Consider the following 72,089-nt stretch of genomic DNA (forward strand, 5'->3'; position numbering starts at 1 on the left):
TGAGAGAGCAGCGCAACGATCGACACCCCGTGAAGGAGCAGCGCAGTCATCGCCATCCCATGAAGGAGCAGCGCAGTCATCGCCACCCTACGAGAGAGCAGCGCAGCACCAGCGCTCCTTAGAGAAGGCAGCGCAGACTTCAACACCTAGAGATGCCGGCGCAAGCGAAGAGTTCCCAACTACTTTCTGAAGGAGGCAAAAGCTGCAAGGCCGTACCGAGCACGTGCCATGAAGGAAAAGACAATCTTACCCTCTCCTCTTCATCTCTTATAAATAGCATATCTGTAATAGTAGAAGGGACCGATCTTTTCTCCCAAGTTTTACATGTATGCTCTGATATTTGTAAAGAACTATTCTATTGAAGAGTGAAAGAAACATCCGTCCGTCTATCTCCCTCAGGTTCCGATCTCCCATCAACTTTCTAGTTTAGGTGTTGGTGATTCAGTGCATTACCAGTTATCTATGTGTGAAAACTGCCGTAATGTATAATGGTGTAATGTATGTGAAGTTCATACATAACGGAGATTTAAGCGTTATCTATTCTATTATACATAACGATTTTTCATAAATATATAACGCTTGATAATCCATTATCTAAATAATTATACATAACGGTTCCAACCCGTCAAGAAAGTTAAACTTCACCGTTATGTATACACATATACATAACGGTTGTTTATACATAAGTAACGTTTTATATCCGTTATCTATACTATTATACATGACGGTTTTAACCGTTATCTTTATCATAATACATAACAGTTCTTTACCGTTATGTATGCCAACTATAGCTTTTAGCATATTTTTAATATTTTTCTCAATTTTTCTGTTATTTATCTAAAAAAATGAATAAATGAACTTAAAACAACAAAATGATAAAACCATCAATAACATATATTATATATATCACAAAACATTCATACATAATATTTTGAGCCCAACTAAAAAAAAAAAAAACTAGGGCTTCCGTTGCCTTCTAAAACCTGCACCTCTATAAGCTCTATAATCTTGTATCTTATCCTTCAACTATATACTGTTGAGCTGCTCGCGACCGCAGAGTGAAGAGTACCTCCTGAAGTTGAGTTCAGTTGGGGTTGAGAAATATACAGCTGCACAGAAATAAACAAAAAAATGAGACAGGATAAAATTAAGCAATTCTTGCAAGTCTCGAGACTACATATTCTTCAATACATGAGGAAGCAAGTTTTTCTTGGCATCAAGACATCTGCTACAGAGAAATTGTTATTCTCTAGTAGAAACTATTTGGATTTGCTCCTCATTGAGTGCTTAATATTAATGTACCTCTCTAACAATTCTTCTACCTCCTTTAATCTCCTTGTTGCTTCAAGAGTTAATGCAAGCCGTTCAGCTACAACAATGATATCCAAAGATTTCCAACCCTGTGGCATAATATACTTTAACCATTATTTAAAAAATAAGTTCATATTCCCAGTTAAAACAACAAAGTAATTGGAAGAGATAGATAATAAGTACAAAATTTCACCAAGCTACAATGAAGTTGAAAGATCTTGTAGAATAGATAATAATAAAATAACAGAATATGATAAACCTTTCATAATTCCATCATATGAAGAATCTTTCTCAATATATTCTCAGCTTCAGCAAATCTGTTGGACTTGTTGTATATCTACAATCACCTGTAAAAGATATACAACTGGATTATGGTCCACTTCTCTTGAAACAAATAATATGAATTTCAGGTGATTTCATGATCGAATAAAGATACTATCATATTATGGTAAAACATAGCCATGCTATAATTCAGTAGAGCATATTACCTTCCCACAATTCTCATAATGGTAAACATATTGTATCTTCTCCAGTATGCTTAAAAGAGCCAAACCCAAGATCACAATCCCGCAGGCAACTCCATAGAGTCAATATGCTGTCTAACTAGGTCAAAACAAGAAACATATTGATATTGAAGTAATGAGACCAACCTGGGGGATAAAGTGGCAATTAAGATAAATGTATACATTGAAATACTTCAGGATTAAACTAACAACGCTGGGCTCTATATGGCAAACCTAATATTACATGTTGAGCCATCATATTAAACAATAATTCTACTTAAATCAAGAAATGTGGGGTCCAAATGTATCCAAAATAAGTGTAACTACTGAGCAATGATGAACATCTCCAAGAGAAAGCATAATGATAGAGGAGAAACCCATCCACCATCGTCCTTAACTATCTTTAATTTCCCAGATATGTAACAACATTCACCACAAGAAACTAATTAAAACAAATTAATTAAATAAAACCAACCTTCATATTTCAAGCTCTTGTTCCAAATTTCTCTATCAAAATTCCCAAAGAATCAATGATTCCAGCAGGTGCAGATGCAGGTTTATTAATGTCAGCAGGTGCTTCACTTCAATAGTTCATAAAATTAGGGCTTGGAATTGGAAGAATTGAGAGAGAAACAAAATTGAGTTCCTAACCATCTCATTTTGGGCTTTCCACCGCCAATCTGATTCTACAACTTAAACAATGACAAAAAATTTAATTAAAAAACAATGACAGAAACAACAACATTTAACGATAAAAAATAGTACTAAAAATTAAAAATAAAATTAGTGAAAACCAAATCCGAAATTAACGAGAATGAGGGGATGGCGGAGCAAGATAGAGGGAGAGAGGGGAGAGCACGAGCGGCGATGACCATCGGCGCTGCATGCGCCGCCGCGGCTCGCAGCGGCCGCGGAGAACAGGAGAGATGGAGATCGAGAGGGAGAGCAGAGAAAGGGAGAGAGAAATAGATATTGAGAGAGAGAGAGAGAAAAAAGGTGTTACCTGAGGCAGGGAGCAACTGTGCAAGGCGTCGACAGTGGCGGGACTCACCGGAGGGGCGAAATTCAGAGATGAAAGGGAGGCTGAAAACCCTAGAAATTGGGGATTTTGTTCTTGGGGAAGAAATAGGGCACAAAAGGGAAGGAGAGGAGGAGAGGAGGAGGAAGAAGAACAAGTGCTGACCTCGTCGCGCCAGAGGGAGGCGGCGATTCATGGCGGCTGGGAACCGGAATCAAGATAGAGTGGCGAGAGAGAGGGATACTTCCTAAAATTTTAGAGAAGAAACTTTAGAGAATGAGACTGTGGGTTGGCTAGATTGTATTAGGAAATTAGGATTTTAATTTTTTATAATATTATTAAAGTTAAAAATAATTATAAAAAACAATACATAACAGTCTTGAGGCGCTCATATATAACGGTTAAAACAACCGTTATAAAAAGATGCTCATAGATAACGGTTGCCTTAACGGTTTTGTAATACCGTCATGTATGAAACTAATAGATAACGCATAAACATAACGGATTAACTTAAACCGTTATCTATTTCCATGGACAACAGTACATAGATAACGGTTTTTTGTGAAAACCGTTATCTTTTCCAAAAATGCGCTCATACATAACGGTTTTTTAAAAAAACCGTTATGTATGAAGCGTTATGTATGTGCATTTTTGTAGTAGATCAGGATAGTCTTGATGACTTGGATGATGATTTACCGCAGGATGTTCCCACTGTTGTTAGAAGTCGACATATAGTTCCACCTTTGCCATCTTCTCCTTTTGTTAATGATGGTTTGGATGATCAGAGCATTAGTGTTGATACTAGTAGTAGGCGGCAATGGATTATTCTAGGTGCAACGTATCAAACTTCGTTGCCTGTCGATGGAGCTATTGATGTTGAGTTGTATTCTCGAGATTCTTTAGCTGTTGGATCTACCTATATGGACAAAGATAGTATGATTACTGCATTGGGTCTGTACCACTTGAAGTATCGAGTTGAATTTGTTGTTAGTAGGTCACCCACCAGCAGATTTAATGCTAATTGCAAGTATCCAGAGGAGTGCTAATTTTTTATGCGTGCGACTGCTTCAGGTACAGTTTGGAGGGTGATCAAGTGGATTGCACCACACACTTGTCATATGGATTTTCGCCACCATGGTCCACGTACGGTTTCTTCAAAGATTATTGGTGCTTTTTTTGCACCAACATTGATGCACAATGGTGCAGTTTTGAAGCCTAAGGAGATGGCAGCTCAGTTGCAACGAGAGTATGGATTTCATGGTGACTATTCAGTTGCTTATGCTAGGAGGAATCACGCCATCAAGCTTATTTATGGCGATCCTGATAAGTCTTTTCAGTTGATCCCCTCTTATCTTCATATGGTGCAGCATTGCAACCCGGACTCGATTATTAATTTGAAGACTAATGGAGATGATGTCTTTAATTATTGTTTTATGGCTCTTGGTGCTTGTATTCGTGGTTTTTTATCATCTGGACTTCCTGGTGTTGTTATTGATGCTACCCATTTGAAAGGAAAGTATAAGGGTGTGATATTTGTTGTTGTGACGAAGGATGGAAATGAACATATTTTCCCATTAGCTGTTGGATTGGGTGATAAGGAGAATGACAGTTCATGGTTATGGTTTCTTACACGGTTGAAACGTGCTTTTGGTGTTTTAGAGAACATGTTATTTGTTTCAGATCAGCATATCAGCATAAAGAATGCTGTTGAAGCTGTGTTTCCTGACGTTCCTCATGGTCTTTGCACGTATCATTTGCAGAAGAACCTTGCAAGATATGGTGCAAATGTTGTAGCTATGTTTCAAAGAGCTGCAAATAGCTACAGGAGGGAGCAATATGATTTGCATTCTGGGCAATTGGCCTTGGTTCGTGACAAAGGTGCATATAGGAAGTTGATGGATATTCAGCCTTCTAGATAGGCACGTAGTCATTGTAGAGTTCGTAGATATAACTTCATGACGTCTAATTGTGCCGAGGTATTCAATGGTAGGCTTCGATGGGGTAGGAGATTGCCCGTATGCACCTTGCTAGAGTTTGTGAGAACATTGATATGTCATTGGTTTGCAGAAATGCATAGCAAGGCGTTGGCAAGAACTCATCCACTTACAGAGTGGGCTGCATTGAAACTAGACATCTCAGTTGAGGAAGGTCGGAGAATGGAGGTTAATGCAATTAATGCATTCAAATTCACAGTTTCTTCTAGTGATCGAAACTATGTTGTTGATCTTCGTGCTAGGAGTTCTTGTCATGAGTTTGATCTTGACTTGATCCCTTGCCCTCATGCTACTGCTACTATATTGTAAGTTTTTATATGTTTGTATTTGTTTTGGATGTTTTTGCTTTCTTTGTATTGTACATATTTTATTAAATTTGAATAAGTTGTGATTTTGTAGCAAGTCAAAGCAATCTTGCATTGCTTTTGTGTCTAGCTACTATACAATGCAGACGTTACGTGAAATATAATAATTGAATTGAAAATTAATTAATTGAAGTTAGATGACATGAAATATAATTCCAAATGATTTTCTTGATATTTTGTTCAATATATATAATTACATAGTATTTAATATTTTATCTCAAAGAAAATTGTGCTAAAAAAAATACAATTAAGATAAAAACATAATAAATTGGAACATAATTGTCAACAAGTAACAAAAAAATTATTATTCTTCTTGACAACTTTATTTTTTAAAGTAATGCATTAATAGTTATTTTAGAATATTAATTATTTTAAAAATAAATTATTCATTATTCTATTTTTATATAAAGTAAAATAACAAATTTGTTATGATTATAATATGGTAGTATTTTTAAAATATGTGACATTCATAACTCCTTTCAAATTCAAAATTATAAATTAATAATTAAATAGATGAGGGGTAAAGTACACGAGGTTGAGGCTTAGCCCTGGACGAGAGTAGGGCAGAAATAGCAGGAAGAGCACTCGTTGGGACGCAGACCACTCAAGGGAGTTCTCTGGCTAGTCAACAAAGGTTTTACAAGGAAAAGGGTCAGAGCTGGAAGGATTCAATAAAGTTAAGGCATCGCATATCCAGAGCTGAATATAAACAGAGTAGAATTAGCCCAATCAACACTCATCAAACCATTCGCACCTCGTGCAAGGATCTACACTTGATCATAAACATCTCTGACTAAGAAGCGGACAGAGCTGAAGAGAAGGCGAGACTTAATTGCTGCCGTCCCACAGAGCAGACGAAAGATCGCCGACAATATCCTGACACACCAAAAAATAGTTGTATGGAATCATTCTCCTAACTACCCTAGGGCATGTACGATAATGTAAATGGACCCTTTTACCCCTTGTACACCTTATAAATAGGGTTGTTCTTCATTATAAAAGGGGGACACAAACATGAAATACAACCACCAGCTTCTTTTCTCTCGTCTTCTCTAAATCTAATCTTACCCATCACACTACAGGTAAAATATCCAATCTAAAATAATCCCATCTTTAAAGAACTTATCACAAATCAAGTAATATTTACAATGAATAAGAAAATATAAAATTTAAAAGTTGTTTCATTCAAATAATATGGTGAAAATTTAGACTACAATAACAAATTCACTTTAAGTTCAATTTATATCATACATCAAATTAAATCTCTTTTCATAATTTCATTTAATAGACATATTGCATATTTTATTTAGAACTCAATTACACACCAAGAAGAAAATGGTCTATGCAAATAAAAAGTTGAAGAAAAATGATAAGTTAACATGTCTTAATTTTTAGTTTGATGAGTGAATTAATTTTTTTAAAATAAACATGAATTTAGTTTGAGCATTAGATAGTTGGAATTTTTGTGTTACGTGTGTGATGATTTAAAATTGTTATGTATTTGTGTATATATTAGATAATTTTAATTATAATTGTAAAGAGTGAATTTTTAAAATGGCCACTTTCATATTGTAAAATTAAAAATTATCCACTAAGATAAAAATATTAAAAAATGGCCAGTGTTACCAAAATACCCTTCACATTAAATATTAAAAAAAATGTCCACTTCATTTTACCCAATAAACATCACCCCTTTAAAAAATCCCGCAATTCACAACCAAAATTTTTTGGTTGTGAATAATCAAAATTTAATTCACAACTAGATTTTTTTGGTTGTGAATTAGAATTCACAACCTAAATGTAATTCACAATAAGAATTTTTTTGTTGTGAATTCAAAACCAGTCGAATTCAAAACTAAAATTTAATTCACAAATGTAAACCCTAAACCCTATCTAAATCCTAAACCCTAAACCCTAAACTCACTCTAAACCATAAACCCTAAACCCTGAACCTTAAACAGTAGAATTCACAATAAGAATTTTTTGATTGTGAATTCACAAGCCTAAGCCCACTCTAAACCTTAAACCCTAAATCCACTCTAAACCCTAAACCCTAAAACATAAACCCTAAGCCGTAAACCCACTCTAAACCCTAAACCCTAAAACCTAAACCCTAAATCCTAAATCCACTCTAAACCCTAAACCCTAAATCCTGCACAGTCGAATTCACAACAAGTAACCCTAAACCCTACACAGTCGAATTCACAACGAATTTTTTGGTTGTGCATTTACAACCAAAATTTAATTCACAGCCATAATTTTTTTGGTTATGAATTCACAAACAGTCGAATTCACAACCAAAATTTAATTTACAACAAGAATTTTTTGGTTGTGAATTCACAACCAGTCGAATTCACAACTAAAATTTAGGAGGGTGTATTCGTTGTGGATTTCCACAGACTTTAAAAAGTCCATGGAATTTAAATTCCATGGAATTCACATAGATTCCAGACGACTTTCAAAGAATTCGTGGTTGGATTTCACCCGATTTTCACTGATTTTCGAAGACTTTACGGGATAATTTTGGAATTGAATTCCATGAAATCAGCGCCCGCGGAGAACCAACGCCCGCTAGAAAAGACCCAGCGAGCGCTGGGCATATCTGCTATATATGAATTTAATATGAAGAAATCATGGTGAAGATTTTCTCCCATGGCAGATTGTGGAAAAGATGATCCTGATCTCAAGGAAGAGATGGAGAAGCATTATGTGGACTTATTATCTGAAGAGCTGAGATTGCACGACGCCGTAGGTAAAGAACACTCCCAACACATGAACATCACTTTGAGGGAAGCGAGAAGGTTGGCTTCTGAATATCGCAAGGAAGCTGAGAAATGCAACGTCGCCACAGAAACCTGCGAGGGAGCCCGGGAACGAGCTGCGTTGCTGCTTACTCAGGAGAAGAAGATAACAACGTTGTGGGAACGAAGAGCTAAACTTCTTGGTTTGGAGTAACTGTAACCAGAAAATTTGTAGTAATAATTCTCTGTAATGAAAATTTTAGGTACCATACAATTTTAATTTTGCAGAAATCTCTTAACAAAAAAAAATTCTGAACGCATTTGGCCAATGCTGAAACTTTTATTCATAAATTCTAAACTCAAGAAAATCGAAGTTTCTCAATGCTCAATGTAACTGGAGATTTACAAGTGGAAAACTAGCAGGACTACAATCAAGCTAAAAGGGATCAGAGAAATCATAAATGAGACAATTTTAAATATAGATACAGTCTTGAAGAGAGCTCCTATTTCGCGCAGGCGTTTCATGAAGAGTCGCGTGCTACATCTTCGTTACATACCTGCTCCAAACGAGAAATCATCAAACGCAAACTCACCATTTGCCGCTGGGAACCCAGCGCCCGCTCACACCCAGCGATCGCTGGCTTCTTGGCCGTGGGCGCTGGAACTCAGCGCTCGCTCAAAACTCCATGGATTTCAATTCTCGTGGTTCTTGGCCGGATTTCGTCGTGTGTATTTTTTGGATGAAATCCATGAAAGTCATTCCGGATTTGAAGTCAATGGAATAACGAATACACCTAGATTTGTATGGATTTTAAAAAGTCTGAAACGAATATACCCAGATTTATATGGACTTTTAAAAGTGTTGAACGAATACACCCAGATTTCTGCAGACTTTTAAAAGTCTTGAACGAATACACCCGGACTTTTAAAATCCATAGAAATCCATCAAATTCCACAACGAATACACCCCCCTTAATTCACAACCACAATTTATTTTGGTTGTGAATTCAAGTAGTTGTGAATTTGAGTTTTTAAAGTTTGAATTCACAACTAAAACCAGAATTTATTTTGATTGTGAATTCACAACCAAAATTTATTTTGGTTGTGAATTCAAATAGTTGTGAATTTGAGTTTTTAAAGTTTGAATTTACAACTAAAACTAGAATTTATTTTGATTGTGAATTCAAGTTTTAGTTGTGAATTAATAGATCTGGTTGTGAATTCAAGAATATATTAAGTTGAGAATTCATAGATGTGGTTGTGAATTCAAGAAAATTAAGAGTTGTGAATTCATAAATCTGATTGTGAATTCAAGAACATTAAATCTTGAGTTTTTATTAACAGCTATAAAAAAGCTACAAAAAAATGGCTATTCAAATCCAAATCTCAATCATATTCCATCCTAGAAAAAGAAAACAATTACATACAAATCTAAGTCTTATATTTATGTCCAAGCATTACAAAAATAATAAATAAATAAACAACTACTAAGAAACCCTAAATCAGACATAAAAGAGTAAAATAAACCAAGCTTGGAAATAGGCTACGGAGAAGCAGATCTAATATCTTGCTTGCATAAACAAAACTCTAAAAATGATCGATTGCAAGAAAATTTGCTTGGCTCGACGAAAACTAGTTGAATCGAAGTGGCATGTTCCTACCAATTTGGGGGTGGCATTCGCGCGCGCTATGGCGTCCAATTCTTCGAGGATCCGAGAGATGGCTTTGAAGAGGTTGATGCCGTGAGTCTTTACAGAGTCGAGGTTGAGTTGCTGCTGATGCACCGAGTTCAGCCGCTCCACAGCCTTCGTTGGCGGCAGTTGTTCCTGGTCTTGGCCTGCTGCCATTAATATTTGATCGGAGCTCTACCCAGAGGATGGTGACAACAACTCGCCGTAATAAGCGGCGGCGATGGCGAAGGAAGATCTACGACGAAGAAAAAGGAAATCGACGGCGGAGAGAAAGCAGATCGGTCAGAGGAAACCGTGAGAGAGAGAGAGAGAGAGAGGAGAAGGGGAACCGTGAGAGAAAGAGAGGCTATTTTTAAAAATTTTATTGTCAAGGGTAGTTTTGACTTTTTGCTCAAAAATTGGCCATTTTTTAATATTTTTATTTCATAGGCTAAATTTTAATTTTACAATATGAAAGTGGACACTTCTATATATTGACTCAAAAATAAATCTACTTTACACATTCTTCTGTTTATATATATATATTAATATGCGTGGATGATCATGAATTATGAATCTAAATATAATAATATTAACATTCAAATTTTAATATTTATGCATTTAAAATAATAATAAATAACATAACACAAAACATATGTGGGTACAATATTACTATTTTAAAGAACGTTTACAACATCGTTTTATAATATGGTTGTTTTATAATTTCCTTCATAATATAAACTATTAATATATAATTTGATGTATTTTCATAGTGTTGTTATCACTACTACAAAAATACACATACATAACACTTCATACATAACGGTTTTTTTCAAAAACCGTTATGTATGAGTGCATTTTTTATAAAAGACAACGGTTTTACAGAAATCCGTTATCTATGTAGTGTTATCCATAAGCATAGATAACAGTAAGTAATCCGTTATGTATGAGCGTTATCTATTAGTTGCATACATAACGGTATTATCGAACCGTTAAGCCAACCGTTATCTATGAGCGTTTTTTGATAACGGTTGTTTTAACCGTTATCTATGAGCGTGTCAAGATTGTTATGTATTACTGATGCAGACCAAGGTTCGTTGGTGCAGGATCCGGTGCATGTTCCCGTTGGTCCGGTACATGTAAGCATGCAAAGTCTAGGGTGAGTTCCCATGGATTGTACACACCTTTACCTATCCCTACAACACCTTGGATTGATATCTCTATGAATTTCGTGTTAGGTCTGCCTAGGACTAAGCGTGGTAGAGATTCCATTTTTGTTGTGGTTGATCGTTTCTCTAAGATGGCACATTTCATTCCATGTCATAAATCTGATGATGCATCTCATATAGCTGATTTATTTTTTCGAGAGGTTGTTAGATTGCATGGCATGCCTAGGACTATTGTTTCTGATCGGGATGCGATCTTGAGCTACTTTTGGAAGACTTTGTGGTGTAAGTTAGGTACGAAACTTTTATTTTCTACTACTTGTCATCTACAAACTGATGGTCAGACCGAAGTAGTGAATAAGACTTTGTCTACTTTGCTTCGAGCTATTATCAAAAAGAACATTAAGTCTTGGGAAGAGTGTTTGCCTTATGTTGAGTTTGCATATAATCGTTCTGTTCATTCTGCTACTAAGTATTTGCCTTTTGAGCTTGTGTATGGATTTAACCCTTTGACCCCGTTGGATTTATCTCCTTTACCCGAGCGTAAGCATACTAACCTTGATGGGAAGCCGAGGGCTGAGTTTGTGAAGCAGATTCATGAGAAGGCCAGAATTAACATTGAGCGCCGCACAAAACAGTACGCGGAGCAAGCTAACAAAGGACGTCGCAAGGTGGTGTTCGAGCACGGTGATTGGGTATGGCTGCACATGCGCAAGGAAAGTTTTGCATTGCAGCGGCGATCATAGTTACTTCCTAGAGGCGACGGGCCATTTCAAGTTTTGGAGCGCATCAATGACAATGCCTACAAGTTGGACTTACCAGGTGAGTATAATGTGAGTGCTTCTTTTAATGTGACTGATTTGAGTCCTTTTGATGTAGGCGATGCTTTGGATTTGAGAACAAATCCTCTTCAAGAGGAGGGGAATGATGCAGACCAAGGTTTGTTGGTGCAGGATCCAGTGCATGTTCTCGTTGGTCCGGTTACAAGAGCTAGAGCCAAGAAGTTCAAGGAGAGCTTAATGATCTTGGTTGAAGAAATCTTGAAACAAGAGTTGAGGAAGCCAATCAGAGTTTGTGGCCAATCGGAGTTTGTGGAGTTGGCGAAGTGAGCCCAGGCGTGATTAATCTTATTACGTGCGGATCTGACAATCCCGCGCCAGAACAGAGCCAAGCTCGCCAGAGCTAAATGCGTTGTGCCAGAGTAGGTCTTCAGAGCAGAGCAGAGTGCCAGAGCAGAATATACTTTCAGAGCTGAAGTCAAGACGCCAGAGTATATCTTCAGAGCATAACAGATTGCCAGAGCAGAGCATACTTTCAGAGCTGAAGTCCAGAGCAGAGTAGGCTATGTTTCCAGAGCTGGCGTTCTCGCCACAGTTGTCAAAAACTTGCCGAACAAGTTTACTTTTCGTTTCCTTATTTTTAAGTTGTTTCCTTAATTAGATTAGGTTTAGTATTGCCTATATATAAGGCTGCTGCTTAACCTATCTTTAATGAAATTGTGAGTTTTATTCTCTCTTGAGAGCTTCGAATTCTTCTTGATTTTGCCAAGACGAATTCAATTTATCGACGTAACGGTGAGTTCAACCAACCCTCATCGGGTGTCATTCAGCGTCTCCGAGTTGCTGCGTCAATTTCACATTGGGGTTTAGGGATTCGTCGCCTAGATCATTCCGTGGGTTAGATTCAGAGATTTTGGGATTTTTTTTCACCCTATCCAGTTCGTTGTTCTTAAGTCTTCCGCGCGTGTTGAACGATCTATCAACAAGGATCGTATCATTTGGCACACGTTTCATATCCAGGTTTCGTGTTCTTTCTTCGTGTCAGGGTAGACGTTTTCTAGGGTTTCTTATTTTTCATATATCTTCATGTGAGAATTTTCGCCCATGCATGCCTTACATATATATTACATGCCCTTTCACACCCATAATCAGTTGTCAACTTAAACTCGTCGTCAATTCTCCATATTCCATAATTCCATCCGTTCTTGAGTTCTTCAGAATCTATGTTTCGTAAAAGTTAAAAAAAAAAGACAGAGTATAGATATTTCAAAAATTTACCTTCTACAAATTTTGTTCCTTTTGTTTCCTTGGGTGTGTAGTGCCTTTTGATGGCAGTTCTGTGTGCACTTTTTTGAAATCTTTTGTGTGCAATCTTATTTTCTGGATTCTTGGGGTAGTAGAAAGCGTTTGAGCTTGTTCTGCAAAGCACTGTTTGGGTTTCCAGTCTGCGTTTCTTGAGTTTTTCATCTTTGTTGGGTTCTATATAGTCAGTGTGTTGGTGTGGTACCTTGTGGGGCATTTTATTGAGTGTTCGCGTTGAGTCCACTTGGTGGTTTCGTTTGTTATTGTTGGTGATTGAATTCAAGTGGTAGATTGAGGGAGTTTGATTTTCTTGAGAGAGAACTTCTTTGTTGGGTTCTATTAATATATAATTTGATGTATTTTCATAGTGTTGTTATATATTTTGCCTTGTTAATAAGTTTTACATATTAATTAAATATAAGTGCATGATATAATAATCAAAATACCAGAAAAAAAAAAAGAAGACAAAATAAGAAGAAAAAAAGTTATAAGAAAGTTTTAGAAAAAAGTAGATATATATATATATATAAAAAGACATAGTATAATTAATTGAATTTATATCATTATATTTTATTTATGTATTTATTTACTTATTTATTTTAGATTCAATATATACTATATTAATAAATTTTCATGAACTTTAATTTACAATACATATATTACACTTAAAAAATGTGTTGATTCAAAGTGATGAACAGAACTTCGTCTGTGTACTAAACTAAAGCTTAAGGCAACACTTTAAAAAACATATCTAATGGCTAATAATAAATCTACAAATATATTAACAAACATTTGTTTGAAAAGTGTCCTACGAAGCCTCAATAAACCTATTTAATTTAGGGTTAATAGCCGAAAAATACACGAAGTTTCATCAAATTTGCAGTTTGCACATGACCTTTAAAATTAGCTCCATAATACACGAACTATTGATTTAATTGCAATTTGCACATGCGTTGACCATAACCTAAATTCTAGTTGATGTGGCTCCCGGAATCTGCAGACGTGGACGCACCGGCGTTCAAGTAATACGACGTCGTTTTGTAGTTATATTCTAACACACAAAACGACGTCGTTTTGAGTAAGTATAATTAAAAAGAGAGAGAGAGAGTAGCGCAACCGCCTCCCTCGAAACTCACTCCTCTACTCTCCGGTGACAGCAGCGATAGGCCCCTGCCTCGACGCCTCTTCCTTCTTCCCTCTTTCTGTCGCAGCCCACCGCCTAGCCATTGATAGCGTAGACCGGGTATCGATACGACTAAATGAAAGAAGGATCGAAGGCTGGAAAACTAAACTCGTTTGTGCGGAAACGTAAACAACTCATAACAACTTCAACATTCTTCTAGGTTATAATCATCGGCATTTCTATAAAAGTCAAACATCGGAGTTTGAGTTACACAAACAAAAGGTCGTAATTCAAATATGTACAGGGATTCTAGTATATACAGAGTTACACAACAAAATGTGATCGAACTATATGTATGGAGACATATAGCCGAGAGTCTATTTCTTAAATAAGCCAAGAACAGCTTCAAAAACATCATGCTGCCATAGAGGCGGAAAGGCATCAAAAGGTGATCACTCGAAACAACGATTCCCCGCCAACACCATGCCATCCTCCGACCATGCTTAACCTGCACATTTAGAAATATATGCAGGGCGTGAGTACATAATACTCAGTGGGCAGGCGCCGAAAGACAAGAAAAGTGCTCTTAGAGCTATATGTTTGATGCTTGCCATAATCATCAGCAATACACAGAAAATTTAATTGTCGTCAAAGAAGCTATGTATGCAGTTTTCATAATCAAACATCATAAAGAAGTGTCTGCAGACAAAAATAATCAACATGCATGTACCGCATCTACAAATTATCATCATCAAGGTACTGAGAAGTAGGCCTCCTTCTCAAGCACCGTGACCGGCCGACCCGAAGACGGCTCTCAGTCACCTCTGTGTACACAACCCCGCTTGTGGCAGGATCCAAATTCGTCTCATCAGTATAGGGTAACACACAAGTTCATCATTAGAAATATTGGCAAGTCAAACAGTTCATAAACATCATTTTAATTCATCATTTGATAAGCTCATAACATCAATAAATCATTTTGGAAAACTCGGTAATTTCATACTCATCATATTCTCAACATACTGCCCACCTGTAGTAACTTGGCGTGTTGCAGGTGGTACCTCAGAGAGATCTTTACTTGCGTCCTCGACTGGTCTCTGTAGTTGCGAGGAATTTGTTAGAAGCTTTCTCACAAAAAGCTTAACCTCAATCCTATAAAACACTCCTCATATCTATTCTCCAGCTTATCTCCGTCTAATCACTCGACTCTATGATAAACAAAATCTAATCTTATTCACAAACATAACATGCAAGGTTAGATTAAAAGCAATTAAGCACATAAGCATACAACTCACTTAACAAAACATGTCATAAGTGAACAGACACAAGTTGACTCGGGGACCAGAGCAGAGGAATGCTCGGTGGCCAGAGTGGGAAAACTCAGTCGAGTGGAACGGAGTAGCTCGGCAGAACGTCAGAGAAATGCTCGCCAGGGCAGAGGAATCAACTTGCCCGGGCGGCGAAATCACGAATTCTCTGGTAGGGCAGCGGAGAAATGCCAGAGGAATGGCGAATTCTCTGTCGCCAGAGGAATCAAACGTCAGAGGAATCGATCGTCAGAGGAATCGATCGTCAGAGGAATCGAACTTCAGAGGAATCAAACTCCAGAGGAATCGATCGTCAGAGGAATCGATCGTCAGAGGAATCAAACTCCAGAGGAATCGATCGTCAGAGGAATCGATCGTCAGAGGAATCGATCGTCAGAGGAATCAAACTCCAGAGGAATCGATCGTCAGAGGAATCAAACTCCAGAGGAATCGAACTCCAGAGGAAACAAACTCTAGAGGAATCGAACTCCAGAGGAATCGAACTCTAGAGGAATCGAACTCCAAAATCATCACAAACACGTTAATCCTACACAGTTCTTACTCAATCATCAAAACATCATGGAAGATATCACTTTACAGATTTTTCCCAAAAACTTATCTCAACTAATTTTTGGAAAAACTCAAACCTCAAGACTCAGTTTTATAAAAACACGTTAATCACTTCAAAACATCATATATAACACATTTCTCAACTCCATTTTGAAAAGAAGATTTTTACAGGTCACGAACCCAAGTTTTCGAAAAAGAAGAAGAAAGGAGAAGGGGAAGTTTCTCATGCTTAAACATCTTATTACACACACATAACACCATATACTTCTCACAGCAAGTCTAGACTCATAGAATCAGAACACTTACTCAAAAAGTTTCAAGAAAAAGGGCGTCTTTATCGGTTTCTTCAGGCTATAACTCAGCAAATCTTCTTGAAACAGGCGTGGAAAGTGTTTAAGGCTAGATTTTGCGGAGTATTCTATCTCGGTTATGTCTGGTGAAGCTTCGAGCTTAGTCTCTAATGGAGGAGAGACGCTTCGGTTTTATCAATATTCTTATTCCATAAGATAAGTAGCATTTAATGCTCAATAGTAATTTGTCTCCCCCTTAGCAGCAAATCAAATCGGCTATTTCCACATGTGGGAAAAAGGATAAAATATTGGTGGTGAAAATAGAAGTGTGCGACGGGAATTAAACATTTGTGCTAATCTTCGAAAATTAAGCAGACTCAAACAATATAAATGCGCACATATCATATAAATCACATAACATCAAATAAATCATATAAAAACATATCAACTCTCGTCATTACTCTAATCGTCATTCTAGATTAATCCTCTCTATAGAAATTCTCAATCACTACCTCAACTCTATCTCTCGTACTTCGTCTTAACTCGAAGATAGATAACCTCTCCATCTTAGTTCTAACACCATTCTCGATCCTCTTAACATCTCTATTTCACTCATCATACCATCCATCAATAACTCCCTCTCGACTCTAGTATGTTAGTCCTTAACTCTCGATAGTATTTCGATACTATTGTAAGGTAACTAAATACGGGGCGTTACACTTTCCTCTCTCCATCAATTCCGGCCACCGCCGCTCGTATCTCGAGTGGTAGCGCCAATCTCCTCTTAATTTCACTCTTCTCTCTATTTCTAGAAATAGGACACAACATACACTACACGCATCTCCGCCATTGACCGTGCCGACTCACCGCCCTAAATTTCCTGGAGACCGCAGCGAAGCCACGCTGTGACTCTTCCTGACTCGACACAACAAGCAAAATCAAAGCTTTAGTCCAAGTTTCCCCTAGATCTATACACGAGCCCAACGAGGACCCCGACGAGTACCGAGGGCGAGCTCTTGCTGCCTCACCGAACCACGGCAACGGAGCGACGTCTGCGGCCTCGCCGGACCTCAGAAAATGTGGCAGCAGTGTTGAATCATTTGATAGAAGAAGAAATTTAGGGCTTTATGTTGTGGGCTGCTCGAGAAATTCAGAGAGGATAAGAAAAATTTGAAGAGGAAAGAGGGGCGGAGGGAGAGGGTATGGAACGGCGGCCAATCGCCGGTCCTCGCCGGCCCCTCGACAATGGCGGCGGTTCTCTTACAGACGGAGAATGAGATCACGAGAGAGAGAGAGAGAGAGAGAGTAGGGCTCTGTTTAGGAGAAGATTTCCACATGAGTTCGCAACAAGGGAAGAAATGGATCGGAGGTGAGAGGCGGCACCGGAGTTTAGGGCCGCGAAGGTGGATCTGTCACTGGATTTTGAGAAGCAACGGCCGTGAGATTTGGGAGAAGAGAGAGGGGCGGCTGCTTCAGTTGAGAAAGAGAGATTGAGAGGTTGTCGTGTCAACGCAGATGTGGAGGGTTTTTTATTTTTATGACACGCGTATTGCCACATCATTACATAATAGTCCACGTCGTTGCCGGTCAACTTTAATTATAGTCGGAGTTCTCGTCGTGTGCGAATTGCAATTAAATCAATAGTTCGTGTATTATGGAGCTAATTTTAAAGGTCATGTGCAAAATGCAAATTTGATGAAACTTCGTGTATTTTTCGGCCATTAACCCTTTAATTTATAGGTGTATGTGTCTTTAGTTTACAAAGGCACAATTTCTAAGAAGAATTCAAAAATCAAAAAGTAAAACTTTTCACACTCGGTGGTATCCAGAAAATCTCCCCTTCCCTTCTCGATTTACCACCGACCGACGGCCGGCGAAGGTCGCCACTTAGCATCGCCTGATGCCATTCCCGCTCCGGCGATCTCGAGCAGCGGTGCTTCTCTGATTTTTCTCCTGATTTTCTTTGATTTCATTTCCCTGATTTTCTCTCTCTACAATCTTTGGCGGCGCGTGAAGCGAGGAAGCGAGGGAAGAAGGAATCAAGGGAGATTCTAAGGCAGACGGGGGAGGTGGCGACTGTGGCGGAGATGGCGCACCTGATGGGGTTCGCAGTGGAGTATGGAGAAGGATCCTATATATGATGGGTAGAATCAGGAGAGAGAGAAAGAGAGAGAGAGAGAGAGAGAGAGAGAGAGATAAAGGAGAAGGGTGGCAGGGGGTTACTAATTAATTAGTTATTAAATTAATGTTAAAGTTAAATTAATTCTGGGCCGGTGGTATTGAGTTTCACAAAAACCGGTCTGGTTCGCCAAACAGGTTGAACCGCATAAAGTGGAAGGGAAACACGTGTCTAAATCATAAGGGTGAACCTCATTGAGTTGTGCCTAGCATATCCGTTACCCCATATTTATACATATTTTTCATTTTTGGTACGTCCTAAAATTTATGCAATTTCTATTTTTAGACATTATCCCATACATAATTTTAGAATTTTGTCCGTCTAATTTACACTATTTATCCATAATCTACTTAACAATATCCTCAATGTGAGATCCTTTATCCATTATCAATAATTCAAACAAATTTTGTTAAAATTCGTGCTATGGTCAATCATGCATATTTATAAGGAACGGAGGGAATATCTACTTCCCGTAAAGTACATGTCACTAACTAACTTTCTCTAGGGGTATATCGGGAATGGAAAATGTGAAGCTAAGGAAGGAAATGTAGTTTGAATATCTACTCCCCGTAAAACACGTATCACTAACTAACTAACTTTGGGGTTTTCAACTTTCTTTTATCGTTAGGGTGTGTTTACTTTGATTGTAAAAAAATTTATTGAAAAATGATAGATAAGAAAAGGCGAGAAAATATTATCATTTTTTTTAATTATATGTTTACTTGAAATGAAAAGATGAAAAAATGTTGGAAAATATTTTCACACTCCTACCTTAGCATAATATTATCAACACTGTTGAGAAAAAGAGTGAAAATGTGCTACCCCAGAAAATATTTCATCCTACCCGAAAATTATTTTGCATCATAATAAACATGTGAAAATAGTGAAAAATGCGTAGTTTTTTTTCTCATTTTCCATCAAAGTAAATGCACCTTTAAAAGAAATTTAACCGTCTTTTATATTATTTATCTATCTATCTATATTGTAAAATTAATAAACTTGTGCCGAGTTCATAAATAAATTTTGTACTTTTCAACAAAATATAAATATATAATAAATACATTTTGTGTTCCTTAAATTTCCAGGAAGGAGTGTATTTGTGAAATTCACATGGGCCTGAACCAATCTATCTATATAAATAAAATTTCAATTAAAATTAATTTAATTAAAATTAATTTCAAAATTAAGTAACATTATATAGGTATAATAAAATTAAAAGTTTATTCGTAAATTTATATTTTTCTTTTTATTTCTTTGTTCTTTATCTTTTTATTAGATTAGGAGTAATCTAATAGAAAATTTCGATCATGTTAAATATTAATAGGGTGAAAAAATCAAATAGCGACTTTGGAATAGTAAATTTAAAAATTGGTCATTAAGATAAAAAAAAATAAAAAAAAATTGGGAACCTTGTGGAATATCCTAACCCTTGTTTTGATGATACCAAAATTCATAGGACTTAATTGTAATAGACTAGAATTGTTTTGAACTCAAGTGTTAGAGTTCGTTTCTAGTTTAGCTTGTGGTGTCGAAGACTGAAGACTGAAAAACGAAGGACTGAAGACTGCAGATACCAACTGAAGTATCAGTTGAAGAATCAGTTGAAGAATCATTACTGAATGCGCGCAATGGACTGATACTAAAGTCAAGTATCAGTTGAACATTCCTACTAGGACTGATCTTCCAACGTTCAGAGGAAGCCACGTACTCACAAAGTACAGCCGCATTAAATGCAGAGATCTCAGGATCTTATCTCTGCAGAGGTCATTCCTATCTGGTGGTTACTTTTCAGAGACGTCACATCTCCTGTCCATCAAAGAGAGCCGTTTCCACCCAGACAAGGAACCTCGAAGATTGAAGCCTCAGCCCAAATTCGAATTGCTCTTCAACGGAAGAAATCTTGAGGACGATTTACGCCAACGGATCTATTCAAGAGTTCTCCTACAAATAGCGCTCGAGGATCACTTCAACCTTCACCGATTCAACGACATAAGCTGAAGCTCTGCCGAAATTGCTACTCAGCCTTAAGCTTAAACTCCCCAAAGCTTGAATCGAATAAGAGAATTCCAAAGCCAAAATCAGTCACTGCTGATTACATACATTCTCTTAGACCTTAGGCAAAACTCTGTTCACGCAGAAGCCAAAGGTCAAACTTGCTTCAAAGAACTTGTTCTTTGTAAGTATAGTTGGCACTCGTTCAAACCTCCCCCACATAAGAGTGTTTTGAGTGATTCGGAGGTCAGAAGGGTTTTCTGTCTCTGAGAGTCTTAGCACGGGTTGTGTTAAGCAAGAGAAATTCGACGCGAGTGAAGCGTGGGTACTGAAGAAGGGTTTTCTTCAGTGTACGGTTGTGTGCACCCGGCAAGCACACGGTTTGGTTTGCAGTGCACCTGTTAAGCACTTGCGGAGTAGATTGTTGGTCTGATCAACCAACCGTGGATGTAGGAAAGGGTTTTTCCGAACCACGTAAAAGTCTCTGTGTTGTTTACTGCTTTCAGTTTTACATTCTTACTTGTGTTATTTCAATTGATAAACTGAACACTGACTAACTGCAAAGCGAAACCATAACCAACAACTTGCTCCACCGAGGCTATTACGAAACTAAGTTTAATTTCCGCTGCGTTTGATATCAGTCTGACTGATCTATCTTCTGATAGTCAGGAAGAGTGTTATCATCTCTGTTTTAGCAAACTCGACTGAAGCCCTTACTTGCATCAGTTAAGTTCCAGCAACTTAACTGATAACTCTTTACTGAAGAGCTTTCAGTATCAGTCGTCAACCCTGTTTGGTCAAAACTGATTTCAGTAAAACAGGCGTCTTAGTTTGCATGCAAAGTTTCGTTTTGATCTCTGACTGAGATCCCTCTGATTGAGGATTGATTAAAAATAGCCCATAGGTGTATTCCCCCCCCCCCCCATACACCTATTCGAGACCCTCAGGACCTAACACTTATCTACGAATTCATGACCAAGTCGAATTCACAACTATCACTAATTTTAGTAGTGAATTCGAATTTTAAAACTCGAATTCATGTTGGTTGTGAATTCGAGTTTTAAAGTTTGAATTTACAACTAGAAATGATGTTAGTCGTAAATTCAAGTTTTAAAGTTTGAATTCACAACAAGAAATATTGTTAATTGTGAATTCAAGGTTTAAAAATTTAAATGCATGACTAACATTATTTCTAGTTGTGAATTCAAATTTTAAAATTTGAATTCATAGCCAGCAATAGAGTTGGTTGTGAATTCGAGCTTTAAAACTCTAATTTACAACTAACACTAGCAATTCAGTTGTGAATTAATTAAATTGGTTGTGAATTCTAGTTTTAAAACTCAAATTCACAACTAAAACAACTAGTTGTGAATTCGAGCTTTTAAACTCGAATTTACAAACAACACTAATGATTTAGTTGTGAAATCATCGAAGTGGTTGTGAATTCTAGCGTTAGTTGTGAATTTATAAATCTGATTGTAATTAAAATCAAGAACAATAAGTTGTGAATTCATAAAGCTGATTATGAATTCAAAGATATGATCGTGAATTCAAAAATATTAATCAATTATCCAAAATCACTTTATCTTTCAATCGATCGAATCTCTGCAATACAATTCACAAATATCACTAGAAAAAAAAATCAAAAGAAATGGAGAAATCTGCGCCAGAGCGCATCAACATCAGAGGATTAGGATCCTATTGTGCACAAAAACAAGGTAAGTTAGTATTTTTGTATTTTTTTTTTCCAAAAGTTTTCCTATTTAAATGCACATGACCTTGTTTTTGTGCACAGCATGGTGCAGTGCACAGCAGAGGATCCTAATCCCAACATCAGAACCATAAATCAACTTAATTTTCCTATTTTGGAGGGCTATAATGTCTGATGTACCAAGTGATCTCACCATCAAGATAAACAACATCACTTATATTCTCCACAAGATAAAGTATTGGCATCATCATTATTAATCATCATCATCGTTATTCTGAAATGTGTTGTGGGTAAGTGCAGTACCCAATTGTTTCTAGCGGCTCTTGCTTGGAGGCAGAAGCAGAGGCAGACAATGTGACTCTGGAGCTACACGACATCACAGGGGGGAGAGGACTTGGAGATGTGTGCCGAGTACTGCTACGACATCACAATCAACCTCGGCGCCCAAAACTTGTGTGTCTGTGTGTGTGAGAGAGATAGAGAACACCTTTTGGACTGTGGAAACCATTGAATCTCGGAAAAGTGAATTGAAATGAGAAATGAAGAAATATATGTTGGCTAATTTAAAATTTTCAATGTTATAGGTAGATTTGTATTTTTGTATAAAAATTGATCAATTTTTAAAACTTTTAAAATTTCAAGGTTGCACATATGATATGATCACTCAGACATTACCAATTCAGTTATTAGTAACCTTTGAATTCATGACCACTTTTAGTCACTAGATATGTTATGTGATTTATGTTTGTAAAGAAATTGACGAAGAAATTGCGATGAACATAAAGATTTACGTGGTTCGGGCTGAAACCCTACATCCACGGGACCAAGAAACAGAGCTCTTTGTTATTTATTCATGAACTGAGAATTTACAAATGATACAAGTGTTGGAGTATGAGACACTCAATTGCTCATTATATAGCAAGCTTTGAAAATAACGAACAAAACAGACTTCAAAAAAACCGTTATGCAAAACAGATCTGACTTCTAGCTGTGCAAAGGAATTTTGACTCTGGCTCTGGAAAGTCAACTCTGACTCTGGCTTCTGGAGTTAGCTCTGACTCTGAAGACTCCACCAGATCAAACTTCACACTCTGGCTCTGTCAACTCCACTGTAGTAAACCTTACACTCTGGCGAGTTAGCTCTGCTCTGACAACTCCACCAGAGTAATCCATTCTCCTCCAGAGTATACAAACTAGATTATGAACTTATGAAATCATAAACAACAAATCTCCACCTGATTTCTAAGCTGATAATCGACAACAACAACAACAAAACTCCAGTCCTTTCCTCCGAAACATTTTAACTCTGTATCAGACTTCAAACCAGTAGATTTACCAACTCAAGACAATGCTCAAACTTAGCAGTAGGCAAAGCCTTAGTCAGTGCATCAGCTGCATTCTCCTCTGTCCCAACTTTCTCCATCTTCACCAATCATTGATCAACTATATCTCTTATGAAATGCATTCTGACATCTATGTGCTTAGATCTCTCATGAAAAGTTTGATGTTTCATAAGATATAAAGCACTCTGACTGTCACACTTCAAAACTACAGAGCTTTCCTCAATGCCAAAATCATGCACCAAGCCTTTGAGCCACACAGCTTCCTTGACAGCTTCTGTTGCAGCCATGTACTCTGCTTCAGTGGTTGATAGTGCAACTACAGATTGTAGTGAGGACTTCCAACTAACAGCTGATCCAAAGAGTGTAAAGATATAACCTGACTGAGATCTCCTGTTGTCTAAGTTAGCAGCATAGTCATAGTCAGTATATCCCATCAGAAAAGGTTTGATGATATCTCCCTTCCTTTGGAACAATATAGCTTTGTCTGCACTGCCTTTTAGATACCTCAGCACCTACTTGAGAGCTTCCCAATGTTCTCTTCCAGGATCCACCATATACCTACTCATTACACTTATAGCTTGTGCAATGTCTGGCCTAGTGCAGACCATTGTGTACATCAAGCTTCCCTCCAGATTTGAGTAAGGTATTTTCTCCATTTGATGTCTCTCTGCATCATTCTTTGGCTTTTGGTTATCTAAGAGTTGCAGATGGACTGCTAAGGGCACTGTGACAGCCTTTGATTCATGCATATTGAATTTCTTTAGCATCTTCAATATGTAATCCTTTTGACATAACCATAGCTTTCCAGCCTTCCTATCTCTCATGATATCCATTCCAAGAATCCTTTTAGCTGCACCAAGATCTTCATTTCAAACTCTTGATTCAAACCATCTTTGATTGCTTTGATTTCAGCCTTATCTCTGCTAGCTATTAGCATATCATCTACATACAGTAGCAAGTATGCAACAGTGGCTTCATTCATTTTCTTCAGATAAACACAGCTATCATATGCAGATTTTGTGAATCCCATCAACTCCATATGTTCATCAAACCTTTTGTACCATTGCCTTGAACTTTGTTTGAGACCATATAAACTTTTCTGAAGTACACACACCTTATTGCTTGTCTCTGGATGTACAAACCCCTCTGGCTGGACCATATGGATCTTCTCCTCCAACTCTCCATGTAGAAAGGCAGTTTTAACATCCATATGCTCAAGCTCCATGTCAAATTGTGCTACAACTGACGGCATAACTCTGATGGAAGTATGCTTAACCACGGGTGAGAAAACTTCATTGTAATCAACTTCCTTCATTTTGAGTGAAACCTCTTGCCACCAACCTTGCTTTGTACCTGGTCTGCTCATTCCCAATTACCTCAATCTTCTTCTTGAAGATCCATTTGCAGCTTACTAATTTCTTGTTCAGTGGCTTTGACACTAGTATCCAGGTACCATTCCTTTCAAGAGAATTCATCTCCTCCTTCATAGCTAAGAGCCATTGCTCTCTCTCTGGTCCCTTCATGGCCTCTGCATAAGACTGGGCTCCTGATACTCCAGCTCCTCTGCAATGCTCAGAGCAAAGTATACTATCTCAGCTTGGTTGTATCTCTGAGGTGGCTTGACCTGCCTCCTTGCTCGATCCTTGTTAGTTTATATGAACTCAGATTATCAAAGCTACTCCCAACATCTTCACCAACTGCAACTTGTTGATAGGCTTCAGATGCTCCACCTCATTCATTATCTGCAGAGTTCCTATGAAGTAATTCATCCAACAGGATCATACCATCTTCTTTTTCCTTCTCTGAATCAGATCCTACTTTGTAAGGCATTAGATCTTCATCAAAGACAACATCTCTGCTGATGTACACTCTCCCCATTCTAGGTTCAATGCACCACAACTTATACCCCTTCACACCCCTAACATCACACATTTCAAGGCCCTTGGTTCAAGCTTCTTTTGTCTGACATGTATGTATGCTCTGCACCCAAAGGTTTTCAAATGTGAGTAGTTGGATATGGAGCCATACTAGAGCTCATCTGGAATTCTGAAATCCACTGCGGATGAAGGAGATTTGTTGATCAAATAAGTTGCAGTGACAGCAGCCTCTGCCCAGAATCTCTTTGGCAGCCTTGAATCAAACAACATGCACCTTATCCTTTCCAGAATAGTCCTATTCATCATCTCAACAACCCCATTCTGCTGTGGAGTACCTAGGACTGTCTTGTGTCTCTGGATTCCCTTTCCAGAGCAGAAATCATTGAACTCCTTGGACACAAATTCCAAACTATTATCAGTCCTCAAGTACTTCACCTTGGTTACCTTTTCAGTCTCCACCTCACTGCACCACACTTTGAATTTATCTAATGCTTCAGTTTTATCCTTCAAGATGAAAATCCACAACTTCCTCGAGTAATCATCCATTATAGACATGTAATATCTCCCTTTAATTTCCAAGACTTTCAGTTTGTGTTGGTCCCCACAAATCAGAGTAAACATAATCCAGAGGAGCTTTAGATGTATGTTTACCTGTATCAAATGGGAGTCTCTTGCTTTTGCTTAGGATGCACTGCTCACACATGTCCACCTTGAATGGAATAGGATTGCTAATCTTGTTCTGCTTCAGCAACCGGTTGAGCCCCTTCCCTCCAACATGAGCCAATCTTTAATTTATGCCATAAGATTGAATCATCCTTCTTCGTGGAGTCAGACTGCCCTGTGATGACTGTGGCTTCTAAGTAATACAGGACCATTTCACCTCATCCCTTCAAAATAACCTTGTTGTCTTTGGTGACAACAACTCCACCCTTTACAGATCTCCATTCATACCCCTTCGTTTCAAGAGATCCAAGGGATATCAGATTCCTTTTCAGACTAGGGATGTACCTAACCTCCATCAAATTCCTGATGGTGCCATCATGCAGTCTGAACCTTATGCTCCCCTTTCCTTTTATTTCACAGGTCTGGTTGTTTCCAAGAACCACTGTCCCTTCCGATTGAAATTGCAAATCAGTAAACCAACTTCTAACTGGGCACATGTGGAAAGAACACCCTGAATCCAGTATCCATTGGTCATCCAAATCACCTTGCATCACATTCAAAGCCTCTGCAGTGTCACACTGCTCTTGCTCCTTGGGCTCCTGCTTCTTGGTAGTGTTGGACTACTTTTGGCTCTTTTTCCAAATGTGGCAGTCCCTCTTCCAATGGCCCGGCTTCTTGCAGTGATAGCAAGTTTGAACATCCATCATCAAAGTTCTTGTTTCCCTTCTCCTGTTTCCCCTTCTTGAATTCCTTCTTGGATTTCTTGGACTTATCCCCTTTTTGTTTCACAGTCAAACCCTCACCAACAGCCTCTTTCTTGTGAGATGATGTTGATGATGACTTCTGCAATTCCTTGGATTTCAGAGCAGACTGAACCTCCTCTACAGTAATGTCACTTTCTCTCCCATACAGCATAGCATCCTTGAGTTGATCATATGAACTCGGGAGAGCATTGAGTAGGATAATTGCTTGATCCTCATCCCCTATTCGCACATCAACATTCTCAAGATCATCAATGATCTTATTGAATGCTTCTAGTTGATCATTGATCGGTTTTCCATCCAAGATTCTATAGGAATACAGCCTTTGCTTCAAGAACAACCGATTTGCAAGCGATTTCGTCATGTAAATCGCCTCCAACTTTGTCCTATACCGCCGCTGTAGATTTCTCCCTGGTCACCTCCCTCAAGACCTTATCACCTAGGCATAGGATGATGAGGCTGTGGGCTCTCTCCCACATTTCTGCTTTCTTGAGCTCTGCCTCCGCAGCTGCCGCAGTATCCCTCGCAGCCGATGATGAAGATTCATCATCCCCTATCAAGGCCGCCGCCAAACCTTGCTGGGTCAACAATGCACGCATCTTGATGCGCCATAACCCAAAATCATTCTTCCCCGTAAACTTCTCGGTCTCAATTCGTGGCATCAACATTTCTGCGTCGGTTGTGGATCAAGATTCCCACAGACGGCGCCACTTGTAAAGAAATTGACGAAGAAATTGCAATGAACACAAAGATTTACGTGGTTCGGGCTGAAACCTTACATCCACGGGACCAAGAAACGAAGCTCTTTGTTATTGATTCATGAACTGAGAATTTACAAATGATACAAGTGTTGGAGTATGAGACACTCAATTGCTCACTATATAGCAAGCTTTGAAAATAACGAACAAAACAGACTTCAAAAAAACCGTTATGCAAAACAGATCTGACTTCTAGCTCTGCAAAGGAATTTTGACTCTGGCTCTGGAAAGTCAACTCTGACTCTGGCTTCCGAAGTTAGCTCTGACTCTGAAGACTCCACCATATCATATCAAACTTCACACTTTGGCTCTAGAGTTATCTCTGCTCTGTCAACTCCACCGGAGTAAACCTTACACTCTGGCGAGTTAGCTCTGCTCTGACAACTCCACCAGAGTAATCCATTCTGCTCCAGAGTATACAAACTAGATTATGAACTTGTGAAATCATAAACAACAATGTTCATATTCAGAATATCATTTTACATTTGATATTTCATTTATAATATTGTTAGAAACTCCTGAATAAAATAATTAAAAAATTATACAAGCAACCGTTGGGTCTAGCCCGGACTTACCTCTGTCCCTATTTATTTTATTAGTCCAGTATGAATTGACAACATGAGGAAAAAACTAAGATATTCTATTACACACTTTTTTTTAATTATTATGAAATTTTTATTTATTAATTGACAATTGATAGAAAGGTGATGCATGGAAGACAATCTGGTTAATTCATGAACAAAGTAAGTGGCCAGTTGTCAAATATACACACATACGAGCGAGCCACGAGGGGCAAGCTTGCATCTTAAATCTTAATAAATCTAGGATAAATTTAGAGATATGCATAGTGCAACCTCCTGTGTGTGAACAGTGAGGTCTTGGGTTCATACTCCACTGCTCCCCCTCCTCAACTCCCCCAAGTAAAAAATAAAATAAAATCTAGGATAAATTTAGAGATATGCATAGCATTAATTCCATCATTTAATTCCACAATAGATTAATCGCGTTCGATATACGGTCTGTACAGCTAAAATAATGATAAATAAACACTAAGGGTGTCTTTGTTTTTATCCCTTTCCCGTGTGTGTAGGCCAAGTGGTAAGGAATTAATACTTAAGATCAAAAATTTTGGCGTCGAGAGCTGTCCGAAAAATTATACAACCTGCCCGAATTTTTTCATACATTAAAGCAAACAAGGTATAAGGTTATAAATGTAGCTTATCCATTTCTTGTACCTCAAAGCAAACACACCCTAAAGGACGTTTACTTGGAAGGATTAACTTTGATAGATAAAAATAATAAGACTAATCTCTTGTTTAGTTTGTTGGATTGAAACTTTGAGACATACCAAAACCCTTGATTATTTTTATCATTAATTTAAACTAGTTTTGCTTGATTCTTATCTCATCAAAAGGTGTGATGGAGTAATCCTACTCTTGACCATAAAAATACTCAATCATCCATTTTATCAATCATGCAATACAAAGTAAACGCCCCTAAGATATCTGTTTAGCAACAACCACTAGGTGAAAATCAAAGGCAAAGTTAATGAACTCCAGTAAGCCACATATGAATAATATGTAGATGAAAATACTCCCTGCATTTCATAGGTAACAAAATTATCTAGCCTCATAGAAATATGATGCTCTTATTTACCAAAGTATCTAACTACTTCCTCTTGAAAAAGAGTCCCCAATTTGGGATCAACAACTACTGTATCTCTTAGCTATCAGAAAATTGATATCGCTCTGAGTTCTCAAGCAGTAGCCTCCTTGAGATATGCAATCAGATCTGCACGCTCTTGAGGTTTCTTCAATCCAGGAAAAACCATCTTAGTTCCAGGAATGTACTGCATTGCCATTGGAAAATCATCAAAATTACTTGGATGTTATGTAAGATTACAATAACTAATCCAGTAAAATCCAAGCGTTACTGTTTGATGACGATACCAAACAAGAACAAAGAAACAAAACAAGTAACACACACGTATAAGCCAAGACAACAAGAACACAAAAGTTGTGAAGCTAGGGAACACCTAAAAATGCACATATTTTCATCCTTTGAATCTATGGCAAGTAAGGAACTACTCAAAAGTTCCATATTTTCATCCTTTGAATCTGGAAGGATTTGGATTAAGACACTGCCTGCTCTTTTACCACAACCCATAATAAAACTACTTAGACGCACTATTTCATGTAACTACAAGAACCCACACCTTCGTCAGAGCTAAAAGATTATAACAAGAATTGGAGAGAACATATCCACACAACTAAATACTTCCAAGTCGTTGGTCTAGAACATAGTTTCGTCTCAAGTTAATGTGGTGCAAGGAAAAATTATACTTTTAGTCTGGCTCATCTGCTGTTATACCTAAAATGATTGGCCACACATGAAATTGCCATACATAATGGCAAAGAACATTTGCCTGTTTATATAACAGATAGTATGCTTTAAATTTTCGAGGACATGCAAAAGCGATAATAGATCCCGTCGTTAATGTTGATCTTATAATAGGTACTTATGATTCATCAGTAAGAGAGAAGCAATTATATATGTATTGACACATATTAACAATCCCTCAGTTAATAAACAACATTGACACACACAAATGTGAACCTTCTTCGGATTTAGCAAGTAGTCATAAAGTGTATTCTCTCCCCAGGTGACGGCCATGTTCTTGTTTGCAGCTGAATAAGAATAACCAGGGGTGGTGCCAGATTGTCTTCCAAAGAGGCCATTCAAGTTAGGACCTGCAGGAGTTTCATATATACACGAGTGTATATATAACATATATAAATCCTCTATAGCCAAACATACAGATCAACAGTATTCCAAGATCACAACCTCAAATCAATGACAAAAGCATACATAATGTCAACTTCCAATAAATATGTACAATCGCACAATGTCAAAGAGCAACAATGAAAGATAAAGCGAGTCAAATTCTAGTATTAACGATCACAGGAAAATTCAATTTAGAAATCTAAATGTTATTAACACGCGGGAATGGGGAACAATCATAAACGAAGAATCACAGAAAAATGCAGATCGAATATGAAATGAGGATAATGAATCATCAAAGCGAATTATGTGAAAACGGGATTAGATCTAAAAGACAACGATGCCAATAAATTCCCGACGTAAAATGAACGAATGATAAACATAACAAAACAAGCTCTCTCACCAATATGAAACAAGTGAGAGAGATGGCAACATACAAATTCAAAACGAATAGGAAAGATGCGAACATAAACAATGACAAAATAGCATGAGCAGCATGCATACACAGAACAATGAAGGAAGCAAGCGTGGATGGATTATTTGATCGTCAGAAACCTTGTTTGTGACCGGCGCCTTTCTCGGCGGTGTGGCACTGTGCGCACTTAGTTTTGAAGATCTTCTCGCCGGATTTCGCGTCGCCGGCCGGTGCTTCGCTGAACGTCGCCATTCAAAAAATCAAATTCAGAAACCCCAACAGTTTTTTCTCTTTTTTTCTTTTTTTGCTTTTTTCTTTGTGAGGAAAAGCGTTTAACAAATCTCTAGCAAGCTATATTGTAGAGTATTATATATATGTCTATATAATAATAATAATAATAATAATAAATAAATAAATAAATAAAAAACAGGAATGAATCAAAGGGCATAGCTAAGAAGGTTCTGGAAGTGTGGAGGGATTCCATGGTAATGTGGAACGTAGCTTTAGGCGGCAGGCACGTCCCTCGCTAACTGAATCCCCATCTTCAATTTCCTTTTTGTCCCTTCCACTTAACTGGTCAAAAATCCACAAAATCTCCTTGTTTTAGAATGAGAAAATTACATAAACCAAAAAAGTTAAAATATCCAATTCTTAGTAGTATCATGTATCTAGGGACAGAGCCAGGAATTAAGTTCGGGCGCCCCCGATAATGTTTTTTTGGGCATTCTTTATATTTAAGGTATTTTTTTTATTAAAATACGAGCATAATACTAATAATAACGAACAATATTTTCATAGATTATATAGTTTCAATATATCACAAAATTTTTTATGGACATTCCGTATATTTAGGACATTTTTTATTAAAAGGCAAGCATAATAATAATAATAACAAACAACATGTTCATATATTATATATTTTCTATATATTGCAAATTAGTTTCAATACATTATAATTTTTTTTAGCATTTCATACATATTAGGCATTTTTTATTAAAAGATAAGTATAATAGTAATAATAACAAACAATATTTCATAGATTATATAGTTTTAAATAACAAAATTATCCTTAAATTAAGTATATATGAGAGAATATAATAACCAAAAAAATTGGGAGGGGGCTTTAGCCCCCCCCCCCGGTCCCTGCCTGTATCTATAAAAAATAATTATCCACTTCTTAATGGTATCTAAAAGAAATTAGAGTCATTGACTTATAAATAGATCGATTTATGAATTTGGATTTTTAATATAAATTTTAAAATGTGTAAAAACTATACGAACTTAAATAGTATTGTTACTTTACCAGTGCCGCCCCCGTGCTATGCACGGGTTATGAATTTATCATTTAAATTAGTATATTCCAACTATTAAAAATTAAAATAAGTTAAATGTTGCTTAACTATTTATAAATTAGATTATAACTCTAGTGTCGCGCCCAATAAAAAACACATTTGTAAATATTTCTAAATGTTTGTAAACATATGAAATTTCATATGATTGTAACTCTAATGTGGCACCCGCGATGCATGGACTGTGGATCATACAAATATTATCAATGAAATTATAATATTATGATTATTAAAATTCAAATACAGATTAAAGTATAATATACAAAAAACATATATTAGTTATCTATATAGCATATCTAATTACGAAATTATGAATACTCCTTAAAACGTGCTAACACAGTCACATTCACACTTAAATATTAGGGTTATATTTTTTTCTCCATTCTCTATATAGAAACATTCATTAACTTCATTTTTTTTATAAAACAAATTTCACTATAGTTAGTCAAGAAAAAAAAAAACTCTATAAAATTGCATATTGAGAGAAAGAAGTATGTGTCAACAGCTATAACAAATTTTTGCTTGAATAAGCGAAAAAAAGAGAATAGCAAGAAATAATTACTCCTTCCGTCCAAGCTATAATGAGGTTCTTTTTTTAGGCACGGAGTATGTGTTTTGTGTATAGGTAAAAAAAAGTAAATGTGATTAAAAGGTAAAACTTTTACTCAAAAAGAAAAGAGTCTTAAAATAGATGAGACGCCCAAAAAGGAAAGAGTCTCAAGATAGGTGGTACAGATTATATATAATTCATAATTTTAAATTTCAATAAAATAAGGGTTATTAGCATATAAATACACCAACTGGACAGATTTAGATTTTTAACATGAACTTTAAAAAGTGTCAAAAAAATACACCAACTTATTCATTATAGTAATGTTAACACGAATTCTATTTTCGGACAAATTAAAGCTTACTTAGCATGCCGAATGTTGATATGGACAAATTGAATTGTAGTAATTTTAACACGAATTCGAATTGCCGAATTATATTAAATTATAAGACATTTATTTTAGTTCGTCTCAAATTGTATTTATGAAAGTAAATAGAATTCATGTTAAAAATTATTACAATTAATAAATTGGTGTATTTGTTGACACTTTTTAAAGTTCATGTTAAAAACTAAAATATGTCCAAATTTGGTGTATTTATATGCCAATAACCCATAAAATAATAATAAATTAAATCGTAACCATGTAGCCAATATAGAACCCATAAAACTTGTTAAATTTGGATAAATAAAATAAATAGAACAAATATCTTGGGGGGAGGGGAGGGTGAAACTTTCTTCATGATTCAAAAATCAATTAATCATAATTATGAACAAATTATAAATAAATTAAAGAAGTCATATTGAAAAATTATCCTATTTAAAAATCAATTAGAGCATTAATCATCCTTCCATTGGAACATTGAATATTATCTTATTTAAAATCAATTAGAACATTAATCATCCTTTCATTGTTCCCATCAGTGTCATTACTGTTTTTTTTTTTTTTCTCTTCTTAATAACGAAGTGTTATTTAATTCTCATCTTACCATTTGTGATACTTAATTTTATGAAATTGAGTTTGAGCAAGTTTTTCCAATTAGACTAATTTGTTTCATGAAAGATTAAAGAAATTTTGGCTTTTTAGTCTGAAATTGATTCCAAATATATTACTTCTAAGCCTAGAGAGAGTGCTGAAACTTGTCTGCAGTTAAAATCCTCGAGTTCATAACCAAAAAGATTGAACTATACGTACTTTTCCCAAAATTGGATTGGTTATATTGAGTGCTTTTGAGTAATTCATCTATTTCACCATAACTTCGAAATAAATCGTACAAACATTTCCTAACCCAAATGCCCTTCCATTTGCAGATTACACACATAGGAATTGCCCACTAAGTTACCAGACGTATCCAAGATACAAAAAACATAATGGTGCTAAACAGACATACATCAAAATAATAGAAACTATAATAGTTCTCATCTTTTATTTGACTTCTGAATAATATAGTACAACTTTTGTAATGCAAAAAAAAAAAGCCTTTATGAAAATCTAAGAAGAAAAATGATAAAAAAGATCCAAGACAAAATTTCGATGAAGAGCCTACTAATCTCTCGAATGTTTTGAACCATGATAATATTTGAGAAACCTGAAAGAAAATATTTGAGAAAAAGTAGTAAAAACAAATTAAATGAAAATTGGTTCCTCCAATTTTAGAAGAGCAAATAACATTTTAAGAAATATTTGTCTGCTGCTCCGCAAGCAAATCCCCACAAAACCACAATAGTTTGTTCTTCAGCATCACCAATGAAAAATAAAGTAAATAATTTATGAAGCTTACATGACTTGATTGTTCATGTTGTCTTCCATTCGATGATTTGAAGACAAGACGGCAAGGATTCCCAACACAAAGGGAGATATAGCCATTCATTCCACCACTCTATACAGCAGTAAAAAATATCAGAAAGCATTGTAGTTCAATTCCACCATTAAGACCTCAACCCTCAATTACAGAGCATAGCTCAGGAGTAGGGCTGTTCACACTTCACTAACATGAAATGGTATTGGTCTGAAACTAATAAATCAATCAAAAAGATCTACTTAGGTAGTGGTGAATAGTAGTAAGGATCCAATATTCAATCATTAGTAAGTCAAAAAGTGGAAAGTATATACCACATTATCTAAGACATGGACGCCATATTCCACCTATAAACTCAGCACCACCATGACTCAGCTCAACTATTGATGCCACATTTAAGCTGCTTTTTAAACTATCCAAGTATGATTCCTGAATCACAGAGCAAATCACAATAAAAATGTAGCAGACAAAATTTAAGAATATAATGAAGTAAAATTCAGGTGAATTTAAATGAAAATTCCCAGATGAGGCAAAAATCAAGCACACGGGGAGAAAGAATTAGCTAAAGATTTGTTAGGCTATAACAACAAAATTCCAGATGAGGCAACAATCAAGCAGACGGGGCGAAAATCATCACAGAAATGCACCAGTAACTTATTAAGTCAAAACAATTCTAGGAGAAAGAATCAACAAATTTTCAATGTATTAGGCTGTAACATGAAACCAGTTTCTGAGAGATGAAACAAATTAGCTAAAGATTCCTTAGTTACTTTCGGTTACTCGAACCTCTATTAAAAGCAATGAATTTGTACCACCTAACAAAAAATAAAGCACAATTCCCTCAATCAAGAAAACCCCAAAAATTATCAAGAAATATTAAGCCAAAAAGGTTATAAAAGAAGTATTGGTTGGCTGCGCCTCCAAAAACCCTAACCGCTATAATGTCTCTTATTAACAACATTGTTTGAACTCTTCAAGACTTGTACCTTTTGCCATCCGCTATCCTACCCGAACACGATAATGCTACAATCGCCACCACAGCTCAGCCCTCCCCACCATCGTTAACAGCCGGCTGAAGGACCTCCCGTTACCGAGCCCTGAATCGCAGAGCAAATCAAAATAAAAATAAAGCAGAGAAAATTGAAGAATTTAATGAGTAAAATCGGTGTCAAATTGATCAAGACAAATAACAGACAGCAACCTCATAAACATGAGTTTTCTAAACACTATATATGTAATAGTTATAGGTTCAACAAATCAAAATAAAATAGTCAAGGAGAAAGAAAGCACTAACAATAATATATATGAAAACTAAAGCATGCAGATTCAACAAAGCAATAAACAATAAAAAAAAGCATGCATTAAATAATAAAGTGAGGCCTGAGGCGTGAACTACATTTAAATAGAACTCTAAATTTTATATTCAAGTTTTGGTTCGACAATTTGGAGGCCAAATCTCACTTTTGGAGGTTTAATTTCTATAATATTCCGAGCCCCACAAATGCTCTTACCTTGAGCCCACAAATTCTCTGCACATGATACTTTTGCTTTATGAGATTATAATAACGTTTTGCTTAGTTTATTCTTTGAAGGGCACATATATATATATATATATATATAGGGTTGGGTTCCTGTAGTATCCAAGCTTATAATAGATCCGTAGATCCAAATCTAGACCACACATTTATGACATGTGGCGCATCAAGATGGTGACACGTGGCAAGGCATTTCAAGGTAAAATCTGGAGAGGGGTAAAATCGGAATGTAATTTTCGGATTTAATAATTAAAAAATATATATTTTTTTAGATTTTCTCAAAATAGATATATTTTAGATGCATATAGTTTCACACGAAGATGCATAAAGTTTTCACATGAAATGCATCACTTTGAACAGAAAAATGCATTTGATTTTTACAGTTTTGGTATTTTCACCACCCCACCCCACCCCCACACCACCCCCTAACCCACCCCACACCACCCCCAACCCTCCCCATTACCACCCCCCAAAATAGTCATGTTTCACATGCATATAAAATCAAACAAAAGTGCATAAAGATTTTACATAAAAATGCATTAAATTATACAAAAAATGCATTTCATTTTAATAAATCTGGTATTTTCGCCACCCCACCCTTGACCCACCCCAACCCCCACGCCCACCCCCCACCCCCCACCCAATTTTTTTTTAAACTGATTTTCTGACCACTGACCCCCTCACCCACTCCCCCCCCCCTAAATTTTTTTTTCAAAACTGATTTTCTGATTGTTGAGTCGCTGACCCACCCACCCCCCCCCCCGCACCCCCACCCACCAAATTTTTTTTTCTTCTCAAAAACTGATTTTCTGACCGCCAACCCCCCACCCACCCTCCAGCCCCAAAAAAATTATATTTTTTCAAAAAATGTAATGCATTTTTGTGTGAAAGTATATGCATTTCTGTGCGAAAGTATATGCGTGTAAAACATGTAATTTTTTTATGCATGTAAAAATCAATTTTTCAAAAAAAAAAATTGGGGGGGGGGGGGGTGGGGTGGGGGGGTCATTGGTCAGAAAATCGGTTTTTGAGAAAATAAAAAATCTATTTTTTTTTTTAATTTCGAAAATTAGATTCCAATTTTACCCCTCTCCAGATTTTGCCTTGAAATGCCTTGCCACGTGTCACCATCTTGATGCGCCACATGTCATAAATGTGTGGTCTAGATTTGGATCTACGGATCTATTATAAGCATTGGATACTACATGATCCCATTCCTATATGTATAGAGAATAGAGATTAAATCTAGTCCATCAAAACTGCTTGATCGTGCGGTTATAGTTAAATCTGTATCCCAATTTTAATTACCAATTAAAATGAACAAATGATAATTTTATTAAGAAAAGGGTATAACAGTAACTACATTTTGGGTTAAAAACTGTAAGCCCTAAAATCACTCCTCACGTTCTTCAACATTTCTCTCTCTCTCTAGATCTCTCTCTCTCTCTCTCTATCATTCCTCAACCTCTCAGTCGTCTCTCACATTCTCTGCAAAATAACTAACCTTTTTCTTTTTCCATGGCGTCTTCGCGGTGAACGAGGGGGTCAACGCGGTGGACGTTTGAAATCGAACGGGTAAGGCAATGGGTTTTTGAGTTTTGTTCGATTGCTGCTTCAAGAAACAATTTTTGTTGGGTTTTAGGGGGTTTGAATCGATTTTTGTGTTGGGTTTTCGAAATCCAAATCAAACTTCTTTGTTAGGGTTTAAATGTATCAAACGAAATCAAAAATCAATACCAAAAATCTGAGTTTCTGATTCCGATTATGTTATATGTAATATGATTTTCGCTTAGTTTCTGGGTTTTGAAATTCGATTAGGTTATATGGATTACATTATATAGAATGAGGGCTTAGATTAGGTTCTATCGAATATGATTTTTAGGATTTTCCTTTGATTATGAGTTCTGGATTTGTTATACTGTATAGAAAAATTGCGTCATATGGCTTCTGGAAAGGGGAATGGGAAAGCTTTAGATGGTATGGGTGCCTGTTCGAAACATGTCTTGATTTGTTCGTAATTGAGCAATTTTAAGTTAAATATTTCTAAAATGTATGCGAAATTTGCAATGGATATTGTCTTTGAAAGGCCAAAAAAAGCCAGTACATGGTATGTATATATTTTTTACATTCTTATATTCAAAATTAGTTATCCTTCTCTATCAACCAAATCTCCATATTTGTGCAGATTTTGATTTTTCCTTTTCACAAGGTGAATACCATTTCTTATTTTGAGCTTGCAATTTTTAAATGCAAAGTTGATGCCGATAAGTTTAATCACTAAGCTGAACCGCTGTTTTGATTTCTTAGACAAATATAGGGAGAATAAATGGACTTTCTGTTCACAGTTGTTGGTTTGTTCTCACCTTAATATTACAGATATTGATTTCTTAGAAAAATGGACTTTCTATTCACAGTTCTTGGTTTGTTCTTTATGTTTGTGAATCTGTTCAAATAGTTGTGAGGTCTGTTCGAAATGTACTAATGTTGTTTCTAAATGGACTTTCACAGTTGTTGGTTTGTTCTTTATGTTAGTGAGTTTGTTCAAATAGTTGTGAGGTCTGTTCGAAATATACTAATGATATTACTTTGACCTTGATTTACGTTACACATTTACATATCAGTGTCTAGCAAAGAAACCAAATACAAAGAGGAGTAAAGAAAAAGGAATTTGCCTCTCCTTATGAGTTCGTCAAAGCTTATGCCACGCACCTCAAGCGGTCCGGCAAAGATGGAGCTTCATGAGTGGACCGACATCATGAAAATTGGTGTCCTCATAGACCTTGCTCCTTATGATCCCGACTGGTACTACATCAGTGCCGCTTCCATGGCTAGGAAGATATACCTCGGGGGAGGTATTGGTGTTGGCTCCTTCAGGAGAATTTACGGAGAGGAACGAAAGTCGCCCGCCTCACTTTGGCAAGAGCAGCGGTTCTATTGCTCGTCGCATCCTTCAACAGTTTCAGAACGTGAACATTGTCGAGATGGAACTAAGAGGTGGGAGAAGAATTGCATCCAATGGCCGGAGGGATCTCGACCAAGTTTCTGGCATAATTATTGTTGTGGCGCCTTGAGTTGCACTCGCCCATCTTTCACCTTGTTGGCTTTGTTCTCATAGTAAAATCCTGAAATGATTTTGGGTTGAAATAGAAATCTTTGTATGTTTGATCAAATTTTGGTTCCTGATGCTGCGCTCTGGATTTTTGAACAAACATAATAAAATTACGAACAACAAGATAAAATATTTGAATTTTTCTTGGTGACATAAAACACTTAGCACAAGCCATCTCGAACACACATAATAAAATTACTAATATCTAAATAAAAATATTCGAATTTGTTTGACTGATATAAAATATTTTACATCTGACCTTTTTGAACAGGCCTAAAAAAATTATGAACATATAAATAAAAGTATTGTATAGATAAGTTGTTAGGTCCAGAGGGTCTCGAATAGGTGTATGGGGGGGAATACACCTATGGGCTATTTTTCAAATCCTCAATCAGAGGGATCTCAGTCAGAGATCAAAATGAAACTTTGCATGCAAACACAGACTCCTGTTTTACTGAAAACAGTTTTGACCAACAGGGTTGACGACTGATACTGAAAGCTCTTCAGTAAAGAGTTATCAGTTAAGTTGTTGGAACTTAACTGATGCACGTAAGGGCTTCAGTCGTGTTTACTAAGACAGAGATGATAACACTCTTCCTGACTATCAAAAGATAGATCAGTCAGACTGATATCATACGCAGCGGAAATTAAACTTAGTTTCGCAATAGCCTTGGTGGAGCACGTTGTTGGTTGTTAGGTTACTCTTTGCAGTTAATCAGTATTCAGTTTATCAATTGAAATAACACAAGTAAGAATGTAAAACTGAAAGCTGTAAACAACACAGAGGCTTTTACATGGTTCGGAAAAACCTCTTTCCTACATCCACGGTCGGTTGATCAGACCAACAATCCACTCCGCAAGTGCTTAACAGGTGCACTGCAAACCAAACTGTGTGCTTGCCGAGTGCACACAACCGTACCACTGAACAAAACCCTTCTTCAGGACCCACGCTTCACTCGCGTCGGATTTCTCTGCTCAGCATAACCCGTGCTAAGACTTCTCACTCAGAGTCAGAGTACCTTCCTGAACTCCGAATCACTCAAACACTCTTTTTGGGAGGGAGGTTTGAACGAGTGTCAACTTCACTACAAAGAACAAGTTCTTTGAAGCAAGTTTGACCTTTGGCTTCTGGGTAAACAGAGGTTTGTCTAAGGTCTAAGAGAATATGTGTAATCAGCAGTGACTGATTTTGGCTTTGGAATTCTCTTCTTCGATTCAAGCTTTGGGGAGATTAAGCTTTAGGCTGAGTAGCAATTTCGGCAGAGCTTCAGCTTATGTCGTTGAATCGGTGAAGGTTGAAGTGATCCTCGAGCGCTATTTGTAGGAGAACTCTTGAATAGATCCGTTGGCGTAGAACGTCATCAAGATTTCTTCCGTTGGAGAGCAATTCGAATTTGGGCTGAGACTTCAATCTTCGAGGTTCCTTGTCTGGGTGGAAACGGCTCTCTTGATGGACAAGAGATGTGACGTCTCTGAGAAGTAACCACCAGATAGGAATGACCTCTGCAGAGATAAAGATATCCTGAGATCTCTGCATTTAATACGGCTGTACTTGGTGAGTACGTGGCTTTCTCTGAACGTTAGAAGATCAGTCCTAAGAGGAATGTTCAACTGATATTTGACTTTAGTATCAGTCCATTACGCGCATTAAGTAATCAGTCTTCAACTGATTCTTCAACTGATACTTCAGTTGGTATCTGCAGTCCTTCGTTCTTCAGTCTTCAGTCTTCGACACCGCAAGCTAAACTAGAACCGAACTCTAACACTTGAGTTCAAAGCAATTCTAGTCTATTACAATTAAGTCCTATGAATTTTGGTATCATCAAAACAAAGGTTAGGATATCCCACAAGGTTCCCAACATAAGTACTGAAAATATTTTACATTTGAACTTTTATGTATCTTTAATTAGTTATTTTAAGCAATTATATTGTTGACGTAATTTTAATTAAAACTTCAATAACTAATTTTAGCAAAAAATAAATAAGATAAACTAAATAGCTGACTTAAACAAAACTTCAATAGTAACCAAGTATAACAAATAAACAAAATAAAGGAAAAATAAGAAGTGGGTCGTATTTGTTGGATAACAAACTATATTTTAGGGATCTACTAAATCTTACCAAATATATAATCGGCTAAATCTCATTCAATTGTAGAAAAAATCGGTTATAATTAATGTATGATTACATTTTTGACCTTTTCGAATTAAAATGCATAAACAATTCCTTAATTATTTCAGCCCTTGGATGAATCAAAATAAAGGCTCTAGATTCATTCTCTATTCTCTACATATTTGTCATTCTCTATTTAACCTTTCTCTCTCTCTCTCTCTCTCTCTCTCTCTATATATATATATATATAAGGGGAAGTTCTATGGAAACACAAAGTTAAGTAGAGCAAGGAGACATGATCTCGTTCGTTGATTTGATGAAATCTGATGGTTGAGATTCATTAGCAAATCTGATAGGTAGAGAAAGTCAAAGGCTATTTTAGTCAATTGTTATTTAATCATATCCACTAATTACCTTAAATAAAACTAATCAAATCTAGTTTTTTTTGGAAGATTTGATATCATATATGATAAACATTGGTGTTCACAAGTTTGAATTTTTTTAATATTTTATTAAAATAATAAAATAATTTATTAATGTGTGATTTCAAGTGGGGATTTGAAGGAATATTAAACTGAATTAATACTCTAATTGCCCGATGATCGTTTCTTGGATTATTATTAATTTATCATACAACGATTAATCCCTAACATGCTCCTATGAATTTAAGTGCTGCACGTTGGAGTTCAGAAATACCTGAAGAATTCAGAATAATTCGTCAAATCGCAGCTGAACAGACCAGTCAGCTTCAAGCCTTTGTTTGAAGCCTCAAACGTCCTCAAATCGTATTTTTCCCAGAAATACGACTTCTTCGTCTTCGAGAGAGCTTTCCGTGGCCGCCTGTTTCGCCTGAATCTGAGTTCTGTGGAGGACGTTATGGCTGTTCTCCCGAAACTGCCAGAACTTGATTTCCTGCGAAAATCTGACTCCAGCTCAGATCTTCTGAACTGTATCCCGCTCAGCTTTCACCGTTGGATGGACAACGAACTATGAAAGTCCCAAGAGAGAAATAATGCTCCTCACGTTTCCTGCGCCCCACAGCTCTCCAAAACCCTAATATTTTATCAGTGTATTTTCCTGAGAGCTGACAGCTGTATTTTATAATAAATAAAATACGTAGGAGGCGCAGATTAAGTGTAGGAGGCGTGTTCTCTCTTTGCTAGGGCTAGGAGACTTTGGGCCAGTCCAGGGACCAGATACAAGGAATAAAGATGTGCCTCAAATAAATTAATTATCTATGGTCAGCCCAGACTAGGGATGGCAATCTACCCACGGGTAGTGGATATCCGCGAAAACCCGAACCCATTAGGGTGGGTTTGGATACCATTTGATATCCACGGATAGTTTCGTGGGTACAATTCACTATCCATTTAGTTCGTGGGTATGGGTTTGGATACTTACTATCCATACCCGCGAAACCCGTTTACCCGCGAGAAATACCCGCCAATTATCCGTCAATTACCCGTCAAATATCCACAAAAAATTCTATAAAATATGGGCTTTAAAGACATATTTTGAGATTATGGGCTAGCATTTTATATTTTAAAATAGGCCCAAACAATAAGGCCCAAAGTCTAATACTGAGCTAAATGAAAGAATGAAAGTTTTTGGACTTGTCTTGAAGATGAAGAAGAAGAGTTCAATGAAGAGGGTTCTATTTCTACTGTCGAGCAATTATAGACATTGTTCTTTGTTGGATTTTATATTTTAGTTGATGAATTTGAACATTGTTCTTTGTAAATTTGAATTTAAACATTGTTCTTTGTGGATTTGAACTATGCTATTTGTGTTGATTTTTTTTTTCTATTAAATTTGTTATAAATTTATATTTAAATTATATTTCGTGGGTATCCAGCGGATAGTGGGTATCCGTCGGATAGTGGGCGACGGATACCCGTCGGATAGCGGGTTTCGCGGATACCCGATGGGTAGCGGGTATCCGCGGGTAGCGGGTTTGGATACCATTTGATATCCATGGATAGTTTCGTGGGTAGCAACCACTATCCATTTAGTTCGTGGGTATGGGTATGGATAGTCACTATCCGTACCCGTCGTACCCGATTGTCATCCCTAGCCCAGACCATAATTAATTTATAAATATTAGTTCATTCCACTAGATAACCAATATTGACTTACCCCTTTATTGCCGGTGTTGAGTCGGGACTTGTATTTAGACTTATTAAATCCCCGTATTTAAAATATCCGACATCCATTAATTAATTAGAGCTTTGACAGCTTAAATTAATTAATCTCTTTATAATCCTTAAGCAGTACCACTCAAACCTTATTATTGCGCCTGAACTTAATCAACCTGCAGGGTTTAGCGCAATAAACATTATTGAGCTCCTTAAGGGGATGTCATTATCCTATACCGGATACGGGTACTAATATAGATAATCAAATATCATATATTAACCGCTATCACCCAAGATACAGAGTACTCAAGTTACTATATAACTCTCACTCATAGTAAATCAAAGTGATACACGAATTAACATATATATATGAAATCTTATTAGTATTAAGATTTTGTTAAGTCACCGAGATCTTCATTCTTCACTTAAGTCAGATAGAAGAATGCATCTCACTGTGGTCCTATCAATACGTTATGACGTACCAGTATAGACAAGTAGTCAAGACAAACTACTTCCATCTATACTGCAACCTAAATCGATGACTCGTCCTAAAGTCATCTCGGTTGTGATCATATTATATCTCTTAAGGTTAATCCAATTATATGGTCTTCTGTGATCTACAACACACCATATAATCTACTTGTATAGAGATAGAGAACATACATATGCAATCATGAACACAATCAGATAGGAGATTGGATAGTGGTAACAGGAAACATTGTATACAAGCATAAAACGTTCTTGCTTTCAATATACACTGTTGGATTTGCGTAGACTTTTTGGATTAATGTATTTAGCAAAAGTATACGAAATGGTATACAGTATATAGACTTTTAATACTTATATCCGATTTAATATTCATACTAATATAATGAATATTCTAATTTGAATGTAATTTTTAGTGGAACTTAAATATTTCACTATAATAAGTAACTCTTTTAAATCTTCGATCTCATTAATCCATTGCTAATCGATAATTAAGTTTTGTTTCATAATGCTTACAAATTAAATATAGTGAATTCTCTTATAGATTTAATTTGAATTCTCGTATAGTTTATGTTATGAACTTGATGAACTTTTGTTATATTTTTTAATGAACATGTACCGATATGTCAAAATATATAAATTCCTATCGTGATCTGAATGTTCATCAAAAACATATTGATATTCATAAAAATTCCAATGATATTCATAAGAAATTTATGGGTATGTTTGATTGAACTTATCGAACATACATTTGTATCGATTGAACTTATATTGAATCGATTGAACTTATATTGATTTGATTTTGAAAAAATTATATCCATCTTTATATTCATTTCCTAGATTAATCAAATTATATTTTCGTTTAATATAATGAATTTTAATATGTTTTGTATGAACAAATAGTTATATCATTTGAACTTTAATGAACAAATCTCATTTTCTAGATGAACATAACTCAATTTTTTCAATGAATAGTTTATTAACTATTATGAACATATTTTACTGATTTGATGAACATATTTACTAATTTGAACGTAATTTGTTGAACTAGAGGGAATGAGTCAAACATCAACACTCACCTAAGGTAAAATTCAAACACAAAACATATACGTATAACCTCAACCAATCCGGGCAACTAAGAGGAATTGATAGCAGCAGATGATCATAAATCAAGACTCACTGCTAAACACAAGCAATAACTAGCTACTATGTAAATTACAAGGCTTTCACAAACCAAGATATAGATTTGTTCACATGTCAATTGTCATGCCTCCAACGAGATTGCAAAAGCAAATAATCAAACTTTAATAACTAGCCTATGCTCAAAACAAACACTTCATCTTTACAACGCGTAACTTAGCCTTCCCAACCAATTTTGCCCTTTTGTCTTGGCTCATGTAATTCAAGTAACTCGATAGGCGACGACGCTACAAAAATTAAATATTATGTAGCGTGTAACATAACATGTTAAGAAATGAACATAATATATATGGTCCAACTTACAAGGTTGGAGTAAACAACTTCATACTTCATTGCATCTTCAACCGACGTCTCATCAACCATACTATCTAGAAGGAATATATGCTCTTTCTTCGTATCAACAACGATGCCATAGTACATTTGGTCAATATAAACTGGGAAGAAAAACTACATATAACAAAATACAAAAGACGGGTTTATAAAATCAGGCTTTAAGATTCATATACTAACGTGATTCATATATAACTTACGATATCTATTAGGTTCAGCAGTGTACGCGAGTACGTTCTCAATTTAATTCAGTAGAAAATGCAAGATTGAGAGCATTACTTTGTTCGTTGTAAGCCATATCGGTTCGACAAACGCATGAATTTTTCAGAGTTGACGTGTACATCAAAATGTTTGAACATCAATATATATACTTGTGAACATTATTGCAAACAACAATGAACTTATAACCATAATATGCTGAACATGTAAACAACTTGTACCTTATCCATCAAAGTATGATAACCAGACCTATGATCCAAAGACATCTCCTACAATATCAGTATAATATAATTTCATTAAATATCTTATTTATTTATTATACGTATCAACCTGAAACAATTATTAAGAAAATTTACCTTGTCAATGTGTTCTCCAAAACTAGTTGCACCCTCTGTGTTTCCTAAATGACCAGGAAATAGCAAAAGATCATTTAAAACTATGAAACTAAAGAATTATATATGCTATCACACAGTAATATCTTATCATTAGTGTACCTTTGTCTAAATGTGTACGGTGAGGATAAATCAGTTTCTTTCATTTTTTGTTCGGAGAAACTGATGAGTCACAAAAAATTTAGCCAGACTAATATTCAATGTAGATCTACCAAACCATACATTTGAGGAAATAATTTGCCATCATAGTAACAAAGAATATCAAAAAATTTATAATCTCTGATATATCAAATATAACATATAAGTAAATACGTACCTAAGAACTACAAATGAGTTCATCAACGCCGGAAGCAACAAGAGTTCATCGACGACAGAAGCAACAATAGCTCGAAGAGTAATAGATCAATAGATGTGACTAGTCGGTAACTGCAGAAAACAATGAAGAAGATTTCGTAGACGGCGGAAAAACACAATGAATCAAAAACCTACCATATGCAGTTATGATATCGAACATAATCTTAACCCTATATTGAAATCCCATCGCAACGATCAAAGATTTGATACGGATTTGGAAGGTGAGAAATTTCTGGGATATTATAATTCTTTCCATATTTTGTTCATCGTATTTTTACTGAATTGCCCAAACGAACTTCCAGTTTAATAACTTAATATTAGAAATGATTAAAATAATTAAAATAACATCCAATCTCATTCATTGACTGCATCTCATCCAACGAACATAATTATGTCTCCTTTCTCTCTATAGAGAGGTTATCTTATTGAAATATATATATATATATATAGGCCAAAGTTCAATGAAGAAGGCCTAAATGTAAAAAAGAAGAGAGAAATAATCTCATCCGTTGATCTTATCTAATCTAACGGACATGATTTGTTCACGCCATGTTCAACGGATTTTTTCGTTGAACATATGGGGGTCGAAACCCAGAACCCCCAAAAATATTGTATATGTTCACGAATGTTCAACGAAAAAATCCGTTGAACATGGCGTGAACAAATCATGCCCGTTAGATTAGATAAGATCGACGGATGAGATTACTTCTCTCTTCTTTCTTACATTTAGGCATTTTTCATTGAACCTAACCCTATATATATATATATATATATATATATATATATATATATATATATATATATATGCGCGTGTATTAAACACACCAATCATATAACCCTTGAGTCGGACGCGGAAATTAGATTATGCTCTCGAGCCATGGGGCGCAACACCAGGAGCGGGCTCGCTGGAGCGCGGCTTGAGCCGGCCCATCGAGCCGCGCTAGCTATGGATGCTCTAATAGTTACAAATTAATTTATTTATTTTAAAATTATTACTAGGGCTGTAAATGAACAGAGCTACTCGCGAGCTATTCGAGATTCGGCTCGAAAAAAGCTCGTTTGGAGCTCGATTCGATAATAAACGAGCCGAGCTCGAGCCTGATTTCGAGCTCGAAATTTTTATCGAGCCAAGCTCGAGCCTGACAGTGCTCGGCTCGTTGAGCTCGCGAACATGTTCGAATTCGATTGTTCGCGAACATATTCGCTAGCCTGTTCACGATCCTTCAGTCGAGCCTTCAATCGAGTTAGTACACGAGCCTTAAACGAGTCGAACTCGAACTCGAACTCGAATAACATATTAATTAAGAAGATTTTCTTAAATTTATAACAAATTCGAGCTTGAACATCATATATACGAACATCTAACGAGCCGAGCTCGAGCTCAAGCTCGAATTCGACATTATCAAGCATCACCCGAGCCGAACTCGAACCGAGCTCGAGCTTAGTATGTGGGTGACGAGCCGAGCTCGATCATCAAGATAAAAGCTCGAATCGAGCTCGAGCCGAGTTCGAACACCTGAATATTTAAATGAGCCGAGCTCGAGCCTGCTTGTATTCGGCTCGGCTCGGCTCGTTTACAGCCCTTATTACTCCCTCCGTCCCATTACACTTGTCCTATTTCTTTTGGGTACAATTATTAAGGAGAGTATAATTAGTGTAATAAAAGTGTATAAATGTGTGGGACCATATTGTTTGTAGTGTAAAATTATTACAAATATAGAAACATGACAAGATCAGTGGAACAATCCAAAAAGAAAAATAAGATAAGATCAATGGGACGAAGGGAGTATTACTTAAAGAAAGAAAAATACACTCACATTCTAGCTGTTTAGATTTTTCGAACTTCCAATATATTGATTGTAATAGTTACAAATTTCTACTAAAATACTACGTATTAAAATTAAAGAAAAATAATAACATGGGAACACAAGTAAAACACCAAAGGTGGGATAGTGCATTCGAATTGATTCAAATTATTCTGTTTACAAGCTTTCTTTGTCCTGTTCGGATCCTCTACCTATATTTTTTGGTGTTCCACTATTAGATTTACTATTTTAATAATTAATATATGTTGAACATATAATGCACCCTAATCAGTATTTGTTACTTATAATAATTGAAACTTACAAAAATTCATATACGGTAATTAGTGATTAATCATGCTCGAATAGCCAATTATAATTATCTAAAAAACATAATTGTGAACACTAATTTAATATGTCACACTAATTGGAAATTTAAAATTAGCCTATAACAAAGATCGAAATGGAAATGGAAGAAAAATTTATCAAAAATTAAAAAATGCCATACGAAATAAAACATCAAAAATAAGATAGAGGATGCCGAGTGTTCAAGATGAAAAAACGTGCAAGGAAAAGCGAAAAGATTACAAACTAAACGAACTTAGTAAAGTAAAGCACAAAGGAAAAACATAGTATAAGATCATAAAAGGAAAACATGGAAACATTCAGACTTTGGTGGGAATTGCTTGGAGAGGTACAACTTTCTGAAGAGTAAGTCCAAATTTCTCATTCATGTCTATTTCTTGTGGTTTCATACTTTCAAGTCTCCACTCAAAATCACCCACAAATGTGGCCAACATTTGATGCACCATGCGATTCGCCAACGACAATCCAGGGCAGATTCTCCTTCCTGTCCCGAATGGAATCAACTCGAAATCTTGGCCCTTAAAATCTACGCCATCATTCTCGTTCAAGAATCTCTCTGGCATGAACTCATTTGCATTCTCCCAGAAACTAGGATCTCTACCACTAGCCCACACATTAACAAGAATCTGCGCATTTTTAGGTACGATATAGCCGTTTATTTCTACATCAGACTTAGCTTTGTGAGGTACTAAGAAAGGGGCAACAGGGTGTAGCCTGAATGTTTCCTTTACCACTGCTTGCAAATATGGCAGCAATGAGATATCTGATTCTTCAATTTTCCCATTTTTTTCAATCAAATTCCTGATTTCGTTTCTAAGTTTCCACATTTTTATAGGATTGCGTATTAGTTCTGTCATTGCCCATTCCACTGTTCCTGAAGTCGTATCAGTTCCAGCTACAAAGAGATCCTGATCATTGTAATTGAGGCATGAATTAATTGAGGCTTACATATACAAAAATAAGAAAAAGAAGAAATTTGGACACATTCTCATGTAGGTTTAAGTGCATGCTCAAAATACAAGTTCTCTTAAAAATATTTGTGAATAAGAAATTATTATCCACTATGTTTATTTTTAAGTTCCCACTTCCCACATGCATGTCGTTCCATAAGAAAACAGGATCCTCTGTTTGATAATTTATTATATTTATCATGTCCCATTCTTAATGTGGCTATTTTATAGTAATTATTTATTATCAAAATGAAATATCATTATATAATAAATTTTAATTAATATTTCTCACAAAAAATCAAAATTTTAAAAAATTATAAACCTTAAACTTTTGATTAATTAACTACCCTAATCATCATTTATTAACTCAAATAAATATAAAAAAATAGTAATTATATAAGTCCTAATCGGATAAATGAACCCTCGTTAATTGAATTAATATTATTCTAGAACATAATGAATTAAAAATTTATATGTCTTGTGTTCTAAAAGCGAATATAGTCTCTGGCCCACAACTTGGTATCTCACCATGTCACATTCTTAATCTCGTTATTTTATAATAATTTGTTATAAAAATATAATATTGTATAATAAAATTTAATTAATATGTACCACTAAATATTAAAATTAAATATATATTTTTATATAGACCGTAACTTTGGATTAATTAACCTTAATAATCAATTATTTAATTAAATAAATATAAAAAAATCATAAATCTTAATTGAATAATGAAGTATCTTAAAATTATACTAAAACATAAAATAAATTAAAATTTAAGAACATACAGTTAAAAACTATAAAAACTGAAAGTGAGATACAGTAAACTGTGGCACTAAGGATCCCATGTGTTCCAAAAGCGGATGATATCCTTTTGTCCCATAATTTATTGTGTCTCAACTTATTTCAATACACCCTCTTCGAATTTATTTATTTATTTATATTTTAGTTAAATTTATTAAGCAGTTCTAATTAAAAAATTCCAAATGAAAATGAATAAATTTTAATTAAATTATTATATTAGGCTTAAATGTGCTAGAAAATTGATAATACAAAAAAGAAAATAAAATTGCCGAAAAGTGGCATGACACGACCATGTCTTGAATGGGCTTTAGGTGTCACCAAAAGCCCAAATAATTAGTTTTGAGCCAGAAATAGGAGTGTAAATATTAAAAATGAAAATTATAGTCTTTATTTTTAAATTCTATAATATATGGTCCTCTTTCTGAAATATTCAATGTTATGAGTTTTACTCCATCCGTTCTCGTATTGGCCCCCTTGCCATTTTGAGCCGTTCCAATTGTATTGGCCCCTTTCTTAAAATAGCAAAAATAAGGACTCCTAAGAGCATCCACAGCAGATCTCTCAAAAGTAATCCGAACTTTAAATTTGATCTAAAATAATAAAAAGTGAGATAAAATGATCATCCAACATATCACCTATATTAAGTTGAGCCCACAAAAAAATTTACACCCCCCTCAAATCTAATCCTAAATTTACACCTCCTTAAATCTAACCCTAAATTTATAAAATAGATAATGAAAAATAGGAGAGCTGTTGTGTGCAATTGTAAAATAGGGGTTAAAAATAATTTAAGGAAGACTTTAGGAGTAAAATTTTGAGAGATCTGTTGTGGATGCTCTAAGTGGGCAAAAGTAAAGCACTCCACCTACTTAACTCATAAATAAAGGCTTTCTTAATCTCTGTGCCCAAAAGTAATGGGTCAATACAAATGGGAAGGAGAGAGAGTAACAATTAGCTCCGATTTAGAAGATGCTAATTTATTTCAAGATAGAAAGACTTGTTGTCGACTAAGAGGAAGCTTGGCCAAATTTATAAGATCCTTAAAATAGTTAGGAGCTTATAAACACTTGATAAACACTTGAATAATGTTTGGTAAAATAAACACATAAAGCTTATAACTGATAAAAATAAGTTTCAACAATTCATTAACATCTTCAAAAAATAAGTTCGTCCCAACTTACTTTTTCATAATCTTATAAGCAACAATCATTTTACAAAAATAACTCTATTATAATTTTCTCTCTCTAACTCTAATTTTCATATACTCTTTCAATTTTATCTTTTTTTAACTTATAAGATCAATTATCTAAACACTTAATTATATATAAGTTTGTTAACACATAAAATCTTATAAGTTCTGCTTAATTATAAGCTATCTAAAATTAACTTAGCGTAACAACCTTTAAAGGAGCGTTGATTTGTACGTCAATCTTATTAATTTATTACGTTCATCAAGTCAAACGTCTCCTAAGTATCTTTAGGATGGAATACTTATGTTAATTTCTAGAATAGGACATCACTTAATTAGTGACCAAACTTGGTATATGTATCGCCCTTTTGAATATTTTAATTTCCCTTATTACTTGTAACTAGTATTTGCACTCGTGCAAGGCACACAAAATATTTTTATATTTTAATATATATAAAATTGATTATCATTTGACTATTATATAAAAATTCTAAATATAATTAAAAAAACTATAATTTAAGATAAATATATTTTAGTTTAATATAAAAATAATAAATAATAATTCATATTAATAAAAAAATGATATTGTGTAAAAAGAAAACAATATAAGATAAAAGATAATTGAAAAAAATAGATTTATTCAAAAAAAAGAGGAGAGAGGAGAGAGAATTTTCTTAAGTTTTAATCTTTAAATAAATATAATTTTTATATTTTAAATCCAATATTTACATAACATATATCAAATTAAAGCTCTTGTCATGATCTTTAATTTGATATGCATATCAAATATTTTATAATTAGTCTAATTTTACAATTTTAAAAAAGAAATAAAATAGAAAAAAAAGATGAAGAAAAAGAAAAAAAAAATGTATAGCTTATAAATAAACCTTCAATTTTTTTCTAACTACAAAATTACTACTCAATTTTGAAATTGATTTGAAATCAATTTAAAATTGAAAACTGCCTTTTAATATAGTATAGATATTGTGAATTAACATGGCAGATGGAGGCACACAAAAGATTGTGGCCACGCATTTAAAAAAAATGAAGAGACGAAAAGCCTTACCAGAAGGAGATGTTTTATGTCGTCTCGGCTAAGTTGCGCTCCATCTTTTTGGTGTAAATCAATGAGAACTTCAACCAAATCATGTTTCTCACCCCTCGATTTCAACCTCTCGTCTATTATCTCATCAAATCTCGCAATCAACTTGCCAACATTAAACTCCAATCCCTTCAAAATCCGCTGTGGATCAGCAAATTTCAGCACCGGAAAATAATCCGCCAAATTGGGGCGGCCTACGGATTCCATGACGCCCCACACCACATCCTTCATCTCCTGCGACGAATCCGAATTGAACTGCCCGAACTCCACCGAGAACAGCGACGCCGACATCAGATTCAACGACGTCGTAAACGCAGCCTCCCCTACATCCACGGCCCGGCCCGTTTCGCAGCACTCTCCCACGTAGTCGCGCAGCTTCTGCAGCTTCTCCCTCCTCAAACCCTCGCTCGCGTCGAGCCTCGAAGTCGAGAACATATGCTCTTTGCATATCTTCCGCAGCTTCCGCCACTGCTCCCCGACGGGCAGCCACACCATGGAGAACTCGTCGTGGCGGAGGGCTTTGGATGCGCTTGGGATAGTTCGGCTGGAGAAGGAGGCGTCGTGCTTCTGCAGCACCAGTTTCGCGGTTTCCGGCGACGAGAAGACTACGGTCGTGACGCTCCCGAGCTTGAGCGACATCACAGGCCCGTACTTGCGGGCTAGTTTAGCCAAGGAGCGGTGGGGTTTGGACCCGAGATGGAGGATGTTGCCTATGATCGGGAGCCCGTACGGGCCTGGGGGGAGCTTCGATGATTTTCGGGCCCTAAAATCTGACGATAGAATCTGTATACATATCCACGCGATGGATACTACAATCAGCGAAGATGTTAGAATATCCATGGTTACAGGATTGAAGCTCATCTTCTTTGGTGGGAAAAGAGTAAAGTGTATAATTCGAGAGTGTGTGATGACTATGTCAAAGTATTCGTTGATATATATAGGCGTCGGATTGAATATTAATTGAATGTACCGCACGAAATAAATAATTGTTAGGGTGCGTTTTCTTTGATTGTAAAAATATTTTGTGCAGAACATTCAATTATGCAATCTGAGGCCTATATTATCCAGTCCTTCATTTGTAGTGAAAATGAGGAATGATTAAGAGTCGAATTCTATTTTATATGAAATAATAGAAAAGAAAGAAATGATTTATAGGCTTAAATTTTATTTATCCACTTTTAAGTTTCTAAGAGTTTGGCAAACTATCTTAATTTTGAGGTTCATATATACCCGTTTCAGTATTTTTCTAGATGTATTCATCATCTATAGACTATAAATACCTTTTTTAAATAGAGTAAATGGGCTCACTTAGCCCTTCCAACTTAATAAAAGGAAAAAATGTCCACTCAAATTAAAACATGGAAATAGTAGCCTTTAAGACTTTTTTACCCTTATTTGAATTTTTAATAATTTATAAAAACTGAAAAATTAAATCTTATTTTGTTCAATTAAAAATATAATTAAATCAAATAAAATTACCATATCAAATTTACCACACTCAAACCCTAACATCTCCCCATTGCCTTTGAGTTCTCACGCCGCCGCCGTGACGTCAACGTCCGATGCCGGTTGCCCGCTCCGCTGCCGTTCCGTCATTGTCCAGCATCCGTAAAACCCCACGGCTGCCGCCTCTCCTCTCCTCTCCCACTGCGTCTCCTTTCCTCTCCCGTTGCGACGTCCGAACCGGCCTTGTGTTCATGGTTACACGGAAATATACTTGTTTACACACAAAAAACGATAGTTACACACATTATCAATAGTTACACACAATTTAGGAAGATAATGTGTGTAACAGTGCAAAATTTGCACTGTTACACACATTATCTTCCGAAATTGTGTGTAAACGTGAAGTTTGAACCATTACACATATTTGTGGTCGACAATGTGTGTAATGAAGTATTTTGAACGGTTACACACAATTTGGGAAGATAATGTGTGTAACAGTGCAAAATTTGCACTGTTACACACATTATCTTCCGAAATTGTGTGTAACACTCTAATAAAGTGTGTAACGTTGATAATGTGTGTAACTATCGTTTTTTGTGTGTAAACAAGTATATTTCCGTGTAACCATGAACACAATGCGAAAATCACAAATCAAGAACCAACAACAACAAGAATATTCACTAATACTAAACCAAATCAACCAAATCTCGTTGTTTGAACATCATTACAAAGGTGATTAACACATCCCTCTATTATCAAGATTTACCCAACAAAATTTCAAAACACCATTTTTCAAAAATCTCTCGACAAATTCCGTGTTATGAGAGATTAGGAGGATGTGACTTACCGGAAACGAGAGGAACAGAAGCAACACGGCCTTGGAGACCGCCTCACAAGACCGTCGGAAAGAGGTCGCCGGAAAAAAAGCCGCCGGAGACGGTGGTAACTTGGGGAAGAAGACGGTAACTTTTTTTTACCCAAATATGATTTAATCCAAAATCTAGGTTTTGTTTTTTGTTTTAACTTTTTTTGATTTTACTATTTTGTGAAATTTTCAAAAATTAGTAAAAAAACTAATTAATCAATATATATTATTAAGGGTAACTAACTTTGTCAATTCAACACTAAAAAGGCTACATTTTCCATATATTTATCTTCATGGACATATTTTCCTACAACTAAAAGGTTTTGGCTAGAGTAGGGGTTTCACTCTTTTTAATATGTAAGATGAATCATCAAGTATCCTCAAAGAAATATCAAACGGTGCAAACTCATATTTACAAATAATGAGGTCTAGGGTTTAAACCTCACCGCTCCCCCACTCCCAAAAGTTAAAAAATAGATGAATAATCAAGTTTTCAAAAATCAAATACAACCCAAATGGCAAGAGCCGTAGCTTTTTCACTTTCCTCAAACTCTGCCTTTCTCATCACACAATCTCAACCTGTGCTGTAAGAATAGTTAAATTGACTTTTCACTTAATTTTTTTATTATTAATTTAAATGACATTATCTATTGTGTGTGTATATATATAGATAAATAACATGTAACGATTATCAACAGGTAAATATTTGGTATATATTTTTGTATATAAATTTTTAGTAATATTAACACAATCTCCTTTCCACGAAAAGTTTGTATAATTTTTTTTGGTTCGATCAAGAAAAATTTATCATTTTCATTTATAATAATAGAGTCTGCATAATTCCACTTACATTTAAGGTAGACATTTACTCCACTAGCAATTTCATTAATATTTTATTAAAATTCATCAGTCCACAATATGATAATTTTTTTAACGTAGAGAATATCAATTATGTACAAATATAATAAGAAAATAGAATACTAAAAGATAATATGGGCTGTAAACGAGTTAAGATGCTTGTGAGTTATTCGACGTTCGATTCGATAAAAATTCGATCGGTAATTTAATGAGCAGCTCGTTTAGCTAAATGAGTCAAGCTTGAGCATGACAATACTCGATCGACTCGTTAGCTCGTAATCAAGCTCGTTAAGTGATTTATATTATAAACATAATATTATTAATTAAATGTCTTATATTTTATACTATAATTAGTAATATTTGAATTAAGTATCCAATTAACATCATTTATTTACAATAAAATAGTAAATATATCATATTGCCGTGAATAAAATAACTTATATATTTGAAAAATAACTTATGTATTAGGAAAATAACTAAAATTTTAAATATATAAAGAATTAAATTTAAAAAGCTCGATTAGGCTCGGCACAGTATTCGTCTTGATTAAAACCCGATCAATAATTAAACGACCAACTTGATTAGCTAAACGAGTCAAGTTTGAGCAAGACATTATTCGGGTCGACTTGGCTTGATTACAGCCGTAGTGGATCTAAATTAATAACGACTACCTATCTTTGTTGAATTTTCGTTCTCTAGACAATTATGGATATATTTTCAAATGGTTACCTAGACAATGATGGATATATTTTCGTTCTTTAGCGTCGTGTGCCATCATAATTCTATGCTTTTAGGTGACGCGGCCGTCGTTGTAGGCAAATACAACTTTGTCTCTGCTATAAAAATATCTATATAAAATTGAAGCTTAAAAAATTATGAAATAGTAAACTTAATTTAAACATGGCAAAAACTTGCATGCGGGTGACCGTATGCCATGCGGTCACCCGCCCATTGAACGTTTTTATATAAATTTGAACGGAAAGTAAATATATTTGTATGGTGGTGCAGTGGTAGTTGCTTTATAAAGTCTCACTTCCTGCGGTCTCAAGTTCAAATGTTTTTTCTTCCTTTTTTTTTACACTTTTTTGGGTTTTGTTATTCTAATTTTGTTTCTTTTTTTTATATGTACATTTTTTTTCTTTTCCTGTTTTCTTTTTGCATTATATATATATATATATTTTCTTATCAGTATTTTCTTTTTTCTTTTTTTTTACTGTTTTATTGCATTTTTTAAAATTTTACTGTTTTTCTTTTGCAATATTTTATTTTTGTGAAAAGTATTTACTATATATATATATTTTATTATTTGGTTAAGTAATTATTATAGTAGAAAAAGTAATTATTGATATGAATAAAAGTAATGCTTATTTTTACTCATTATAACTTATATTTTTAGTTATTTAGTCAAGTAAAAATTATCCTAAGAAAAATAACAATTAATATGATGAAAGGTAATAATTTAAACAAGATAAAATTTCTTCACAATAATGTTTATTTTTATTTATACGAACTTTTATTTTTAGTTATTTATTAAACTAATTATTTTTATAAGCAAAAGTAATTATTGATGTGAAGAAAAGTAATATTATTTTCACTTTCTATAACTTTTATTCTTAGCTATTTGGTCAAGTAATTATTGTCGTAATAAAAAGTAATTATTGTTACAATGAAATGTAATGTTTTTAACTTATTACATTTATTAGGACAAATAAAAGTGAATATTTCCATTAGGGAGAGTAAATATTTTCATTTGGGTTTATTATTGAATGAGTAAGGTTTAGTATTCAGTGTTTAGGTTTTAAAAAATATTGAATGATGGTTAATACTTATTTTCACATAAGTATACATTTAAGCGTATATCTTAGATAAAATAAAAGTAAATATTGTCATTCGGGTTTATTATTGAATGGTTAGGGTTTATCATTCAGTGTTTAAGGTTTAATATTCCCTATTTAGGGTTTAGTATTCAGTGTTTAGGGTTTACAAAATATTGAATGATAGGTAATACTTATATTCGCATAAGTGTACATTTATGCACAGTAATGTATATATTAGGATAAATAAAAGTGAAAATTTCCGTTAGGGCTTAGTATTCATTATTTATGGTTTACTATTCCAGGGTTAGGGTTTAGTATTCAAGGTTTATGGTTTAGTATTCAGTGTTTAGGGTTTAGTATTCAGTGTTTAGGTTTTAAAAATATAGAATGATGGGTAATACTTATATTCACATAAGTATATATTTAAGTATGGAAATGTATATCTTAAGATAAATAAAAGTGAGTATTCCCATTAGGGAGTAAATATTTCCATTTGGGTTTATTATTAAATGGCTAGGGTTTAGTATTCAGTGTTTAGGGTTTAGTATTCCCTATTTAGGATTTAGTATTCCCTATTTAGGGTTTAGTATTCCGTATTTAGGTTTAAAAAATTTTAAATGATGATTAATACTTATTTTTAGGTTTAAAAATATTACCTTTCTTTATAATAATAATAATAATAATAATAATAATTACTTTTTATTATAACAATAATTACTTTTTAGTACAACAATAAGTACAATAAATATAATATTTTTGAAACATTACATTTCTCCATATCAATTATTACTTTTTATTATATCAATGATTACTTTTAATAAACATAAATAATAATATTATTATTTGATCAAATAATTATTATCGTAAGAAAAAGTAATTATTGATATGTATAATGCTTTATATTGAATGAAGGTAAATATTTATATTACCATAAGTATACATTTGTGTGACAAAATGTATATCTTATGCTCATTAAAAGTAAATACTCCTATTAGGGTTTAGTGTTCAGGTTTTAGGGTTTAGTTTACAGGGTTTAGGGTTTAGTTTATAGGATTTAGGGTTTAAAAAATATAATACTTTATATTAAATGAAGATAAATACTTATATTTACAAAAGTATATATTTGTGCGAATAAATGTATATGTTATGCTTATTAAAAGTAGCATTTACTATAAGCAAATGTAATAATTTGGGGTGACGGATCAAATGGGCACAGGTCAGGGGCGCGGATCCGGGTCAGGGTTGGGGCGTGGGTCGACCCGGCCGCATGGGATGCGGGTGCCCTCACCTAAGTCCACCTCTTTAAATATTAATTAATAACAACAAAAATTACACATTAAAAAATTATTATAAACTGCGTAATTAGATATAATGAATCCTAATTAATATTTACTGCTCGTTTGGTTCAAGTAGAATTATGGAAAGTGAATGGAATCAAATAAAGGACTGAAATGGTAACAATAACCATTATTTATATTGAGTGTTTGGTTTAACAATGGAAATGAATAATTAATAAGGGACTCTCTTTCTTTTGTTTCCCCTCTATTTTAAGGGATAACAAATTGGATGATTGAGTTACCCTCAAGTAAGGTTAATGGTTAACTCATTACCCAAACCAAACAACAAGTAATAGATTAATTAATTGAATCTCTTTCCAACCTCTAAAAACACTCAATCAAACGTAGATTTATTAACTAAACTAAATCACATAAAATCGATCTCCGCCCTTCCGTACCACAAAAGGGGAGGAAAGGGCGGTCCACAAGCCGATAGTCCATCACTGCCTTCAGTCTATTAGAGTCAATCATAGAATTCAATTAAGATATTGTATGAAAGTATCGTTTCTTCTCTCGTTCCGAGTTATCGTAGATAACTCCTCTTCTTATAAAGGGGTTAGCAGCAAGAAGAGGTAGCTACACGAACGAAGTGAGCGATAGACGCGCGCGAAATCTTCAATTAAATCAAAAAGGTACTAATATGATCCAAATAGAACAAAAAAAAGGATTGAGAATTCCATGGTGATTCATGATATAGTATTCACAAGTTTTCTTAGTTGAATCTTCGTATGTAATATTTAGGGATGTCAATCGGATCGGTCCACTTAGTTTCCGAACAGTTCATTCGGTTTTGAATTATGATTTGAACTAATTGATTTTTTTATTATTAATTAATTTTTAGCTAAAATATTTCAACCTAACTCTAACTCATTCGGTTTCAGGCTAGCTCATCAGGCCCGCAAGTTTACTATTTTTTTACATGTATGATTTTTTATTAATAATTTATACATAAATAATTTAATTACATAAAATAATGTAAAATAATTTACGTAAAGTGATTCCTGTTGAATTTTTACGTATTATACGACCAGTACACAAAATATAGAACTTTTTTTGTTTTCTAGTCTTTTTAAGTTCTTAGGCGTCAGATACGATAGAAAACTTAGCCTTGAATAGCGATTGAGTATTGCGTGTGAGGTATGTTCTTTGAATGTTGAAATGACTTAACTATCAAACAGGGACGGAGCCAGGGGGCTCGGGGGGCTAGAACCCCTAAATTTTGATTTTATTCATTATATATATAACGAAATTAGAACAACACAAACCCTTCCCGCAGCTGAAACAGGTGCGTCCCTGAGCCTACTAATCTGAGTGCGCATCAGCCTTTTGCCACCACCACCTGCCGATCGCGCCACCATCGTCGGCTGTCGCACCACCAGGTCCACCACCGCCGGCCGTCGCGACACATTCCATTCCATTTGTATACGAGAGGTAGAATAATAGAAATTAGTATGTAGAAAGTAGAATTATAAAAATTGAAATTGTTGTTTGCTGAAATTGTGCTCTGCGAATTAATAGGTAGAATTGTGGTTTGGGAATTTGTTGTAGAACAGTAGAAAGATGAATTTGTGAGAATTTTGCATTTGTGTTTGAATATTGAATTTAGGCGAATTATGTGATAGAATTTGGACGAATTGAGAGAATTTCGTATCTTTAAAATTTGTGATGCTTGGAGAGTTGGAGAAACCGATTGGTGAATGGATGCTATTGATTTATGCTTAATTGTTCTAATTTTAGGGGTTTGCATGTGCAGTTTTAAAGTTAAATCTTCTGGAAATTGGTGCGTTTTACGGTTTATTTTATGCTTTGCAGGAGATTTAGGTTTTATAGATGGAAGAGTGCAATTTTGGAGATTTTGGGCTAAGAATGACGTTTTTAGGATAGCTCTGTCGCCAGAGCTGAGCTGCGAGCATAGCTCTGTCGTCAGAGCTGAGCTGCGAGCATAGCTCTGTCGCCAGAGCTGAGCTGACTTGCAAAGTTAGAGCTGAAGACCCGCGCCAGAGCTGAAGGCCCGCGCTGCAGAGCAGAGCAGAGCTGCGAAGATAGCTCTGTAGCAAAGCAGAGCCAACATCCAGAGCAGAGCCGACATCTCCAGAGCAGAGCCGACATCTCCAGAGCAGAGCCGAAATTTCCAAAGCCGACATCTCCAGAGCAGAACAAGTGTTACAGAGCAGAGCTAAATTACGCACCAGAGTAAACCCGGAAGAGCAGAGTCAACTATGCCCGAGCTGACTTTTCAGCTCTGTACTTTACAGAGTCAACTATGCCACAGCTGACTTTTCAGCTCTGTACTTTACAGAGTCAACTATGCCAGAGCTGACTTTTCAGCTCTGTACTTTTCAGAGCGCGCAATGCTAGAGCTGACTTCCAGCTCTACACTACTCGCCAGAGCTGAATTCCAGCTCTGCACTACTCGCCAGAGCTGACTTTCAGCTCTGCTGTTAGGTCCTGAGGGTCTCGAATAGGTGTATGGGAGGGGGGGAGAATACACCTATGGGCTATTTTTAAACTATCCTCAATCAGATGGATCTCAGTCAGAGATCAAAACGAAACTTTGCATGCAAACAAAGACTCATGTTTTACTGAAATCAGTTTTGACCAAACAGGGTTGACGACTGATACTGAAAGCTCTTCAGTAAAGAGTTATCAGTTAAGTTGCTGGAACTTAACTGATGCAAGTAAGGGCTTCAGTCGTGTTTGCTAAAACAGAGATGATATCACTCTTCCTGACTATCAGAGGATAGATCAGTCAGACTGATATCATACGCAGCGGAAATTAAACTTAGTTTCACAATAGCCTCGGTGGAGCACATTGTTGGTTTTTAGGTTGCTCTTTGCTGTTAATCAGTATTCAGTTTATCAATAGAAATAACACAAGTATGAATGTAAAACTGAAAGCTGTAAACAACACAGAGACTTTTACGTGGTTCGGAAAAACCCTTTCCTACATCCACGGTTGGTTGATCAGACCAACAATCCACTCCGCAAGTGCTCAACAGGTGCACTGCAAACCGAACCGTGTGCTTGCCGGGTGCACACAACCGTACACTGAAGAAAACCCTTCTTCAGTACCCACGCTTCACTCGCGTCGGATTTCTCTGTTCAACACAACTCGTGCTCAGACTTCTCACTCAGAGTTCAGAGTACCTTCCTAAACTCCGAACCACTCAAACACTCTTATGGGGGGGAGGTTTGAACGAGTGCCAACTATACTTACAAATAACAAGTTCTTTGAAGCAAGTTTGACCTTTGGCTTCTGGGTAAACAGGTGTTTGCCTAAGGTCTAAGAGAATGTGTGTAATCAGCAGTGACTGATTTTGGCTTTCGAATTCTCTTCTTCGATTCAAGCTTTGGGGAGGTTAAGCTTTAGGCTGAGTAGCAATTTCGGCAGAGCTTCAGCTTATGTCGTTGAATCGGTGAAGGTTGAAGTGATCCTCGAGCGCTATTTGTAGGAGAACTCTTGAATAGATCCGTTGGCGTAGATCGTCCTCAAGATTTCTTCCGTTGGAGAGCAATTCGAATTTGGGCTGAGGCTTCAATCTTCGAGGTTCCCTGTCTGGGTGGAAACGGTTCTCTTTGATGGACAGGAGATGTGACGTCTCTAAAAAGTAACCACCAGATAGGAATGACCTCTGCAGAGATAAGGATATCCTGAGATCTCTGCATTTAATGCGGCTGTACTTGTGAGTACGTGGCTTCCTCTGAACGTTGGAAGATCAGTCCTAGGAGGAATGTTCAACTGATACTTGACTTTAGTATCAGTCCTTTGCGCGCATTAAGTAATCAGTCTTCAACTGATACTTCAGTTGGTATCTGCAGTCTTCAGTCTTCAGTCCTTCGTTCTTCCGTCTTCAGTCTTCGACACCGCAAGCTAAACTAGAAACGAACTCTAACATTTGAGTTCAAAAACGATTCTAGTCTATTACAGTTAAGTCCTATGAATTTTGGTATCATCAAAACAAGGGTTAGGATATTCCACAAGGTTCCCAACAATTTCCCCCTTTTTGATGATGCCAAAACCACACAGCAGTTCTAGACAGCAAAAAGACTGAACTCACAGTACAAGTTCTAAAACTGGGGTGAAAACAGTTCCCCCTTAACAATAGAACCTAAGAACTTGTACTTAGAGTTAAGAACGAAACAGTTCTAAAACAGAACAAGGAGAAGACAGAAAAACATAATCAGAGCCTGGACAAAGAGTCATTGTCTTCAGGTTGAGATAAAAAAGAAGTTCTTTTCATTAATAAAAGACTGATAAGACATCAGTCTAAGTTATAATTTGGAATCAGAAAAGAACAATATAGAGGACATCCAGGCGACTTACGGTTTCTGATTGTAGAGATTGAAGACTGCTTCCCAGATCTCTCTGGCGTCACTGGAGTCTGGATGATTATTCCAAATCTTGCATATGGCTCTGATTTCTTTCTTGATTCTATCTCTGTTGACTCCATTCTTAATCCTTGGTGGAGTCACAATCTTCTTCTGAGGATTAGGAATGCTTTTTCCATATTTTCTTTGCGTATCTTGCATTTGAAGAACTAAATCTCGTTATTCCAATTGCAACAGAAAATTCTTCCAGGCGTCATTCCTGTAATCCCTGTCACCTTGGACGTTTGCAAAAATCATCCATTTGGTGTAGCATTCCTTGGTTTTCTCCCACCAGTCGTTCAACTCCGACGGTATCCATCTGTCTGGTCGCTCAAACTTTTCCAAATATGATACCATCAATCCATTCTTGAAGTAGTGTTCGAGCTTCTGACCTTCCTTTAGAGTTGATACGAAGTCGAATTTCGTCTTCTTCAGTTCTGGCTCATTTGAGGAACTTTCTCTGCTTCTCTTTCTGTTGAGTTCGACTGTGGCAAAAGTAGGAGCAACCTTTGCGATTGTCACGACCGAGCCTAATTAAGGATAATTAAGCCGGGAAATCGTGACTAATGGAGGGAAATTAGAAGCGGGGTAGAAAGGGGATAATCAACCAGGAAGGATCGCATTTCATCATTAAACAAAGGGATATTTATAATATAACAGAAGTTTAGTCGTATAGACTCAAATAACTAGTAAGCTCAGATATCTCTGACTTAGCCAAATAAACATAAAACTTCTGAGTACGCAGCGGAATATGATTCTGATTACATGTATGAAGACATGTAACCCTAGAGTTCATTAACACATAATAAGACAAAAGAATCCCGCTCGTCACTTCATCACCATCGGCAGCTACTCAACCTGCACATTTAGAAATATATGCAGGGCTTGAGTACAAAAGTACTCAGTGGGCACGTATGCCTAAGTATAAAATACATGCTTCAAAACTGTAAATTGTCATGCCATAATTAAACAGTACAGCAAGGGAGTTTTTCGCTAAGAGGCCCAAGCTTACTAAATTCATTTGTGATTCTTAAAGTTCGACTGCAGTCTAAGTTCTCTTGTAATCTATCATATCTGGAACTTTGTGCCGGAGAGGTGGCCACCTCTCACGGTCACTTGACCGGCCAACCCGCTAGATGACTCACGGTCACTGGTGTACACTAGCCCTGGCAGGATAGCTATCAACTGCTCAGGACCCGAATTCGATTGCATGATAAAAGTCACATCAGATAGATATCATACTGAAATTTAAATATTTTATGGCAAGACAATATTTGAAATAACTTCAATTAATTTAGTCATGAAATAACTTGCTTGAACGTAATATTTAAACTCATTTGATATATATGAAAGTAATGCCCACCTGATAGTGATTTTCTGTGATACAAAAGCTCCTCAACAGATTGTCAATCTCGCCCTTGACCTTTATTACGAGAATATATGTACATATATAAGATATTTGCTTGAATAAAATCCTCAAATGAGAATGTGTATTTAACTATGCATGATCCTTATGCATGAATTATTATTCTGAAATAATAATCAGGGAATTTCTAGTGTTAATCCAAGCTATTGGATTTAAACAAAAGCTAAGTCTCGTCTCATGAAGCCGGATAATTAATAAAAATTAATCCGTTCTCTTAGGGTGTTCTAATTCGCCAATTAAATAAATCCATCCTTCGTGGTCGTTACTAAGATATAACTAATTCGGCTTATTCGCTGAATAATCTCATAAAATCTCTCGGCTTAATAAATAGGAATAGTAATGTTATAAGATTAAATAATTAAAAGGCTCAACATAAGGCAGCCTAATAATTAATTAAACAAATATGGGCTTGAATAATTAACATGAGAGGCCTAATTGAAATAACTTATCGGCTCAATTAATTAAATAAATCTTGGCCCAATAAATAATTTGATTAGCTGGGCTCAATTAAATAAATCATACGAGGCCCAACGAAGATAATATAACAGCCCAATAAAATAGATGGGCTTCAATTTAAATAAATTCGGCCCAATGAAATAATTTAATAAAGGCCCATCTAAGTAAAATAAATAAGGCCCAACAAATAAATAAGGACCCAAAAATAATTTAGCCCAAATCAATTAAAATCAGCCCATATAAATAAACTCAGAGGCCCAATTAAAATAATTAAAATCGGCCCATATAAATAAATCAGAGGCCCAATTACAATAATTAAAATCGGCCCAAGACTCGGCCCAAAATAAAGAAATAACACGGCCCAGATGATTTAATTCGGCCCAAAATATGTGCCCAAAATAATTAAAAGCCCATGTAAAATAAATGAAGAGGTCCAAAACTAAATATTTCCGGCCCAACTGAAAAAAAAAACAAGGCCCAACCATGTAAAATTTGAGAGCCCAACTCTCTTTTTTCTCCCAACAACTCTCGGTTCTCTCTCCCTATTTCCTCACAATTCACGCACACACACATATAGACGCACATCTCTCTCTCTCTTGCTCAAGATCCAATCGAGCTCTCTCCCTCTCTCAATTCATGGCTGCCTCGTGAGCTCCACCGCCGCTCCTGCTGTGAATCCGACGATCGGCCGCCGTTCTCAGCTTCACGATCCTTTTCCTCTCTCAAAACTCGAACCAGGCGCTGCCGTTTGGAGGGGCTGCTGCGTCTCCTGGTGTCGCCGCCGACTGCTGCTGATATGCCGGAGTCGCGGCCTGCTGGGGAGCGCCGTCGTCGGCCGCTCTGGAATCCGGCGACCGTCACTGAGCAACCGGCGAATGGCTGGCAGCGTCGTCTCCTTCTCTCCTCCGACAGAGCCCACAATCGTGCCCTAGACTTCTGGAAATCGTCGCCGCGTTCTGGTCTCGGCCGCCTTCTCCGAGTCGTTCCGGTCCCGATTCAGTCGTCCTTTCATCTGTGGCAAAGCAGAGGCCTGCTCACGGTTGCCTATTGCTGCGTCGTCGGCTACCTTCTAGATTTACGCCGCCTCCGTTGATTTTCTGAGCCCCGACGCCGCTGCAGCTATCACTTCTTCTCCGGCGAAGCAAACTTGCCGCCGTCGCGACATCTCTGGAGATCCGCGAGCACCCGCCGCTGTACTCAATTTCCGCCGAGCAGGGGTCCGCTGTTGCTACTATCTCCGGAGTCGAAGGTTCGAGCCACGCCACCAACTACAGCTGCTGTTTCACCGGGTCGCGGCCTGGAGTTCTATCGCCGGACGTCGCCGCTTGGGAGTGCCGCCGCCAGCCGCTGCTGTTAGCAGCAAGAGTCCGGCAGCCTCCTTTCCCGGAGCCGCCGTCGCCGTGAGTCGCAGAGCTCCGACAGTCCACTACCACTCAATCTAAAGCTAAGTTCTCTAGTCTCGTTTGTTTTCGTTTACGCGATTGGTGTCGAGGAGTATGCATATTGATTCAGTTGAGTGAGAAAAGTTAGTGCTAACATTTAACAGTGTGAGGATGTCATAGCTAAAATTGTCCGATCACGAGCTAGGGTGTATCCTTTCTTATTAAACTGTGGAGCCTATTTTCATGTGTATATTGATCATACTTGGATGGATAATATGCATTATAGGACATAGCATATTGAGCTCAGTAAATACCTCGAATGTGATCGAATTGATTGCTTGTTGTTGAATCGAATGAAGTGTGAAATAACTGAAATGAATTTGAAGGTGCTGTTGTTTTAATAAATGCAGGTGAATAAAGGAGGAATGGGGAAAAATTTAGCCAAAACTTACCTCCTTTGAAGTTGGCAGCAGTTTTACAATTCTATTTCTTTCCTTCAAATTTTCTGGTTTCTGGTGTCAAAGGAAATGGGTGAAGGGAGTTTACTGACTGAAATGTTAAAGGACATGGAGGGAGTAAGTGGAAGAATTATTGTGGCAATGATGGTAATGGAAAACAAAGCATAGTGGTGTAGAAAAGTGGTGAAGTGGTGGGAAACAAAATTAATGGAAAGAAAAAGAGAAGAAAAAGAAAGGATAAAAAAAATGTAGAGGAGAATTATTGATGTATTTTCTCTGTCTCGGTGATTCGGTAACTGTAAGATGGATCACGTGCTCGTATCTACTTGTACTATTTATTTAAATAATTCTCGATTTCGACATGTGATATCTCGCTAAAATCGATAAGTTATAAAATGAATCTAAATTAAATCCGTAGATTTAATTCGTTTGTTTTTCTAATATTTAAATTAAATCCGCAGATTTAATTAACTCACGAGTCAGAAATAATCCACGACTTGAATAAAAATAAAATCTAATTCCATCTCGCTTAAAAATAATAACGTGACTTTGCTAAGTCAGTTATAACTCTGAAATAATATCATTGACTGCTTAAACAATATAAATTCAGGATCATAAGCTGAATTCATATCAGAATAATATCTGGTTTCATTTACTGATGAACATAAATAAACACTCATTACTGGATTTAATATTTATAAAAGAGCGGGTCACTACATACTACCCCCTCTTAACAAAAATTTCGTCCCGAAATTTGCATATTTCTTCTAAAACAGTTCGGGATATTTCTCCTTCATTTTGTCTTCAAGTTCCCACGTGGCTTCTTCTTGTCCGTGGTGTCTCCATAAGACTTTCACTGATGTGATTGCTTTATTCCTGAGTTGTTGTACTTTTCGATCTAGAATAGCCTCTGGTCTCTCTTCATAGCTCAAGTCTGGGCAAAGGATCATCTCTTCTTGGTGGATTATGTGCTTTGGATCGAAAACGTATTTTCTGAGTTGTGATACGTGGAAAACATTGTGAACGTTCCCAAAACTTGGCGGTAATGCCAACCTATAGGCTACTGGGCCTATTCTTTCCAAAATCTCATAAGGTCCTACGAATCGGGGCCTAAGTTTTCCCTTGACACCAAACCTAGTTATCCCCTTGGTAGGAGATACCTTTAGGAAGACCTTGTCTCCTATTTCAAACTGTAATTCGGTTCGGCGTGCATCAGCGTAAGATTTCTGTCTATCTTGCGCCTCCTTTATTCGCCCTCTGATTTGGCGGACTATCTCAACCATCTCATTTACCATGTCTGGTCCTAAAACTTTTCTCTCACCCACTTCATCCCAATAAAGTGGTGATCTACATTTTCTTCCATACAATGCCTCATATGGTGCCATATCGATAGTCGCCTGGTAACTGTTATTATAGGCAAATTCAATCAACGGCAGCACTACTTCCCAACTTCCATCTCTATCTAACACCACTGTTCTCAACATATCTTCGAGGGTCTGAATTGTCCTTTCAGACTGCCCATCTGTCTGCGGGTGGAAGGCGGTGCTGAAATTTAACCTCGTGCCTAACTCCTTTTGTAAGCTCATCCAAAATCTAGAAGTAAATTTTGAGTCTCGGTCTGAAGTGATCGACACTGGTACACCGTGTAAGCGTACAATCTCTCGAACATACAACTGAGCTAGCTTGTCTGATCCATGTGTGATCGGTATTGGTATAAAATGAGCACATTTTGTGAGTCGATCCACTATTACCCAAATGGCAGTGTTTCCTTTCTTTGTTTTGGGCAAACTGGTCACAAAATCCATTGCTATGTGCTCCCACTTCCATTCTGGAATTTCCAACGGTTGTAATTTTCCATATGGCCTTTGATGTAAGGCCTTCACCTGTTGGCATGCTAGGCATTTTTCCACAAATGACGCTATGTCTCTCTTCATTCCTTCCCACCAAAAGTGTTTCTTTAGGTCCTGATACATCTTAGTACTGCCTGGGTGGGCAGTATAAGGGGTATCGTGAGCCTCACTCATGATTTTATCCTTAAGCTCATCATCGTGGGGGATGCATATTCTTCCTTCAAAGAGAATAACATTATCTGATGCTTCTTGATAATTCTTGACGCCTCCTTTCCTTACTGCTTCCCGTAGTTTTTCCATCTTCCCGTCTTTTCTTTGTGCTTCTACGATCATCTTCCTCAAGTTAGGTACTGTTGCCACAACGCTTGCTATCGTCCCTGGTGGTTTAACCACTTCTATGCTCATTTTGCTAAATTCCCTTATGAGCACCGTCTCTCGAGTGATGAGAGCTCCCAATTTAGTTTGGGTCTTACGACTCAATGCATCAGCCACTACGTTGGCCTTGCCTGGGTGGTAGTTAATACCGCAGTCATAGTCTTTCACTAGTTCGAGCCATCTCCTCTGTCTCATGTTGAGGTCCTTTTGCTCGAAAAAGTATTTCAGGCTTTTATGATCTGTGAATATTTCACACCTAACTCCATATAGGTGGTGCCTCCAAATCTTCAGCGCATGCACTACTGCAGCTAACTCCAGATCATGAGTCGGGTAATTCAGTTCATGTGGCCTAAGCTGTCGTGACGCATATGCTATCACTCTTCCTTCTTGCATCAGCACGCAACCAAGTCCATTTTTGGACGCGTCTGTGTAGATCATGTATTCCTTATCAGCTGTTGGGACGGCTAACACTGGTGCTGTAGTTAACTTCTTCTTAAGTTCTTGGAAGCTCTTCTCGCACTCCTCTGTCCAAGAAAATTTTATTCCCTTCCTGAGTAGTTGCGTCATTGGCCTTGCAATTTTGGAAAATCCTTCCATAAACCTCCGATAGTAACCTGCCAATCCTAAGAAACTTCTTATTTCATTAGGGTTAGTAGGCGATTTCCATTCGCGCACCGCTTGCACTTTTTCAGGGTCCACTTTAATCCCTTCTGATGACACAATATGTCCTAAAAATGTGACTTCGCTGAGCCAAAACTCGCACTTGCTGAATTTGGCATAAAGGCGCTCTGTCCTCAACGTTTCTAGAACAATTCTCAGATGTTCCTCATGGTCTTTATCGTTCTTCGAGTAAATCAGGATGTCATCTATGAATACCAAGACAAATTTGTCTAAATACGGATGGAACACTCGATTCATGAGGTCCATGAACACGGCTGGCGCATTAGTTAGCCCGAATGGCACAACTACAAATTCGTAGTGGCCATACCTAGTTCGAAATGCCGTCTTAGGTACGTCTTCTGGTCGAATCTTCAGCTGGTGATAACCAGACCGCAAATCAATCTTCGAGAACACGCTTGCTCCCTTGAGCTGGTCGAAGAGGTCATCTATCCTTGGTAAAGGATATTTGTTCTTCAGTGTCACTTTGTTCAGTTCCCTATAGTCTATGCACATTCTCAATGTGCCATCCTTTTTCTTCACAAAAAGTACAGGTGCACCCCAAGGTGATACACTTGGCCTAATGAATCCAAGTTCCAAAAGTTCTTGCAGTTGTATTTTGAGTTCTTCCAACTCTTTAGGAGCCATCCGGTATGGTGCCCTCGAAATGGGAGCTGCCCCGGGTTCCAAATCAATGGTAAACTCAATTGGTCTGTCCGGTGGTGGCCCTGGCAGAATCTCTGGAAATACATCTGAAAAGTCCCGTACAATTGCTACATCTTCTATACTCTTTTCAGTACCCAGTTCTCCGTGCAAGTATACGAGGTAAGCTGTGTATCCCTTCTTCATCATTTTCGTTGCTTGTAGGGCGGAGATGATCATCTTTCTTCTTCCCATACTAATTCCGTGGAAATGTGACGGCTCCCTTCCTGGGGGTCGAAACGATATCCGTCTTTCGTTACAAAGGATGGTGGCATAGTTCTCAGCTAGCCAGTCCATTCCTAGGATTATGTCCACATCTCCCATCGGTATAACATAGGAGTTGTTTACTACAATCTTGTGTGACCCTATGTTCAGTTCTAGGTTCAAGCACACATGATCTACTGTCGTCATTCCTCCTATAGGTGATGATATACTCAACTCCTGGTCAGCTCTTTCCATTTTAAGTTTTAATGTATCAACACATGTACTTGAAATGAAAGTATGCGATGCGCCCGTATCAAATAGAAGTACAACAGGAGTATCGAGTAGCATGCCCATACCTGCCAGGTTTCCCTGGTTGTTCTCGGGCTGCTTCTGCCTCATAGCATAGGCTCTAGCATGACGAGGTTTTTCATGTTGTTTCTGTTGTCGCTGCTGTTGTTGGCGGGCCTGTTGCTGATATGGTTGTTGAGGTTGTGGTTGGTACTGTAGCTGTTGGTGCTGCTGTGGCTGCTGATACTGTGGTTGTTGCCTTGGGTATGGTTGCGGCAAAGCTTGGATTGCTCGCAGATGCGGAGCCTGGATAGGTGGGTTTGGCCTTGAACTCGTTCCATGTTGCTTATTCGGGCACCGGTTTGCATAGTGCCCTTTCTGGTTACAGATATAGCAACTATCACTGCCGGCCTTACAGATTCCCACATGATTTTTGTTACATTTGGGGCAATGTGGGGCCCTCTGTTGGTTATTCCCCATCTGTTTCGGTGCACTCTGACCTCCATAGCCCTGTGACTGGAAGACCCGTCCCTGCCATGGCTTCTTCTCGCCTTGGTTCGGGTTACTGTTGTCCCATCTCCTTTTTCCTTTAAAATTCTGATTATGATTTTGATCATGTGGAGGTGCTGGCGCAGGTACAATTGCAAGTCTTTCTCCTGGCATGGCTGCCTCAATGTCTAACGCCCGACTGAGCGACTCAGTGTAAGACAATCCTCCATGGCTTGCCAAAGCCATCCTAATCTCGTGCCTCAGTCCGGCACAAAACTTTTCAGCCATCTTATCATCTGTGTCAACTTGTTCCGGCGCATATCTAGACATATCGCAGAACATCCTGTCATATTGAGTTACCGACATCTTCCCTTGCTTTAGATTGTAAAATTCAGCTTCCTTCTTCTTGCGGTAGCTCTTGGGTATATACTTGTCATATATACCAGCTTTGAATTGTTCCCAGGTCAGGTTTTCTAACTGCTCTGCTGTCATCGTTTTCATCCGTGCTTCCCACCAGAAATCAGCTGACCCAGTCAACTGAAAGGACATACAAGTCAGACGTTCTTGGTCGGTGCAACGCAGGAAGTTGAAAATGCGTTCAATAGCACGAACCCAAGTTTCAGCTTCTGCCGGGTCTCCTGTCCCGTTGAAGGTAGGTGGGTTCTGTCGCAAGAATAATTCTTCAATCCGTCGTTCTGGCTGAACAGGTGGT

The 72,089-nt window shown here is 36.5% G+C and overlaps 2 protein-coding genes, 2 long non-coding RNA genes and 1 pseudogene across 4 annotated transcripts; 1 reads left to right on the top strand and 4 right to left on the bottom strand.

Annotated features, from left to right (window-relative positions):
- Positions 1-1,196: 1,196 nt before the first annotated feature.
- Positions 1,197-3,113, bottom strand: LOC131023710 (uncharacterized). Its single transcript, XR_009101500.1, has 5 exons — positions 2,818-3,113; positions 2,290-2,506; positions 1,800-1,910; positions 1,571-1,658; positions 1,197-1,400 (listed from the first exon to the last, which is right to left on the bottom strand). It is a non-coding gene; the product is annotated as an uncharacterized LOC131023710 (long non-coding RNA).
- A 25,833-nt stretch (positions 3,114-28,946) lies between these two features.
- On the bottom strand, positions 28,947-30,992 carry LOC131023704 (cytochrome c). Its single transcript, XM_057953276.1, has 3 exons — positions 30,760-30,992; positions 30,040-30,173; positions 28,947-29,272 (listed from the first exon to the last, which is right to left on the bottom strand). The coding sequence occupies exons 1-3, from the start codon at positions 30,869-30,871 to the stop codon at positions 29,180-29,182; spliced, it is 339 nt and encodes a 112-aa protein (XP_057809259.1). The 5' UTR covers positions 30,872-30,992; the 3' UTR covers positions 28,947-29,179.
- A 3,082-nt stretch (positions 30,993-34,074) lies between these two features.
- Positions 34,075-35,492, bottom strand: LOC131023717 (uncharacterized). The gene is made up of 2 exons (XR_009101507.1): positions 35,301-35,492; positions 34,075-34,743 (listed from the first exon to the last, which is right to left on the bottom strand). It is a non-coding gene; the product is annotated as an uncharacterized LOC131023717 (long non-coding RNA).
- A 2,683-nt stretch (positions 35,493-38,175) lies between these two features.
- Positions 38,176-39,073, top strand: LOC131023118 (40S ribosomal protein S19-1-like; annotated as a pseudogene).
- A 9,424-nt stretch (positions 39,074-48,497) lies between these two features.
- On the bottom strand, positions 48,498-53,380 carry LOC131023680 (cytochrome P450 76T24-like). The gene is made up of 2 exons (XM_057953237.1): positions 52,364-53,380; positions 48,498-49,262 (listed from the first exon to the last, which is right to left on the bottom strand). Exons 1-2 carry the CDS (start codon positions 53,258-53,260, stop codon positions 48,654-48,656), a joined length of 1,506 nt encoding a protein of 501 aa, XP_057809220.1. The 5' UTR covers positions 53,261-53,380; the 3' UTR covers positions 48,498-48,653.
- Between the last annotated feature and the right edge of the window lie 18,709 nt (positions 53,381-72,089).

This window comes from Salvia miltiorrhiza, chromosome 4 (genome assembly GCF_028751815.1).
Source record: "Salvia miltiorrhiza cultivar Shanhuang (shh) chromosome 4, IMPLAD_Smil_shh, whole genome shotgun sequence".
Classification (NCBI taxonomy): domain Eukaryota; kingdom Viridiplantae; phylum Streptophyta; class Magnoliopsida; order Lamiales; family Lamiaceae; genus Salvia; species Salvia miltiorrhiza.

What these genes read in the sequence shown, in the direction of transcription:
- LOC131023704 (XM_057953276.1), bottom strand. Translation starts at nt 30,871, where the DNA reads ATGGCGACGTTCAGCGAAGCACCGGCCGGCGACGCGAAATCCGGCGAG. An exon ending in AGGCGCCGGTCACAAACAAG is followed by an intron (nt 30,174 to 30,759) that starts GTTTCTGACGAT and finishes AAACTCCTGCAG; the next exon opens with GTCCTAACTTGAATGGCCTC. An exon ending in ACTTGCTAAATCCGAAGAAG is followed by an intron (nt 29,273 to 30,039) that starts GTTCACATTTGT and finishes ATGGCAATGCAG; the next exon opens with TACATTCCTGGAACTAAGAT.
- LOC131023680 (XM_057953237.1), bottom strand. Translation starts at nt 53,260, where the DNA reads ATGAGCTTCAATCCTGTAACCATGGATATTCTAACATCTTCGCTGATT. An exon ending in ACATAAAACATCTCCTTCTG is followed by an intron (nt 49,263 to 52,363) that starts GTAAGGCTTTTC and finishes TACAATGATCAG; the next exon opens with GATCTCTTTGTAGCTGGAAC.